The sequence below is a fragment of the Cyanistes caeruleus genome, chromosome Z (assembly GCF_971803275.1).
Source record: "Cyanistes caeruleus chromosome Z, bCyaCae1.hap1.1, whole genome shotgun sequence".
Lineage (NCBI taxonomy): Eukaryota > Metazoa > Chordata > Aves > Passeriformes > Paridae > Cyanistes > Cyanistes caeruleus.
Window position 1 is genome coordinate 46,100,538 of NC_141732.1, and position 72,089 is coordinate 46,172,626.

The 72,089-nt window shown below is 39.6% G+C and overlaps 3 long non-coding RNA genes across 3 annotated transcripts; 2 read left to right on the plus strand and 1 right to left on the minus strand.

Annotated features, from left to right (window-relative positions):
* The first annotated feature begins 13,878 nt into the window (after positions 1-13,878).
* On the plus strand, positions 13,879-31,447 carry LOC147648417 (uncharacterized). The gene is made up of 2 exons (XR_015280495.1): positions 13,879-14,228; positions 27,036-31,447. It is a non-coding gene; the product is annotated as an uncharacterized LOC147648417 (long non-coding RNA).
* A 19,069-nt stretch (positions 31,448-50,516) lies between these two features.
* On the minus strand, positions 50,517-52,679 carry LOC111940609 (uncharacterized). The gene is made up of 3 exons (XR_002869560.2): positions 52,638-52,679; positions 51,330-51,587; positions 50,517-50,690 (listed from the first exon to the last, which is right to left on the minus strand). It is a non-coding gene; the product is annotated as an uncharacterized LOC111940609 (long non-coding RNA).
* Positions 52,680-52,793: 114 nt separating this feature from the next.
* Positions 52,794-58,833, plus strand: LOC147648418 (uncharacterized). Its single transcript, XR_015280559.1, has 3 exons — positions 52,794-52,853; positions 53,328-53,415; positions 55,019-58,833. It is a non-coding gene; the product is annotated as an uncharacterized LOC147648418 (long non-coding RNA).
* The last annotated feature ends 13,256 nt before the right edge of the window (positions 58,834-72,089 follow it).

The window sequence follows — 72,089 nt, forward strand, 5'->3', positions numbered from 1 at the left end:
CACATTGGTGTTCTTTTAGACTGTATTGGGGAAAATGCTTAAATTTATCATAAGCCCAACCCACATCCCACCCTTCTCACAAAATACATTCTCTTTCTCTCTATGGTCAGCTAAATGTTGTTCTTGATCTCAGAAAATACAAATATGAATACACAAATTCATTGCTTCCTTGTTTGACAACTGCAGCTGAAACAGCAGCAGTCTTGAACAGCACTACCTGATTGAAAACAGTAGAGCTAAGCAGAGTGAAGGGACTTGGGTCACTCGGAGACCTCAACTACAAGGATCAGAAGTCTTTCTCTACATGAAGGCACAGACTCTGAATTCTAGTCATAATTTTAAGTTTGCTATTCCATAAGCCCCAGGCTATTTTCAGAGCTGTTTTTTCATCCTCAATCAAAAATTTTCCATTGCCATAAGGTACAAAGGACAACAAAAGTAGAGTTATGAAGATAACAGCCTACTCTGTAAGAATGAATCCAGCACTATTATCATCAGAAAACACAAAATCACCAAATTTTCCCAAAGTGAGGAACAGTCATAAGGGGAACTTAATTCATATCACTGTGCCTTCTTCTCCAGTAAATCTACTCTTGAAAGCACATATATCCTATCAGTAACCTACCCTTCATCACAAGAAAGAGAAATAAACAACTCCTCTAGCATTATCACACCTAACTTTCTGGACAGTTAACAGGAGTTCTCACTCAGGACTCTGATATGACATACACAGATAATACAAAAAATATTCTGTCAAAGCTTATGACAGAAGGTCAGATGAAGCACAAGGGAGAGTTGCCCATAGTCTTTCAAAATTAATTAATGGTGTATGGCAACAGAAAGCAAGCCCTTATTATGGGTCAGTGTAGCAGCAGGAAGAACCGGGCAGTCAGAGCAACTTGACAGAATGGTCACTCACCGTAAAGAAGTGAAATAAATGCAAAGAGATTGTTTTGAGGTTTCGTGTTATGCTTGCTGCACATTTTCAAAAGTTTAGGAAGTTAAGAGAGTTATGGAAAAACACATTCACAGAAAGGATTCTCCAGTACTGCAAAAGCTGTGTTAGGTATTCAGTCAAAGTGATGTTGAATCACAGATAGAAAAATTACTGCTTAATGGTTTATTGATATCCCTGCTTCTGAGTCCTTACTGTGGTTATGCAAAAGAAAGCAGGAGGCATATGGTTTGTAAGTGAAATGAATTGATTTTTCTTCTATAGATTTAGCTAGTGTTTACTGTTTCTGCACCAAGCCACTTATGACTGACTTGACCTCATTGGGAGGCTTTTCTGCATTTGAAGGACTTTTCCGCTATCTACTTGCATATGCTTGCCAGCAATTCATAAGATTGTGATAGATGTGTTGCAGAAATTGAAAGCCATGTAAAGCCAGATAAATGAGAAGTTTTATTTAGAGTTAATAGCCTGCCATAACACTGTATAATTGTACTTTTTCCTCTAGAGTAAATCTGTCCAAGAACAAATGAAAGGAAAGAAGACCAAACAACTAAACTCCTTTCACAAAACTTTCTCTTTCTGGACACTATCCATATCAATATCTTTAACCATGATCTATCAAAAAAAGCGCTGAACAGGGTACAATCAGCCAGCTCACTTCTTACTGCAGAACCCTTCAGTCATGTGCATTGCAGCAAATATCCTATTACATTGATTGGCCATTACCAATTACATCTGAAATAACCTTCTTATTTCCCATGCAAAATAATGCACATGTGACGATATTATCATTTAATGGTTCTGGTGTCATTCACGAGGGAAATTCCTTGTAAATTATGTATGATAATGGTTCTCACCTTACCTGTGTTGACTTTTCTGTTTTTCTCCAGGTGCACATAGATTTGCTGGAATGTTATCCCCAGATGAGGAATTTGAAAAACTTAGTCATACCCTACACAGCCTATTAAGAACTAAAACAAGCCACACTACCTGGCTGAAACTTACTTTCTTCATCATTCTCTAACCACACCAGCCACTTCTTACTGTATCATTTAGGAAGTCTTTTTCAGAAAAAGCTCCTTAGTGACCTCTAACAGGCTGTCATCTTCTTTTTTCTCTATAAGCAATCAAGCAACTATAACAATAGTCATTTTCAGAGTAGTGAGAAACTGGGCAAAATGCACCATGTATAAGAGAGAGATGAAAACAGTGAAAGCAATAAATTCACAACCTTGACATTTTTTGCCTTTCCTACTTTTGAACATTTCCAGCAGGAAATATGTCACTGGGGGTATTCCTGTACAATCTCATCTCACAAAAGTTTTCTGGAGTTTTTACACCACTGTGTATGAAAACACAACTGTGGAGAAAAACAAGAAAGGCAAGGCAAGAGAGAAAGGGGTGAGAAGGAGACAGAAAGAGAAGAGGGAAAAGGGACAAAGGGGAAGGGGAAGGGGAGGTGCCGGGAGAGAGCGAAGGCAGGCAGGCAGGCAGGCAGGCAGGCAGGCAGGCAGGAAGGCAGGCAGGCAGGAAGGCAGGCAGGCAGGCAGGAAGGCAGGAAGGCAGGAAGGCAGGAAGGCAGGAAGGCAGGAAGGCAGGAAGGAAGGCAGGAAGGAAGGAAGGAAGGAAGGAACCACATATGCACACCTTCTTCAGAATAGATAATAACTCCATTTAAACTTGAGCCTGGATCTGGCATAGCATAAGTTCATCCACACACTTTCTGATTCAGAAAAGTATCTTCATTTTCAATTCTTCCTTAAATTGTGAAGTTCTTTACTGTCAAACTATTGAGTATTCTGGAACTAGTTTCCCCCAACAAGAATTAGACAAAAAACTGAAACAAATTATGTGAATAATTTTCAGTTGTCTTGGACAGACAAAGGAGAGGTGAAAAGGAGTGAGCAGTCTGGAAGAATAATGCTGAGTGTCAGCCAGCTGCCACATAGCACTGCATTATTAGACTTCTGGAAGGGAGAGAACAAAAGCTAAAGAGCAGTAGAGATACCACAAGAGACAAGAAATGTCTTTTAAAAACTTAGTCAGAGGTGTAGTGTGCATGCCAATGTTTTGTGCAACACTGGAAAGAAATGGAAGCTACAACTAACTCTAATGGCAAGGAGACCATCAGGTCTAGCAATGGCACCTCTCCACCTTTCAAAGTCTGTTGGCGTGCAAGTACCAACATTTCACTTTCACAGCATGCTTGCAATTTGTAGCTTGGCTAAAATTGTTACTAAAACATGCTTCATTTAATTGAAACCTTGTAGTATTCCACCTGAAAGCAGGTGATCAATTTAACAGGAACCTTTCAAAATATGCCAATGGGAAGGAATTTCTCCAGCTGTTCAGAATTTTGCCTTAGGGGATGTCTGCTTTCCATGGCAGCTGTAGTTTACATGTAGTTTGCTATCAGACTGTTCATACCAGTGAGGGTACTACAAGCTTTTTGTTACTTCTGAGAGACAAGTGCCAGCCTCAGTTCATTAGCTTCTTAATGTATATGATGTTCGAACATCCACCACAGCTTCACCACAGCATGGAAGTCCAGCCTGTAATCTCTCATGCTGGATTTCTATTCCCTCCCCTTATCCTGACCATTGCGCAAACTGCCCCAGGTTGGTGTTCTCAATTTTTCTGGAGATTCTCCTGCCTGCTTTCAGTTTCCTGAGCAAAGGGAACTGAGAAATTCCCTTCAGGCAATCTATATGGTCTAGCAGTTCACTCTGTGCAACGCCTTATTGATTACTGCCATAGCCTCCATAGTTGACTCAAGGATCAGAGGCTCTGGCAATGGCTAACAAGTTTAAACAATTAGTCCCATTTGTATCTACTTGGTGAAAGGCTTGTCAGTCTCAATGTACCTTGTACTGTAGCTTTTAGTGGATTTCTAGTCCCATTCATTTTGCCTCAATGACCTCTACAGTTAATGGGGGTTATTGGAAATTTTTTTTTTTCTTCAAAAGCTTTTCTTTCTCCTTCCTGCTTTTTGTTTTCAGAACATAAAAGCTATTTAGGTTGTGGTGTTAAAAAACAGCAGTGCAGGCAATAATCTGTTTCTCTCCAGTGAGAAAATATGTGTCCTTGTGTACTGTGTGTTGTGTCTGATACCAAAAAACATCTTTGTCAATCAGGTGCCAGCAAAATAATTCATTCTGACTAGAAAGGTTTGCTGAGAGCAGTATTATTCTTTTAAATGGTCATATTAAAAATCCTAACCCTCTTCAAGGTTAAGAATTTCCCATTAGTATAATTTCACCATATTAAAACCTTTATTTTTTCTCTGTCTAACCTTCTGATAGCAGTAGTTTGCAGTCATACACACACTAAAATAACTTCTGTGTGAGATTCCTACTACTGAATGGGCCCAATTATGCCAATTTTTATCATAATTAGTACTATACACTAGAAGCAGGTCCTATTAACTTTGGCTGTGCTGTTCCCTTAGGTGGCTCTCAAAGGCCACTCCAAAAGTGGCCTGATGTTCACCATCCTTTTCTTTAATGCAGGCCTAACAGATCTCGATATTTCCCTACTCTTCACTACCTGGAGCAACCTTCAGTCAGAAATACATATAAAATAATATCTTAGTGAAAAGACACTGCTTACCACCATTTTGTTTTCTGTCAGCATTGCAAAGAGACAGTAACTTACGAGGTTTCAAGGAAGAACCAAGATGCTCCACAGAAAAATTACCAGGCTAAATACACATCTGTATCTTGTTGCTATCCAAGAACTAGCCACCTCATCTCAAGGATGACAGCTTACATTCCATAAAAAGAAACACCTTAGCCACGCTCAGATTCACTAAGAGGACATCCACATGGCTGAAGCCTGCCACAGCTGAGGCTTGACCACTGCAGAGGTTACTCCAGGCAGGTACTGCAAGCACTTACTAGTGAACTAGTCCAGACAGAATGCTGACCAGCAGAAGATGCCGAAATTCTAGATGCAAAGCCCCCAGGTGCGGAGAAGCAGTATAACAGGTTCTAGATTCTGATTTTACTCCTATTTTAATCTCTTGGTCTGTTTTTATCCTTTCTTCCATGGTGGGCCATTTCTTTTTTCCAGCCTTTCAGGCTGAACAGAAATACAGTTCCCTGTACCTCTTCTTATCACAGAATTCTGTGGGGCCATGTGCCCTTCAGTTAATCATGCCCTGAGAACTTCTGACCCTAAAATCAATCAGGATGTCTTCAAATGTGTTCTGGAAGGGACCCACACTTGCTGTGCTTACATGTAGAGACAAAAACCTCTCCTGTCTCAGAGGCCATCAAGAGCCACCAACAGTAGTCTCTTTCTGTGAGCAGGAAGTCCTTTTGGTTTTGCACTCTTATGTACATTCCCTGGAGTCATGGATCTATGTACTTAGGTGTTGCCATTGTGCAAGTCACTGATAAATCAGCGGAGATGTCCGTTCAGCTGCACCTTCTCATCCTGTCAAATATTCATCAAGTGCAATTTTCAGCAGCTCAGAACTATTCACAGTGTTTATCCTTGGCACCAGCATGAAAAGAAGCTTTAGCAAAGCATCAGTTCCTGTCTCACCAGCAGAGTGATGCACAGAGAGCATCCCTCAGGGTTCTATCAGGGGTGTCTGACAGTAACCACGAATGAACTATAAGCAGACCCCCAATCTCTCTCATTTGAAGTAAAACGTGTGTACTTCTTTCCAGTCTCATTGGAACCTGCATTAAGAGGAGGAAGACTTACAGAAAGAAGGCAAGGCTTCTTTCCCTTCTCACAAGGAAAAGATACTATTCCCAACATGCCATTCTGGAAGTCCAAAAATACATTCCCACTCTGTACTTGAGTCTGTAGCTCTCCTCTGTGTCCTTACCACATTCTGGCACTGGCACAACTGTCTCCTGATCTTTGTTCTTTCCTCAAATATTTGTTCTGCAGATGTAAGTGCAAGTATAAGCTGTTGCCTTTTCCAGAACCAAGCATGCGTAGTGGGTCCAAATATAACCTAAGTCCCAGGTTAGAGACTGACGTATTACCCAATTTCCTTCTCCACCCCTGGTGGGCCTTCTGTCCCGGCACTCTTCCTCCACTCTCCGTGTCTCAGGAAAGGTCAGTCAGCTTTTCAATGCCATCTCCTCCAAGGATAGGGTAAGCAAGGCTGTCAGCAGGGCACTGCAAGGTGGTGGGGGAAATAGAATGCTTAAAGTAGCATTAAAAACAGTATAGTATTAAAAAATAATAAACAGCATTTAAAACACCACTATTGATGCCACATGCCAATGTAACAGACACGGCTGTGATAGCTACATTGAGAGACTGAGTACTTCAATACCATCCTTTCAGCCAAAAATGTCAATAAAAACAAGCTGATGCTGCCTTCTTCCCATCTGGGAGTCTTCTTCCCTTTCCAAGTCTAGTGACTAACATCCCCCAGTTGAAAATGACCATACATATGTGACCATACATACTGCAGGCAGAATACATAATGGTCTTCTTCTCAAGGACTAAAGACCACCTCAAACCCTGGGTGACAACACTTCCCTTCCCTCCAACTAGCACAGCTGGAGTTACCATGCCCATCCTGGCTCCCTCACTGCCTCTGCCCTGGCACAGCACTGTTCACCTGGCAGCTGCCTGCAGCCACAGCCATCGTCCTCAGCCAGCGAGGCACCCCTGCAAGGCCATGGCCTGCTCAAGGCTGTCCTGCCCTACACACAGACACCCTGTCTCTGGCACATGGTGTGATTTTTGGGGTTGTCATGTGCAGAGCCAGAAGCTGGATTTGATGATCCCTGTGGGTCCTTTCCAGCTCAGGATATTCTATTATTCTGTACAGCAGCATGCCTGGGGAGTTGGACGTAGCTGAGTGACTGACTGCTAGGCAGAACAGTCTGTGCCTCAGCTGCACCACAGAGCTATTTTGTCTCAACACATGGCATTTAGGAAAATCTGGACAGTGAAATAACGATGCACTGGGACAGGCCATATTGTACAGCTATGATAGCAATGTGCAGTCAGGCCAGGAGCAAGGAAGAGTTAGGCTAAGGGACGAAGGGAACCTTTCCATGCCTGTCCAGAACAGTGTGGCTATGGTGCCAGGAGGATGCCAGCAAGAATATTTCAGAGCCTCCATGAGCGAGATTTTGCCTCATGAAAGTCAAAAGAAAACAGTATGAAAGCAGTAAAACAAGTAAAGGTGTAAGAGAGAAACAGAGTAGTCAATCATGGTCCTAACAAAACTTGGGTGTATACATAATATTACAGAATTAAAAGAAAGCAGCTGAGCTTTATCTCTTCCCTTATCTAATCAGCAAGACCTCAATGTCAATCTCTGTGCTCCCCTTGCTGTAAAGATATTGCTGGTGTGTAGCATCAGAGAAAGGGCCTATCACAGAATTTTCCATTAGATATTTGAATAAAGCAAAAGACATGCATAACTGAATAGAGAGGTCCTTGCTCTCAGGATTCTATAATTTATCTTTAGCTTGTAAATAAATACTTTTGGATGGCTTAAATTTTCATGCTGTGCACCTTAGTCAGCCTCAGGTCAGAAGACAGAAACATGTTTTGAATGCAGAGTCACTTAAAACATATTTTAGTTGTGACTTTCTCATTCCACCACCAAGGTGAGGTAAGATGAAGTGTTCATTTGCACAAGGTTTTCCCAGAGAATATTTTCTGGCTGTGGTGTTTGCCTTATCTTGAAGTTACAGCACTTTACTTACTTAGGCAGCAGCCATAAAGAGGCATATGTGTAGACAGCACATCCTTATCTAATCTCCCAGAAAAAAAAAAATAAAAAAGTTTAAAAATCCAGACCAAATATGACAAAAGTGTAAAAGATCACAGTCCTACCAAGAAATACATAAAAGAAAGAAAGACTTAAACACATATTTTTCTACTAAAACAGGAATACAGAAAATGAGATCTCCACTGCCAGCGATTTTCATTTCAACTGATTTTTACTGGGGCTGGCATCTATAGGATGCCATATTATGACTGCTTAATTGTAGCGTGGAGTACAGTAAATTGCTGCTATTTTTTAGAACTGGTGCAATTCTCTGACAGCTTAATACTCTTACACACTTTACTTCCACCTAGCTGGATGTGTATTTGTGATAGTAGGAGACAAAGCCACACTGCCTGGTGGAGGGGTGAGAAGGAAGAGTGAACAGCAGAATAACACCCTTAAAAATGGCACTGAGGAACAATTGCCATAAACATGTTCCTGGATTTCTTATGGGTCATCAGCAGTTTCACAAGGACCACTGGTAGGATTTTTACACAGTCTTGTAAACGAAGGGGATTGTTCTCAAAATTCTGGCAGTCCTATACCCTTTAATTTATTTTAAAAGCATGATGGGTATTCAATATAGGCTACCCTACGAGTTTTATTTTCTTCCTGAGAACACGTAAAAAGAAATAAACCTGTTTCTGAGTTTAGCTTTAAAAATCTTACTGAAAAATTTTAAAAGCCAAAAATCATCCTGGATTGCATACTGACATCTTGTGGTGCAAGGAGAGCACAGCTGAGTGGGAGAGCAGAATTGTGATTATTATCAGCATAGCTCCAAAATGCATAATAGCACTTTGTGTCTGGCTTTTGATTTTCTCAAAAGAGGACTGTTGCTGGATTATCCTCACACCCTGTTCACTATGCCACCTAAAATGTTTCTTCTGAACAGAGCATTAACTCATAATTAATCGTCTCTCATTAATGTAAATTTATCCACACATTTAATCAGAGTTCTTTCATTTTTCATAATATTTTAATAACGGAGCACCAAAAGAGACTTTCAAGATATAAAGTTATATGAATAGTGTTTATAATCTGAGTCTATTCAAGCTGTTGCATTCTTGACTTTCAAGGAAGCTGAAAAATTATGTAATTTGAACCTATGCAATCTCATTATGATTAACCTGAAAACTAGATATACTTATTGAATGTTACTCACTCTGTAGAAGTCATTCATAAAAGTGATGTGTTTTCCAATAAGAGTAGATACAAATGTAGCACTTAATTCATATTAGAAGACTCAGCACAGCAGTGTATCATCAGAAAAATCAGAATTCTAAGGCTTTCAGTTGTCTGTTCAGTGTTTATGCAAGTGGATGCATATGATTATGTGGCAGATTTGGGGATTATTAAATTTATCTCATTTGAATTTTTCAATCCTTACTCTAGAAGCAGTAAAAAGGTCTGATGTTTTTAATGAGTATTGATGGCAGCTGTCACTAAAAAGACTGGCTTGTTGTGAATAATAAGCCTGAACTCATTGTAGGCAATTACTACTACCACATTTCTGACAACATCATTTACACCTTATCTCCTCCCTAAAATGCCAAAAACCTGCAATATGCTCTATCATTCTTTGATAAATTTCCTATTCAAAGATAAGTCAGGTATGTTATGAACAACAGAAACACTTCAGAATCTTCATTAATTTGGAGCCCTGAGAATAAAGTAAACAGGGCTCTAACCTGTTCGCACAAACCCTAGGTAAGTTTGGAGTAAAGCTCTCTCATTGACTTGATCTGGACCATACACCATTCCTAAGTCTGTCAGCCCTGCTCAGATTTAACAAGCATTCAATCAGCTTTCAAGAGCTCAGCTTTGCTCTCATTCAACACATCAACGTGTTCTCCATTGTGATGTTAGAGAAGTTAAATAGACTGCAAGCAGACAACATTTATAATATATTTGATGTTATAAACAATAACATCACCACTTGAAGCGGACCAGTAGGTGTTTTTGTGCTATATATAGATTGTGATCAGTTTCTATACTCTCATTAGAAATATTCATTACTAAAGAAACTAATTGTTGAAAAAATGTAATGTTTCTCCAGGATTAGTGGCCACCTGGGAGCAGATTAAAGCTTGCTATAAATCCAAGGCCATTAAGACCATTTTGCCCAGTACAAAATTACTTATTCAAGATGTTTGATTTTTCCAATTGAGGAAATGTTTGATCCTTCCAATTAAGGATCTCCCTGTGTTTTACAAACACTGGTAATTTCATAACTCAGCATTCACAGTAGGTAGAGAAGAAGGTTACTTAGCTTTCTGATACAATGTAACAGACACACAGAAAAATTAAACAAATTAGAAAAAATTCCAGAGGTCATCTGCCAAAGCCTTTTTTTGTTTTTTCTTCATATATGGGCTTGTATCAGGGCAAACAGAGATCATTTTTCTTCCAAGCAAGAGCTTGAGCAGTTACAGAGGACATGCTCTGTGCTGTGAGCCATTTGTACCACTTTGATTCTCTTTCAGTCTCACATTTGGCTTACGGTTGTTTCTGGCTGCTTTGCACACACCACTTTCTCTGAGTAAACCAAACACCAAAGCCATCACCAAAAGAGAGAGCTTGCTGATGAATTAACTACAAACAAATATGAATTTTAACAGATTTTAATTGTGGTAGATGATATGTTAAAGATATATCTTGTTTTCTCCTCCAATCATTTTTGTATTACTTTCCTCCATATAAACAGAGGTGAGAGAGGATAAGACTTGAGTTATATAACTCAAACACATATCCAAAATGAAGAATACTCAGTAATGAACAGCTGAGCTCCCTCAGTGGAAAAGAGATTTCAGAAGAAGAGAGTCAGACCTTGTTTATTACAGCCATATTTTCTCCTTTTCAGGAAAGGCAGAGAGGGGGCCAGAGAACAAACAGCAGTCCTTCCTGTAATAAAATATTTAAAGGAATGGGAGATAAAAAGTGTATATATGTAAAGCAGTGGCAAAACTCAACTCCTGACACTACTGCAGCTAGATGAGGGCGGTGGTAACACTGGCATTTATCAATACTTTTGGCACCATGTTCTGTGGGGCAGAGAAGTGATGAGGAACAAAGTGAAGGTTATTCTTTCAAATAAGATGTAACAAAGTGAAACTGAATGAAACAAGTATTTGCTGTAAACTCAGGGGATTAAAAGGTGTTTGAACTATTTAGAAATCAAGCACCTGGTTTATACCCTTTCACTAGCTGTCTGCTGGACTGAAGAAATTCACAGGTGCTGCTACAAGTAATTGGTTGTGTGAGGAAGAGTACTCCCTGGCAACACTTTTTAGCAGTCCTCTATCAGCCCAGAACTGGACAGATATAAGAACAATACTTACATCTCACTGACATGTCTTCTTCTCATCTTTGCACTAAGTGCAGTACAAAAAGCTTTAATGGCCTGAGGCACACAGAAAATTTCTCAAGATTCATCTACATTTGTAACATGAGCAGTAGCCTCTTCTGACCTGCAAGGTGGATTATAACACTTTAGACATAGGATTTGCCTCATCCAGGAGAAATGCAGAAAACACAGACCTCCACAGAGGGAGCAAGGGAAGATGGGTGGAGGACAAGTTCAGAGTGCTTCTGAACTTCTAACAAAAGTCAAACATGTATGACCCAGGTAACTAACTTCCAATCCAAATTCCTGAATTTGTTTTTTTGTTACCTGTGCCAGCCACCACCCCCTGCAAAAGTGAAAAAAAGGAAGTCTGGACCCATAAGCAAGGCAGACGCTGCAATCATCTCCAGGTCTCTGGTAGATAGATCATCAGAATTTCTTTAGGCACAGACGAATGGCTCAGACAATGCTCACATTAAATTTGCCCTTTGCCACAGGCTGTCTATAGAGCAGTAAGCTATTTTTACTCTACTACTGTTTTGTATTGCCAACATAATTGTTCAAAATCAAGTGCTGTAAAAATATAAATAATTATTTCTCTGTGAATAACTGTGAGATGTAGTTTCTTTCTATGCTGCAAGCTTCACAGTAGTAGCTTCACAGTAGCTTCACTTATTCCATATCTTTGAGCTTTTTTATTCAGTTATGAGACTTGTGGTACAGATCTGTGAAGTAATAATGCTTTTTAATAGATTTTTATTATAGATTCTTATAAACATCATAATCAGAATCTACCCCCTGAAGTTGCTCCAACTAGCACCTATAACCATACACTTGCCAATGTCTGAAGTTCTTTATCTTAAAGTAATTACATGCTACACCACTTTTGTAATGTCATTTTGGAGTCTTGGGACTGTCAAGGGAAGAAAAAAACCAACACTGAAAACCAGACCAGAATGTAAGTGGTTATTTCACTAAGATACTAACGCAAAAGAGCAAACAGTTGTTTAAAGGGAATCTCCACAGCAGAGAAATAGCCATCAGAAATTAAGTATCTGACCTGATCACCTTCCTAAGGCCTTTCAAGAATGACTGCAAATAAAACAGAAGAACATAAACAGTCCTTAAAGGCTACATTTTTTTCTGTTCTTGTATTCACTTTCATTTTCCTCTGTATTCCTCATTATATCGCTTCTACTAATTACCATAATTTTTACTTCACAACTCTCTAGAATTCTTTCCACTTTTCTGCTCATTACTCTGTCTTTCTTTTAACTGCCTTTTTCTTTTAAAAAAAGAGTAATAAAAAAATCCTCTCATGTATCCCTTATCACATTCATGGCAACATCCTCTCTCCTAGAACCTGCTTTGCTTTTCAGCCCCTTATCATTCCTTCCCAATGACCCTGTCTTTTCTTCCCTTGCCTCAGGTTATTGACAAGGGAACCATCAGGTCACACCCTTCTTGCCTGCCAGGAAAATAAATGGGGTGAAGGAAGTGAAGTGACCACTGGATGAATGCATATAAGCTGTTCTGGCTGTTCATTTGCTGCACAAGCCAGCTGCCTATTCACCTTCTTATGCAACTGTGTTGCCCTTTTCATGCTTCTCCCTTACACAACTGCTATGTTTCCAGATGGAATTTTATCCCTAAACACTGCTACAGGGCAGGCACCAGACAGCTTTTCATGTCACACATGTACAGAAGCCTGTAAAAGCAGGCTGCTGCTAGGACACAAGATACAAGTCTCTCCTGCAGAAGTTGCGCTCAGTCCCATGAAGGTGACAGATGTTTATTAAGGATTTCCCTCAATTATTGCACATTGCCAGGCTTCCCTGGGGAGAAATTGCCCAGTGCTATGAGAAGGGGGAAAACTGATAAAATATCTAGGAAGGTGTCGAGATTTTAAACCAGTAACTAAAAAAAGATTACTTATGTTTTGCTGTGAGATATGGATTAGAACAAGAGAAAAACAGGCTTAAAACTTAAAAGGAATAAAGAAAGTTTATTAACAAACTACAAGAATAAGAACACAAGAGTAAACTTACAGAAAACCCTTTTTATCCCCTACTACCCACCATTCCCTTGTTCACATGACAACAGAGACAAAAACTTTGGAACTTTGGTGGTTAAAACAGTCCCAATTCCTGCTACAGTCTTTTCATCAGTCTTTGTAGAGAAACAGAAGTCTCTTTCTGTTAATCTATGGAGTGTCTCACAAGAAAACTATTTCTGCTATTGTTTTCTATTGCCCTGATGTTAGCTGCTCAGAACTGCTGTTACCAGAGCCCACTCCTCCCATTTCACATCACTCTGAGGTGTGTATGGGCCATGCATTTAGGGGTGTCATTTTAAGGATGAGTTATTCAAAGGCAAAAGTCTTCTTCATCTGTCTCCGTGAGCTTCACTAGAAAACAGTTTTCTCATTGCCCCCCAAGGCTTCAAATCTTCGCTTCACTCTATTTCAACACTTCACTGTATCACAATCACTCTACTTTTTACTCAAAATTTACACTTTCAACACTCTATTCCTCCCTATATACTGTCATGAATTAAAGGAGTTTTTTCAAGACCTTATTGTCCATTTCCATAGCCTCAACAGAAAGGTATTTCAGCTCATAAAGCATCTCCTTATTCTCTACCTTTTCTGAAACTTAATTCTTTTCTTTACTGTCTCTGATAGTTTTAAAAAGTCTCTTTACATGTTGATTACTCTCTTTTTCTCTCTCTAGATAAAAGGATTAATCTGCAAGTCTCATCTAGGTAAAGAAAAGGTTAAAATCTTGCTCAGGCTTTGTAGATGGTTCAGTGACCTCTGCCAGAGCAGCAGCTGGAGCTGTCTGAGATGGAAGATTCTTCATGGCTGCTCTGCAGAGTGTGGTCGCTGTCTCAGCCCGCCGCAGGTCAAGAGCTTTTTTCTTTCTTTACTCGGCAGTCTCTGGTGAATTCCGTCACAGCAAAAACTGCAGTGGAGCCAGGGACCGGCCTGGCCCGGCCAGAGCCCGGGGCAAGCCCCGCAGGCCCCATCTCCCGGCCGGGAGCCGCTGGGCCCAGCCCAGCCCCCACCCAGGCCGCATGGCCTGGGCAGGGAACGGGAGGCCTGGAGCTCTGTTACCTTTCACAGCCAGGAAACAAAGAGAGCCAAGAGTACTCTGGCTTTACCTCTTAAGGTAGGGTTCACAAGTTGATCCCACTTTTCAATGGTCAAAACTGCTGTCAATTTCCAGTAATGACCGATAATTGGTCAGGAGAAAAGACTCCCATCAGTCCCCAGCAACTTCAACTTCCTTAGCTCCCAAAACCACCTTAAAGGTAGTCACCTCATGACATTAGGAAAAAAATAAAAAGGGGGGAAAGGGAAAAAAAAAGACAAACTATTTATATGTGAAATAGAAATTGGAAAGAACTGAGTCCATTTGAAATGGACTTGTAATTTTCTTAGGAGAAAGCCTATCAAGAAGACACTGCTCCACTGCCTTTTTGCTTTTAGCACAGGTGATGGCTATTATGCAAAAGAAATGGCACACAAATGGTTCATTTAGAGATGGAGCAAGAACAGAGAAAAAGAGTCCTCCTAAATGGAGATAATGTAGTCATGGAAAAATGACTACACAAGAACATTCTCACTCTAAATATTTGCAACTCTGGGAAATTTTCCTTGAGTATACAAAATCAACATTGTTAAGACATTCAATAGCTCTGCCTGCCTTCTTATTGCACTGAGATCAAAAGGCAGATTGTGTTAGTCATTGGAGAGAGAATTTTTCATACCTTTCTAGTTACTTAATTAACCAGAGTGCACTGTGATCTTAATTTGAAAATATGCCAATGCTCTGCTTTAGTGAGTATTTCCTCATTTTACAAATCTCATTCAGCATACAGGGACAATTCTCATTTCCAGTGAAGTTAAACCTCACATTAATATTTATCTGGATTCAGAACCAAACTCCTGTCATGATGTGATCTGCTTAACTCCTTAAGAGAGGCAAGGTTTTTTTTAAAACTCCTAGGGTCATACTTGAGGTGGGCAGAACACCTCTGAACAGCTTTTCTTTATAAGTAAGTAGTAGTTAGCCTTGGCCTAATAGCAATGAAAGAAGAAGAAATGCAGTAGCTCTTCCCTGTATCCCACTACGTCTGAGGATACCTTTCTCAGCTTTATTTCAACTGCATATGGTTTGTGTATGGCAAAGTTGGCAACAGGGAATCTGGTTTGCCTCCTTTCCTGACTAGGTAGCTAAGCCACAGTCTAGAACAATCTACCAGGAGCACTGGAAACCACAGAGACACCTCCTGCCAAGGTTGGCAGCTGAGATTATATTTATAGAGTGTTTTTTGTACCAGCACAGCTCCATTAGCTAAAACACTGATGGACACAAATTCAGGATGACCAAGGATAACTGAAGCCTCTAAGCAACTTTGCTTGCCATTTAACCAAACAAAATTATGTCACAGGACATATCAGAGGTAAATCATTGTTTGAGATACCTGGGCCTCAACAGACACAGCAGGACCTCACTCTTTAACTGGCTTGTAAATGTGTCCTTGGAACCTCAGCAAACTGAGAACAGATGAGTACAGCAGTTCCAGCACAGAAAAGACTGTGGTAAAAGAAATGGTGGAAAACACAGAGATAATAGAAATGCTTGTGCCTCAGCACAACTCTGAGTTCTGGATCCACTTTCCAAAGCAAGATATTAGAAATTAGTGCAACATGCACAAGTGTGAGCTACTGACAATGACAGGAATCCTTCCTCCTCCCATTCATTCCTGGCCCATCCTGACAAAAAATCAGAACTGAGAAGAAATATATGGTCAGAAAAACAGCAAAGGAACAGTGTTTTTACTGCAGCTGATGAGCTGATATAAGTCTTGGTATCATTCATTTATAAGTCAGTAGCTACGAGAGAGATCACATTTGTAATTTAGATGTTAAAGTGTATGGGTGTTTTTCACTCTCCTAAGTTGTGTTTTGAATGCCTTAAATATTTCAAGTTCTCTCTTCAAAATTACATCAGACATCTGGGATAGCTGACTGTTCTTGCTAATTAATTCTTATGTTTAGTGCTCTGCTGTTGTCACCATTTGTTCATGGACTTTTCATTATCATAATATTTGTTTATCTGACTAAAAGCAAACAATAACATTTTGAAGTACAGTACACTAAATGCAGCTTCCAGTGCAGGCAGAAAAGCATACATGAAAGTCTCTTTAGGAAAACATGTGGCTGCCAAACCACATGAAGCGTTGCTTCTAAATGAGTAAATTTAGGTAATTAACACAAAGCTAAGCCAAAGAAATACAACAGGAATGAGCTGCCAGACACCAATTACCTGCATAGCTAAAAAATGGGGACTAGAATTCACAAAGGCTTCTATATCAAAGTAATGGGGGTTTTTTCAGCACTTTCTTTTTTTCAACCAAAAGCCTCTCAGCTCTCTCTTATGGCCAGTTTTTCCTTCTGATAAAGCAAGACTGGTGACAAATGCAGAAACAGATAAAGTGGTTTCAGTGGACCTAAACTCTTGCAAACTCACAAACCATATTTTGAAGCCAATACTGACTCTTGCAATAGCGCTTAATAATTAGAAACTATTATGCATTCTTCAGAATTTTAGCAGAATGGAAGTTTAAAGAACATTCCTCACCGTTCATGGAAATATGGGACCCAGGAGAGCCTTCCTGCAATGTGCAGATATAAAATCTTTCAGTAGTGCAGCAAAAGCTATGGTCTTTGTGGTATCTGCTGTGGTGGCAGGGGCTCCAGTCCATTCCTGCAAAGATGCATGGGAAGAAGGACTGCAGAAGTCTCCTCTGACAGATGGTAGCACACACTCAGCCATCACAGGCCAGGCTCATCACATATCATCAAGACAAAAATAATAAAATATTCCCAGTTTGGTTTATACTGCATGCTGGACTATACTGGTTCTGAAATTCAGGAATTCCTCTACCCACCTTTCATTAATTGAAATCATTATTCAATAATCATCACTGATTTCACCAAACCACTAACATCCTGATCCTACTAAGAAAGTTTGGTCCTGAAATGATGTCTCATTGGAGAGACTGAAAAGGTAAGTTCCCTTGATGTTTCCCATGATATTCACAGAGAAATTTCAAGATTTCTTGATAAAACCAGCACCCTCCTCAAACACTAAGAAAAATTAAAAAAACTTATAGCTAGCTTCGCCACTCAGTTTACATACCCATACTTAGGCAGCTAAAGCTTAGATAATCCTGTTACCTTTAATAAGGGCTTTTCAAGTAACATAGGTCAAAGTCTTCTCCTTGCTTTATCAAATAAGGATTCTTCATCAGATTCCAAAATCCTTCTTTTCTATTCTTCCTTCAAATTTACAACTATGAGTTGTATAATCACATAGGCAGAGGAATCTTCTCAATCTGATTCATTCACATTAGATTGGACGAAATATGACTGGAAAAGTCAAAACAAATTTAGCTTGTTTTTTAATTGCATTTATAAAATAAGGAAAATTATTCCTCAGCTTGCTGTCTCAACTGTCAAATCCTAAGAGCTCTCCTAGGAGAAATACACATGGAAGCCTGGTTCTTCTCTTATTTACCTTAATTTTACATTGATATAATTCCAATGACCTTGAAAAGTTACCTTAGACTTACGTCAGCAAAAATGAGTAGAGACAGAAAAAAAGACTGTTGGGCTGAAACAATTATTCACATACTCAAATTCAACCATGGGCAAGTTTTACAGTCTCTTTCTCCTCTGTAAAACTCAGCAAAATCACTCATAGTCAATCAGTCCCTTGAGATTTATGAGGACATCTCTGATACCACATTAGAAGTCTAGAGATATATGCACAGGCAGGTATGAATGAGCAAAACACTCTGGGAATTACAATACACCTTACAACGTGAACCACTAGAATTACAAACTCTACCTAAGCAGTGAGATAAGGAAGAGTAATCAGAGAGACTTTAACGCAAGAAAGAACAGATAGGATCTTGGCAATGAAGAACTAAATATAAAAATTAAATTGCTAACATTTTTATTTCCCTGTAATTATATTAATTTATTTGCAATTATTCACTGCAATAACACTGATCTCAATTAATTCATTTAGTATTAATGCCACTATGAGAAACACTTCCAAAAGAGTTCCCCTGTAATTCAGAATTAGTTAAATGTACCATTAAACCAAAATGTGATCAGTTCATTTCTGTTGTTATTTGCAACATCTATTGAAAAAATATTTCCTTTCATTCAGCTTTCTGAGACTCATCAAACCCATAGTTTCTATGTCAGAGCATGCCTCTCATTTAACCTTATTCCAGATCCAATTTTCATCCTGATGAATTAGTATTAAATCATAAATGGCAAATGAACATTGCTTTGGCTACACAAAAGAACAATAATTAAAGAAGTCTCTCATAAGGTATGAATCAGAGACTGGAAGCCTGTACCATTTTTTCACTCAAACCTCCCTGCCTGAGGAACTGCCTACAGCAGCATACTCCACATATATTTATGTCTGCCTTTCTTTTCATTCTCAAACCATTTTTGCCTATTTCTCAGTAGCTTTTGTAAAATATACCCAGGTACACCCAGGCAATAGACAATCTTTTACTGACTGTTACAGTATGATTTTATATAAGTCTCTTCTCAGTCTATAATGCAATCCTGCATGAGGAAGCCCAAAAATAAGAAGGAAATGAAAGCAAATAAACAGGCATCCTGATGTGAAAAACATGTCCAACTAATAAAGTAAGGTATGCAGGGAATTTAAACCATTTATCCTAGTGACCCCAGCAGAAGATAGAGCAATGAGACTGGCCAGTTTATGTTTGGCATGCAGAAATGCACATTAATTTTTGCTGTTTCTTTTGAATAGCTCAAAGCGATTTTTCATAACCTACTTCCCCACATAACCATCTAATGCTTCTGAAAATCAGTGAGAAAGTGCAAACCATAACACGATCTGTTCTTTGTTCTTAATATTCCATACACAGCTTCTGTTTCCTCTTATCTTTTTACTTTATTTCATTTGCTTCATTGTGTGTTCTGTTTCTTGAAGGAGTCAGAGAAGTTCACGTCTCCTTAAACTGAGAATAATTACCCTTGAACTAACAGAAGCTCCTGGCTTCAGCACTGTGATAACCTGGTTGAATACAGGCTACATTACACAGTTAAGATTAGATGTTTTGTGGATTCCAAATCTCTGCAACACAGAATTTTTAAGTCTTATCCTTAGGTCTGGAGTACATTTAAGACTGTTGTAAATCAGGATTGGTTCACTGATTCCACTTCATCTGCACAGGTCTACACAACCACACAGATGCAATGCTTGCTTGCTGAAAAAGGAGGGAGGGAGGAAAGCAGGAGGGCAGGCAGGGAAGAGAAGATGATACTTGCATGCCCTGTTTTACTATTCAAGATCGTAATACTATCATAGTATCATAGTATCATAGTAATGCCTCTGCTGAAGAGCAGAGCTCTGTTGTTGTGAAGCTCAAATATAGAGAACAGGGTTCATATCAGAATTAAACCTTGATCCAATGCAGGAGTCCCAGATTTCTAAAGAAAACCACCACATGGCAGAACATAACCACACGTTCAAAACCCAAGGGACATATTTTTCAGAAGGCAATATCCAAAGAGATCACCATGTGCAAATTTCTGACATCTCAAATCTGAATCAAAAGAAAATAGCAAACAGCAGATGCTGCTACTGGCACAAGCACATCAGAAGCTATGGCGTGCCCTTCAGATTTGGGGTGTTCATGATGTCCTTGAACACTGCTCTAGAAAAGGACTACAAAAGAGAAGAGGGACCCAAACTGCAGTATAACTCTGAAATCAATAGCACATAAAATAATTTTTGCAGAAAAAATAACATGCTTTAAATCACATAATACCTTGGGCCCAGTCCATGGTGATCTAGGCGACTATTGATTTCTGTGCAGTTTATGCTGACATATCATCAGCTAAAAGCCTGGTCAAGAATTCAGAAAGAATGCTAAAAGTGTTAGATTTATCCTGACTGTGGTGTGACTAACACCAATATCTTGTGATTTATACTGGTGTGAGAGGGAAAAACTCTGTAATACAGACACAGAACAACTGAGCAGCTAAAGATCATGAGAACAGCAGGCTCTCTTTACTATAAAGGTAACACTCAGAAAAACAAAAACATATGTTATTTTATATGAATTTTTCATAATTTTCATTTGAATATGGGCATGAATAAATGAGAGAAAATAGCAGCTTAAGGTGGAAAAGGGTAAAAGAGAACTCACTCAAGAAAAAGCAAAATTAATGCCAGAAATAATTTCTTGTCTCTGAGATCTGGTTAGTCTTGGCCTACCACTCAAAAAATGACTACATAAAGTTCATGGATGTGATGTTGAGAACAATCCTGAATCATTAGAAAGATAATATCTGCATTATCATTGACATCTAGGATTAGAAAAAGAAAGCAATGGCTCAATAGTGCTGAGCAAAAAAAAAAAATGTTGGCACAGCATACTTCTTGTTAAAGCCAAATTAATAAGAAGATGCCTTCAAAGAAATAAGCTCAGAAAATAAGAGTGAATTGTGTGCAGTCATAATCAAAAGCCGCTTTAGTACCAAAATAAACACAAACTGACTCCCAAGACAGTACTCTTCCAGCTAATCTCTACTATATCCACAAACCCCAAAAAATGTACCCATGTAAAGCCTCAAGAATGATCAAGAATGATTGAGTTCACATCTTTTATGAGTGTTCCTATTCCCTCCCAGACTGCAAAATTTAGCACACTGTTATCAATTAGTATATTAGGGAAAGGGGAAAAAAAAGAAAACAAAAATATCAGGTCACCTGTAAAACAGAAGAAGAAATGATGCTTAATGTACTAATATTTCATCTTTGACAGGTAGTAGTACAAAGAAACAATGCAGCTAAAAAGTAGCAAAAACAAAAATTTGTGCTTTTCTAGTATTCATTCAAAAAGGGAAAGAAGGTTTGTAAGTTCAGATAGAACAAAAAAATGTGCTACAAACACAGAGTAGTTGTATATAAATATACATAAACGTATATAAAATATATTTACATGTTGGGTAAATAAATCAGTGTAACTATTTCTTTAAAAGGTCTTAGAGATGCCTAAATCAAAAATAAAAAGGCAAACAAGCTACCTTGTCTCTTGAAGTTTATTGCATTCGCTTATCAGCAAGGAGGAAAAAATATGTGGAAGAAGGAATATCTAGAGTATAAGACCAGCACTCTCAATCAATAAGTATTTTATTTATAAGTATAGAGGGATGCATAGTCGTGCTTCAGTTTTGAAACCTAATTTCAGTTTTGAGATAGGATGTGAAATTTTCTTATTTTTTAAACCTTGATATAAGTTTCTGATGAAACTGGTGCCAGTGTATTTGCTAAAAAACTGTTTTCTACCAAAACCAAAAAATTACTAAAAAACTACATTTCTACCAAACACACAGTATTTTCTAGGTGTATGTCAAGCATGTTCAACATTGCCATCTCTCTTAATACAAATTTGCAGTATTCCAAGGAATGCAGTCAACAGAAGCCCTCTTTAACAATGCTGATGTTGCAAAACAAACAGTACTCAAAAAGACGAAAATCTCACTCTCCCATTCTGGTAAAAGCCTCTGAAAAGGTGGACTCTCCAAGCCATCCCTTTTTGTACACCAAGCAGCTGTGACAGTGGAGTTCCTACAAACAGCAGTAAGCAATATTTATTACCTTTTTGGGGTTTAAATAGGTTGAAAATAAATAGTGTTATAAATATAATATTCTAATTATAAATTATTAGTTGAAGCATCTAATTCAAACATTACATTTTTCCAGTCTTACAATTAAAACTAAACTAAAATAAAATAAAGTAAAATAAATTAAAGTAAAATAAAATTACTGTTAAAAAAATAAACTTTCTGAAAATGGTAAGGGAAAGGATGTAAAATAAATAGCTCTAAGACATGCTAAACATATGTTTTCACTCTGGTATTGTAGTTGTTTCATATGTATACGTGGTAAATATTTAGACCAAAAAGATAATACTAATTGCCATAGGCGAAGGTCAAGATCCATTTTTATGCAAAAATCCAATAAATAATGTTGAACTTTTGGATCTGGGAGAGATTTCTAGAAAGGCTAATACACCAGTTAGGTCAGTTTTAAAACAGATTATATTGTATGTAGATATTAATGGCTCTAATTTCCAGTCAGTTAAAAAGAATTCAGAAAGCAATGTATGCATCTACTACAAAAAATATGTTTTATACATTATCTGCAAATTTTGACATGGATTGTGACATTCAAATAATCATAAGATGTTAAGATATTGGAATCACGATCATCTAGTTCTATCATCTATCTTGAAGATCATCTAGTCCCAACTTCCCCTGCCATGGCCAAGGACACGTCCTACTAGACATGCTCCATTTTTCCTCCTGCTTCTGAAAAATGGAAGACTAATTCTTCACCAGATCCAAGGTACTTCTATAGATAAAATGGACCAACTGTCAAACAAAAGATCTCCCAAATGGAAATAGTTGTTTCTTACAACAGTTCTGCCATTGTGTGCACTTTAAAGATGCTGTTTTCCTTCTGATTCTTTGTTTCATCTTTTCATTAATCATCTAATGCAGAATCTCGTCTTCAGCTAGTGCTAACTAAGAGAAAGGTATTTCCAACAGTACATAAGATGTTGGGAGAAGCTCAGAGACAATTTACATGCTCAGCTACTAGAGGAAGATACTACAGGAAGGGTCACCAAAATTAAAACCTCGGGAGAGCCTTCCAATGCAGTTTGGAGCAGAAACGTGGCAGTAACTATGATATTTTCCATTTAATATATAGACAGTATTGACAGTCACAATGCCTATTAAGTTGTGTTATTAAAGTGCACGTTAAGTTATTAAAGTGTACATGGTGCTCTGCAACATCACAGGATGAGAAACATTCTGTGATTCCGATTATCTATCCTATTTAGCAGGCAATAGCTCACGTAAGAGAAACGACTGGTGAGAAAAGAGGTGATAGGAAGACTTACTGCTAGTCTTTGCCGGAGGAAAGAGATAAAGGCAAAGATTGAAAGTGAGCATGGGGTAAGACAGCATTAGGTGCTGACAAGAATTAAGTCACAGAGCACATTGAAACAATAGGTCTTACAGATGCAGTCCTAAGGCAAGGAAGCAGAAATGGAGGAGTGATCAGGCAAATCAAGAAGTGAAGAGTCTGAAAAGTGTCTTTTTCTTCCTGAAGTAGAAAAGCAGGAAGGAAAATGAGAGGTATTGAAGGAAAGGTACAGTGATGAGGAAGACGGAAAGATCAAAAGGAGAGCTGATCAGCAAAAGACATGGAAGTAGAGTTTTAAAGTGAAATAGCCATCTGATTTTCCCTAAAATACCTATAAATGCATGCCAAGATCATGCCAGAACCTCTAAGATGCAGATAAAACCACCTGCTTCTTAATTTTTTTTTTTTAAAAAAGAGTTTGTGCAATGAAAAGATAGGTACCTGAAAAAGTAGAGAAAGTCTTTGGGGTAAAAGCAGGAAACCAAGCCTACTCATTCTCATGAGAAGTATTTATGGATGACCTATTTTTGCCCAAGATTTTTCAGATAGGAGTATGTACACATTTGCCATTTAAAGCTTCCACCATAAATTCAATCCATGAGAAACTGTACTTACATGAACAGTAAGCCCTCAACTTTGGTTCCCAGCGAATATATGAGAAGTGGACATGTCTAGACTTTTCAAACATGTAGCTGCCTAGATATTCCTTTGGAATAGTTAAAATCACAGAAAATTTTTTTCTGAGATTTTATCACAGCCTCCCATGATAGAATTATCAGACAGAAGGAAAATACATGACTAGGGAACTCCAGGCACCTTGTAGTCTTCTTAATGTCAGATTTCTCATTTGTATAGATACTGATGCTGTGTTTCTTCAATGAGTTTTCCAAAGCTTTCCTGCCTATAAACAGACTCAGTTTACCACTGGACAAATACTCCATAATGTTTTTGGAAAATTTTAAGAACTGGGAACCTAGAACAGGTACCCAATAACTCTGGAAATTCAGAGGGCAGCACAGATTTTGGATTGGTAAGATTGAAATAGGACCTTATTCTGGCAGACAAGATTCCTTCTTTTCTTTGTTACTAATTGGAGAGTGGAAGAGTTACAAACAGCGCTGCTTTTCTATGGAAGGAGGCTCCTGAGTGAAAACACACAACTGGAAATATTTTCACTAGCAAGTATGCCAAAAAATGGCTTTCAGTAGTCACAGAAAGAGGCTTCACAACACATTTACACATTGCCCATGAGAAACCTAAATCCAGCACGTCTTTAAAGAATAGATGAAGAGTTGTTTACATGCAAATTTTAAAATATACTATAGACATAGAGCAGCAAAACAGAGCAGAGAGACACAAGTATTACAATCAAACAGAAACCAAATTGTAAAGAAATGTACTTTAGACCAACTAAGATATAAAAGTCCAGAACATGTGAGGTCTGGAAATTATCAGGAAATGTCCTTGCTCAATGCAAGGACAAGTGTTTGAAATAGATGACCTTTAAAGACTGCTTCCAACTCAAAACATTCTATAATTCTATGATCCCAAAAGCCTATATCTAAGTCATAATATAGTAAAAAAAAAAAACCCTAACAATATTATCCAAGTACTTGTTTAATAGTATAGAAATGCATCTTTGAAATATTATCTTCAGAGTAAATTTGAGACAGAGAGAAGTTTGTTTTAACTCCTCCAACTCTTATGTCTCCAACAGCATAAAAAATTATATTAGGAGGGAAGAGGAAAATGGTATATAAATAGTATTGAAATCAGTGTTGGATCACAGGTAAAGGGCAATCCCAGTGATCTCAAAACTTTAACCAGAGAGATGAGTTCTTTGATGAGCATACCCTCCTGGCCATTTTCCATTACACCTCGCAAAGTGAACAGAGAAACCTTGAAAGCAGTTTTGCTATGTGTAGCTCTTGATGCAGATCATCTTCTGTATCCTATTAATGAATTCTACCTTCAGCTTCCAGCTTCACTCTTGCACACAAATTATTTGTTCACATTAGGCAAATACACATTTTGCAAGCATATGAAAATGAGTGCTTCCACATTTATGTGAATTATATTAAAATTATCAGTGGACAGCTACTCACTACCAATATGAATGCATGTGAGGTTCCTTTATCAAATGAAATCTACTTTACAGATAACCTTAGAGAATCAACACTTTCCTAATGTTGTTTACATGTAAGATAATTCTATGCCTCTCTCTGATTAAAGAACATAATTTAACACCTATACTGCTTTTTTTCTAACATTTTTTGATTATCTGTTCTTTATGTAACTCATTCCATTTTGTTTTGACCTCATTTCAATTTGAGTAGGTTAAAATTTCAAAATTAGCGCAGGTTGAATAGATTTAATAATTTTTCAGATTGGATAATTAACTTGGACAAAAAGGTAATCTGCCCATCTTTGCAAGAAGCTTTGAAAAGATGATTAAAACCAAAAAAATCTGGAGAGTGTGAGTTTGAAGTAGGACAGGACAATCCCACCAGAACTAAATTAAGAGAGAAGGATCTGGCTATGGTCCTAACACAGGAGCCCAGAATACTACAGCAAATTGGCAGTCACAAAGGGATGTTCAGATAAGCATAGATATATTTACAGATAACTTTTTTCCTTAAGGAGAATGGAATAGAATGGAATGAAATAGAATAGAATATAATGGAATGAAATTAGAATAGAATAGAATATTACATGTTAAAGGGACTTATAATGTTCTTCTGCACTAACTGCCAGTGTTGCCATATTGTTTCAAATGCACAGAAGTTTCATTTGTGAACACCCATCAGGCTTTCTCTTATAAGTGTGCTTGCTCTTCTGCAGAAAATGTATTCTATCCCAAACTGCCCTATGTCTGTTGTCTTTCCAGCACTCGACCAGGCAAATTACCACCACTGCCAGCAGGAGAGATTGCTTTCCTTTACAAGCACCTTACTTGCCTGCCTTTTAGAGTGACGTGTAAAGACAAAGGTGTGTGCAGCCTGGCGTACCAACATGACACTGCACCCACCCTTCAATGAATGATCAAATGTCAGTGTCAACTTAATCAAAAAATGGAATTTATTACTAACCAAGAGGCCAGCCTGTAACATGGTTTTTAATCTTCACGTGGCTATGCAACAGAAATAAATAGAGCACCTTTATGATGTACTGAGTACCAGTTTGGCAGGTTAACAGGTGTGGGACAAGTGAATGAGGAGTAGAAATGCTACTTATCAGAGAACATATTGAAGAGAAAGCTCATTTTTCACAAATTATGGGCTTTTTATTGCTGGTAATGGAGAGAATACTAAAGTGAAGTCTATATTTCAGAAATGGGAAGACCAAATGATTTAAAACCCTTTTTATAATGACCTGCCTGGGAGTGAAGAATCAATTTCTTTTACAGCTAGAATCTGTTAATACCATGGGAGTGAGGAACATAAGACAATGAGGAAAAGAAAGGACATCCTTTTCTTCCATCTGTATTTTCATATGTTTAATTACAGACATTGCTGTCATTATTTCTGTACTATTTTTTTAAGCAAATAAATTATTATTTTTTAAAAAAGAAACTTAAAATTTATAAAGTACTATTAAAAGAAGAGTGGTTACAATGTTTTGCAAGTTGTCTTTTTATTAACAAATTATAGGTGGTACATTTCTTCCAGAAATTTAGCCCACTTAATTTGACTGATACTTCTGTAATACTGAAAATTATTCCCAGTACAATACCTTAAAGCTCACTTTCCTTACTGCAATATAGGCCATAGTACTTAGTACATAGTACCTAAGGTTACTTAATGTGATTTCTGTCTCAGCAGTGGTGGTGCTGAATCCTGCTTCCTAAAGTAACAATACTGATCTTCACATGAAAGCACTCTGAGTTTTGACAACTTTTTTGTTCTTTTTCAGACATTACAGAAAACAGAGGCCAGAGCTTGCCATCATTGCTGCTTGCAGTGTGTTCTGCAAGTCACAGGTCTGCCATACAATACCAAGATTCATTCACCTCTTCAACATCCACTGCCATTTCTGCACTATTGCATGTGGACACTGTCTTCACCCCTTGACCCTAGCAGGTTCAGTGAGTATCTTGCACCAGGGATAACCAGGCTGCGTTCATCCTAGTGACTCAGCGGACACCTAACCACAAGCAGAGCACGCCAGACCTCTTCATCCAACACCGAAAGGTACATCTAGGAAAACAGACTACTAGACATTAATCACTGTCTTTTTCCTTTAACTGTGTTTCCTTCAGATTTTTCATGATTTTCATACTTATCTAATCCCATTTTCTCCAATAATCACTATTCCGTAACTCACTCCCATTACTCTGAACCATCAATTTTTTAATGAATGTAGACAAGATTGAAGGAGAAATCCGGTCTTACTAATGATAGGGGAATGTAAAAAGTCTTAGGCCACCATACCTACCTATACCAACACTTCACAAAGGACATCTGAGACACATAAAACTAGCCTTCCAAGCAACATTGAAACAGAACATTATTCCCACAGCATAATGGGTCTAAGCAGAGAGACAATGAAATGCCACTAACAGGACCTGAGTCAGATCTGATGACCTTTGTGAAAAACTCTGCAGAAGAATTTTTTTGAAACATGATTTTATATTAAATAATAGATTTTACACATATTGCATGTTACCTTATTAAACTCACTATTTATGCTTGCTATAAGGAAGCATAAGGCAAAACAAAAACATCAAAAATTGTGCAAGACTCAGTGGAAGTCTTCCTTATGGTAGTCAAACAACAGGTCTCTCAGAAGAATATGTATCTGTCCTTATGCTGAGCTAATAACGAAGGAGTGCAGTGTCTCTTTCCACTCATAGCAGAGCTGCAGAAAAGGCTTTACAGAGGTACAGTAATCTGCAAGGCTCTTTTTAACCTTACCACACACTCTCATATCTTTCCAAAAATTCAAAACCACCAGTAAAATCACAAAACTACAGCCACATGGAACATCAGGGATGTAAAGCTGACATTCTTGCTAGGCATATGTTTCTAATTATTTAGTTTACACTTTGCATTTTAAAAAGTTCTGTAAAGTTAAAATTATTAATATAAATCCATAAATTGCAAATGGCAATCATCGGAATATCAAATCAACATGTAAATATCTTGCTAACTTAAAACAACTAGAAAGCAAAGGCAGTATTTATATGAACTAAGCTAATTTGTTCAGGAATACTGCTCACAATAACATCATTTAGCACATAAAACAACTTCACATTTTATAAAAGATAATTTTTCCTAATGAGACATAGGGACTGCATCTTGCAGGAAGTTTTGCAGTGAAGTAGACATTTAAAGAGAAGTCTGAAGGCTTAATGTGTATACTACAAAGAGTTTATTTGGAGTTCAGCCACAGGCAACAGCACAAGATTCAATGTCTCCCACCAAAAATAGATCACATCAATGACAGGTTAGATTAGGTTACATCCTAATCACACAGCAGTACCAAAACTTAATGCCATTTAACATGAGCATTGGTTTCCACAGCTTCGGTTTTGGTGGGAGGGAAGAAAGCAGCCACAGAAGTGATTTTCTGGGAGAAGCTTCCTCCATGCCTGGCAAAGCCAGTCTCCAGCTGGCTCTGAGAACAGAGCCAGTTAGAGAAGTCAGTAACGCCTCTGTGATGACAGATTTAAGAAGGAAATCAAAAAGGCATACAGCTCTTCTTTTCTGAGGGCTGAGGGTGCTGCAGCCAAGGCCTCTCCGGCACCATGGCAGCCACACAGCCTGGGCCACCTCGGCACGGCCAGTGGTGACCTGTGCCTGCCTGGCTGTTTTTAGCCAGCTGTGCTGCAGGCAGAAGGGCAGGGACAGCGGTAGTGGCTCCTCCTTTCGGGCGTCCTGCATGAAGAGAGGCGCTGAATGGTGCCTGCCACGGTGGCCGGCACTGCGCAGGCGGTTCCAGCAGGCCACATGGCCAGTAGCGGAAACACAGCGAGCGACTCTTTGGCACAGAGCCACCTTTCAGAAGGGAGATCAACCCTTCAGTGCTGTGAAACCCCATAAGAACTTTTCAACAGGTAGAACTTGAGAACAAAGAAACAATTTTCTTTGTTTCAAGTTTCTACAGCCAACAATTTTCTTCCAAGTCAGAATAAAGGAAAAGGTGAATGCACATGAGAAGAACCAAAATGGTGGCACTGAGTAAAGAGGGAGAAGAAGTGCTCCAAGCACCAGAGATGAAGTTTTCTTCTGCAAACTGTGGCAGAAAGACTGGAGTTAAATAAGCTGCCCCCCTGCAGGTGATTGGGTCCACAAGAGATGCAGAGGTGCACTCACATGACAGAGAGTGAATACCAAAAGAAGGCATGTGAACTCACACAGATGAGCAACTCACAGGCAACAGTTTTGGGAAGCCTGTTTTGCCCATGAGAAGGACTCATGCTTGCACCAGACTGGGCAAGGTTGCTGCTCTTGAGAAACAAATCAAAAGTGTCTCACAGAAAAGTGTCTCCTGTGGGAGGGCAGGGGGGGGAATCCTCACATTACAACAAAAGAAAGACCCTTCTTTCCCTGAACGAAAAGAAGAAAATTAGAGGTGACAATCTGACTGAAAACCCAGTGTTTTGTCTCCCTGTGCTATCTGTCAGAAAGAGGGAGGGGCTGAAAGGGAAAGAAAAAAGTGTTCTAAAAAATTTATTTTATTTCTCATTACCCTCTTTTAATTCTGTTACTAACAATTTTTTCTTTATACCTTCTAAGTTTGAGTCTATTTTGCCCTTAGTGTTTTCTCGTAATCCTTATCTCAACTCATGGACCCTTTTCCCCTCCTCTGCTCATCTATAGCAGAGGAAAATGAGTGAATAGTTCTGTTTCATGAGTACCTGATGCTTAGCCAGCAACAAACCACGACATTAGGCTAATAGGAAGTTACAACCAGTACTTCATTATTCCCCTCAGTCACACTTCTTCATGGCCATGAAGGATTCCATCACAAGTGGAAGAAGGAAAATTAAGACAGAAACAGGAAGCTGTCAGTTGCTTAGAACACAAATCATTTGTGAAAACAGTATACTTTTAGTAAAATTACCAAAAAATAACTAACCTAATGTTTTTTCTAGGCAGTAAGAAAGCAGCTAAGGATCTGTAACAAAGCTGTAGGTTGAATGCACAGAAAACAATATTTTTTTAAAGTACAATATCTTTTTTTCTCACAAATTTTTATGTTCTTCAGTGATATATCACAAACATATATTTTACCCAAATCTATAACATGCCCTTTAGGGTTTCACAGCCAACCACAATGGAGCAGCAGGGGGTGGGAGGAGTCTTGAATTGTTACTGCACATAACTTAGTTTTGATTTTTGTTTACTTTGTCTACTAGTAGTAAGTAAATACAAGACCCTCAACACTAAAAATCAGCAGACTTAAACCAACTTCAAGAAAGATTATAACATCTCTCCCTCATGTGGATGCAGTGCTAAGCATTCTGTTCAGAGGAAGAAAGAAAAAGAAGAGGTGTTTAATCTATTCAACAGTTTACAGTAAGGGCCTGCCTTCTGTTCACATTTTGTTCTTATTACACCTGAAACCACCAAACAGCTACACACTGCAGGGTGATGCCAGAAATGTTTCCTGGTTACAACATAATATCATATATAGATTTTATGCCAATTTACATAGTCTATTTTACTCTATCCAGCTGAGACACAAATAAATGAATAATTAATATATGCACAGTTTTTCATCTGCCATTCTAAGACAAGCCAGAGCTATTCCGACAGCAAAGAACTGGGATATTGGAGGAAAGGAAAGAAATTTGTTGTACATGATCTGCTACTGATCTGGGTTTTTTTCTGCGAAGTCATCAAGGATATCTGGTCACAATACCTTCATCACTTCACAAGCACTTTTATTCTAAAGTTCAAGAGAAAACAAAAAAATATATGAGCAATGAGAAACAGAAAATAAAAGAGAAGTAGATAAGGAAATTTTTGAAAAGTAAAGAAGGGACACAAATAAAAACCCAAAACCACTGGGAAGAGGAAAGGGAGAAATAAAGACCAGTCAAAATTAAACTTAGAAAGTTCAGAGGATGGGAAGAAAAGCAAGTAAGATAGAGTATAGCAAGGCTTATGGACTAAATGTTACAGTTTTGTCAATTCCCCAAAGCTATTAAAAGCTGTCTTTGTATATACAGCACTTTAAAAGTCACAAAAGGAAATAAGAAAATAATTAAATGCACCAGTTTTCCTGGATTTTTTTTTTTTTTGCAAAGATAAATGCTGCTAACAGAGCTCTTTGCGATGGTTCAAAATGAATAAATAACACCCTTCCTGCCTTTTGTTTATTATAGTGTTATTCTCCTGCTTTTTAAAATGCTTTCCTTAAAAATGTTTTAATGTTTTTGGGTTTTTTTACAGAATGTTTTACGATTTGGTCTTCTTAAATTTCACCAGAGACTTGCAAATCAAACCAGATCTCACTGATTTGATAGCTGCATTTACATGGTCCAGTGGAACACAATGTGTTAGCACCATTCTCTCCAGAAGGAGAGTCTATTAGCAAGCTCTCCCTCCCCTGTTTCTCCCGTAAGATGATGTGATTATCAGGAGCATCAGGGAAGCTGTCAGCAGGTGGATAGAGAGAGATGTAAGGTGCCACTTGGTTTTCTTAGTTTGTGACCTTTGCTCACATGACAGTGAAAAACAAAACCACGTCTTTGACACAATATAATTAGGACCCTTGCATTTCACCAGGTCAGGAAAAGAGACAAAAGAACAATACTTGTTTTGCAGCCCCAGTAATTAGTCCTGGAGGATTTCTCCAACAGCTACTGTTGGCAAAGAAAGCCTATGGAAAGAGCCACCACTCTTCCTGTATATGCTGGCTGAGAAGCCTGTTTCCTGCTTGAAATTCAAATGAGCACAGCTCTGACCTTTACTGTCACATTTTTCATTTTATCGACAGTTTACAAGGCCTCTCCACCATGCAGGTCATGTTTTAGTTTAAACAGAAATACTCTCGTAGGTGTTAGATGCTAGTTAATGATTATACTGAAATCATTCTAATTAGGCTCTGTTGTTACATGCTGCCCTTTGGGGGCTGCTGCTGTTGTCACATAAAGTATTTTGTAGAAAAATAATTGGCCTGAGATCTTCTTTACCCTATTTTTTTTACTTTTTACATGATTCTGTATTTGATCATGAGAAACACAGCACAAAGCTTTTAGCAATGGCTCGTACCCATCATCCCGTGGTTCAGAAAATGGAGGGTAGGCAGGATGACTTAAGAGATGCATGACACTTCTGAAATTTATCAACCATGGTCTGAGAAGGGAAAGGTATTTTTTTAAATTTCCTAACCCACTATCTTGCCATTTCTTGAAGAACCTGGTTCACACCGTAACCAAGGGAGGTTTGTCAACCAGGGAGGCACTGCTACGCTTCATGCACTGATGGGATGACTGGGATTAGGGAAAGCAGGAGGGAATTTCAGTCTACTGAAGAACTGAGAAATAGGACAGAGAAGAGTACAGCAAGTAGCAAGTGACGAAATGCAAGTGAAGAGAAGGTTTCACTTCAACCTTTTACATTTGGCAAGGGACGTTAATATCACACGTTAGAGTGCTAGAAGGAAATCTCAGCCACTGCTGCTCTCTCAAATACATCCTCTTTCAAAAGATGTCATGCAAATGCCACTTTTTTCTGTGTAGCCTACATTTTCAAAATGTGAAGTGGATTTGGATGGGGTGGAAATAAAAAAAAGAAAAAATAAAAACTTAGAACCTGAATTGCAGAAACTCAGTTCACCCTGCTAGAGTGATAGTCAAGAATTTAGAAGCTTAAGATTAGTCAATCTGTAAAGTTCAGATAAACTCTGAATATATTCAAGGCCTTTTCAATACAAGAAAGAGGCTTCTTGCTTCATTAACTGTTGTTTTCTCTCTTCTTGAAATGATCTTTTTTGTGATGGGCAACTGAGTTTATAATCAAAATGTTGCTAGTTCAGGCTGTTGAATTGTAGTCTTTTTTCTACTAGCAATGATGTCAACTGTAGAGTCACCAGGACAAATTCTGCAGCTTTTGTAAAGCAGTAGATCGATAATCACTGTATTCATGGGAACAGATTTCCAGTTTGTACTCCAGATACACAGTAGAGGTGGCCCATTATCTGCAAGTATCTTCTTGGCTACTACTGCTACCAGTCTACAGCCATGGCAATACATTACTAATACCTTTATCACTGCCTAAATGAAGCATCAATAATTCAATTCCCATTTAAAAAAACAGGAAATTATTCATGCCATCAGCCCTCACCATCAATAACAGAAGTAAACCTAACTATCTCATTATCCAATTGCAATGTGTGCAAACAGAACTGCCCGTTGTTGACAATAAATATTTGATAAGTGAGGAAACAGGAAGGATAAACCAAGGATGTATGGAGTGGCTGCTTTATAGTTACCACAAGAATTGACCCAGATGGCAATGGTTTACCCTGCTTGTACCTCAACTTATTTTCTTTTTATCTCAACAAGAAACCGATCCCAGCTGGGCTGGATGTCAACTATGGATGCAAACCATCTGTTCTCTTCCTGTCTTTGTTTATGGTATTAAGTCAAGCTAAATACCCAGGTTCCTATCAATTTCTGTAATTCCCACATTGTTTTCTTTTAAATTAGCAACGAAGTGATAACTGCAGGGATCAATTAACAATATACAAATAACAAAATATTTACTTGCTAAGGGTGCTCAAGCATGCTGGGATTTTACCCATGTTCAGGAAAGACTGTTGGTAGTTTTAGTGTAGCTTTAGCTTTATATTTACCCGTGAAATCTAAGCAATCTATTCCTACAAAACAGAGTTGGCAGAATGTAGTATATTTTATGTATCAATTATAAAACTGGTAAAGAAATTAGGAATCAGCTTTTGGAGACATCAACCAACATAGGAATCAGATGTCAAGGATCCAAAAGTCAGCTTCTCTCCCAATTGGAAGACATTTTTAAGCTCAAGCACTTTCTCCTGAATATTCACCACCACTTCACTCAGAGGACAGTGATTCCTAGAAACATGTTACAATTTATTACTGAACTAAAATCACCTGGATGTTACTTCAGGCAAGACACACTGGTAAGATACACAACCAGCAAAATTCTCCAGAAGTTCAGTCAACTCTTTCACACTGGGCAATAGCACATCTCCACTGAGATCAAAGAGCATCTTTCACATGGCTGACTGCAAAGCCTAAGCTAAGCCAGACCTGCTGCTGGGGTATGACACCATCCTTTGCCTCCGAGAGCCTCAGAAATGGTCCAAGGATCTTGTGACAAAAGCATCCAAATCAGCAAAACCATCTGCAGTCCAAAAAATGAGCCAGTATTGTTTCACTTCACAGGTGTCAAGGGTGCTTTGCAAAAGCGAGAGAACAAGAAAAAGGTAGCACTGATAAAAAGGGTTAAAAAAAAAAAACCAAAAAAGGGATTTCTGGTAATCATTGTGCAGGCAGTAAAGTGAAGCTGTTTCCAAAGGAACAGTGCAAGGTCAGTGTCTGACTGCACCACATGAAGCCTAGATAACTCTCTGAGAAGAGGTCAGCCTGACACAGGGAACTGTAGTGTGCCCTGTGAAAATAGCTGGGAGCCTTTATAATAACACAGCTTAGGTGTATGTGTACTGTCCACCAGACACATTCTCTGGATGGTGTTATTGTGCTGATAAAATTGTTTACTGAAAGAACAAACCAAACATTTTTAAACATTTAAACATAATTCATTTATGAAATATTCATGTAAAAAAAAATTCCATTATAAAATTGTAAATAAAATAAAAACAAATAATTGAATGCAAATAAAAGAGAAAATTATAAAGGAAAAAAAAAAAACCCACACAAGTTGAAGGCTGTCTCTGCAAAATTACACATCAGTGAGGGGAAATTATATACACATTACCACACCTACAGCATTATACCCACCAGCACAGAAAAGCACAGCAGCTTACAAGCACTAACACTTCCTGGCCACCGCCCTACCACACGCTGACCAAGCAGTACATGTAGCTCTTACAGGGGTCAGTGTTTGGTACAAGAACTTCTGGAAGAAATCAGCAAGTCCTGAGGTTACTCTGCTCAGTACTGGTTGACACAAATATTTTGTTTGCACAGGGCTTCCATCAGCATGTCTCAGTCTGCCCCAATACGGCTCTTCACTTTCATGGTCATATTTGGATACAGACAAGCTAGCTGCATTGTAATTTCCCTTCCTCTAACCCACATTTTCTGAATGTCTTTCTTCAGATGCTTCTTTCAATTTCATCCTAAAAATTTAGTGAAGAGAATAAGGGTGATTATGGGGCCTCTCTGAGAATTCCTGAGAAATAGTGAGTGAGGCACAGTGGGAAACAGAGCAAGAGATGCAGGGGTAACATTAGATGGGGACCAGAAGGTAAAATGCTTTATTTCAAGAATAAATGGAATTTTCATATTTCTATAATACTTTTATTAACTCTGTTGTCTGGAAATATTTTTATGAGCAATAGGAACATACACTAGCCTCCTCAATGGAAATTAGGAGAGAATTGCTTGAGCTGACATTAAAGGATGAGCAAGTCACCCACACAATATCTAATACTGAATATTTAATACATATGTGGCAAGTTCTGTTGTAAATAAAGAGACTGAATAAGTCAGATGACAGAAACTGGACTGAAGTGGGATGCAGGTTGCACTCCTTTAAAAAATGCTGACACCCAACAATTGAGCCAAGAACATCAAAGATATTGTCAAAACATTAGAAAGAAAAGAAAATTTGTCAGGGTCATGGTGTGAGTCATCTGTCTCAATTCTGTTGACACATTAACATCTGTAGCTAAAAACAATGGTGCCCTTTGCAAAAAAAAAGTGTTCCACATCTATCCTGTGTAGATCCAGACCTTTCTAGATTAACAGCAGAAGGTGTTGGGTATATTGGATATATATCAAATGACAACCCTGTTGTTACTGCAACTCTTGGAGGTGGAGGGCTATCTTTTCAAAAATAACATTTTGAGAGAGCAGCTTTATTTTGGGAAATACCTGCATGTCACTAGTAAGTTTTTTTTACTAGAATATCTTGTGTGTATTTGTTTTCTCACAAAAAACAATGATAATTTACTTTAAAATGGGTAATAAAATCTCTGATATTTTCATCATTTGTCACTCCTAGAAGTACATAATTGTACAACTGTTCACTTTGTTCAGATTTAAAATCTTGAAGTTAAATTCCCAAAACAGAAAAAATAAATCAATATTTTAAACTAATTTTCTTTTATTCTTTCTGCTCTATCATTTATTTCTGGTCTTTGCAAAATGTGGTTTATGGATAATCCCTTTGGTCAGCACCAATTTCCTTTTGCTCAAACTTGTCCTACCCACCACCTCCATGTATATCTCCCCATTCCCACTCTTAACAAAGACAAGCACTGACTTAGACAGCCTTGGCAAGCTGCTAATGCTGTGGATTAGTGTGTTCTGCCTTAAGTGAAATCAAGTTCTCTGCCCTTTGGGGATAGCACAGCCATCAGGTTTAATTTCATTTTCTGGTATTTTTGTAGTCATGTCAGGACTGCTGCAGACAAGTGAGAATGAAACGCCTTTTTGACAACAGTCTTCAGCACAGCCCAGGAAAGGACATGTATATGATTTTATATGAGAAAGAGGAACTCTGAGGCTATCAAACACATAGATGATAGGACTAAATCAAACATCAAAGTGATAGATCTCAAATATAACTGGATATGCACTTGATACATTTCACAGTGTTTCCTTTTATTATTTTCCATTTCTGCTACATCCTATTGAACAATTTAATTCAGTGGATCTGTCCAGAAGTGAGATTTGTATTCTTTTATGTTTCTAAAATGCAATTGTACAGACAAGCTAAAGGAAAATAATTATATATCACTGCAAGAACACCAACACAAAAAAAAAAAAAGGATTTGATCCATCAAAGCAAAAAAAGTTACAAGATACAAGAAACCCTTTATACTTTTTTTCCCAAGTGGGTGAATATTTTCTAATTTTTCCCTTGTCTAATAAAAATTCAGAGGTTTCTAAATGTATAATAATATGCCAAAACAAAGTGAAAATATTTAGAGTAACCAGTGAGAACTCTTTCTTTGCAAGTAGATTGAGATTCTTAGATAAAATTTTTTTGTCTCAGAAAAACCTCTGCACCTTTACTCTGAAATACACATTAACACAGTGAGTTTCATCCCACAAGTGCATGAATTTCCTCCCCAGTCACAACACACTATTAAAATTAACTAATATAAAGCAGATGTAAGATCATTATCTGTAATGAGTGCTTTCAACACTTGCTACCCACTAGCATCTGATGAAAACATGCAAAGCAGACTGTGAAACAAAATTATGCAAAAGTGGCAGTAGTAAGCAGTTTTTGGACTTCTGCATCTTCTGACAAGTGAACCATGGACTATAACTGATGGTTTTAATAGGTTTGAAAACCAAAAGTACTGAATTCAGGGACAAAGCACTTGGTTATCTCAGTAAACTTTGGATAAGACTCTGTATGAATAGAGATCTTAAATCTGTAAAATGAATTCTTATGGAGATACAAGTGAAGGACTGAGAGTAAAGATTGCATAACTATCATTCTTTGATTTGGGGGAGGGATGGAGGGGGGGGAATTAGAAAGGATATCAAGGTGCCAGATCTAAAATTCATATTGACATACTTATGCAATCAATCACAGTACATGAATGATTCTAGCAGAAAACTTCTGTAGGCAGCTATCTATGTATCTATCTGGAAGATATCCTCAGAAGGCTTAATAGCTGTGTCCAAGTTAAATGATGGGGCAAAGGTTCAGCTGTAAAACAGATTTCTCTGCTATAAATAGCATAGAAACTTCTCCTAGGAATACAATTAATAGGAAATAATTACATAAAGTATATGTGAATGAAAAAAAAATTTAAATAAATACACATACTGCTAAGCCAAGTTCTGTTCTTCTTGCATTTCAAAGCTTCCAGTGACTACTACAGTGGCTTGGTAGTCTAACAGCTGAAGCCAGGACACAGATGAACTGGGAAATCACTGTCAGCTACTGATGCCCCACACCTGTGAAGCATAGAGGCCTGGTTCCCTGTAAAAATTTCCATTTCTTGGACTGACAGGCTGTATAGGTTGGACTGAGAGAGGTCCCAGGTTTGGAAGGTCAGATTTGCTGTGATACGTATTTCCCTACTGATAACAGTGGAGGGAGGGCTGCAACGAGGTGTTGGAGTGTCCCCGGCACAAAAATTTGATGCCCAATTAGGTTTAGAAATAGTGACAAAGAGTTGATGCCCAATTAGGTTTAGATAAAGCTCTTCTCTGTAAACCTCAATTACCTGTGATGCCTTATGACATTCAGCGTTTACAAAGTATAATTACACAATAGTGTCTGACATTTAACGTCTATGGATAATTTAAAAGACTTCTACTTCAAAAGGGCTGCTCATGAGCAACAGTAATCACTTCAATTAGCTTGGCACCATTACAATGTAACAAGACCATTTGACTGCCTATTAGGACCAGCCAAGCTCTTCAAGTGTGTTAATTTAGCAGTCATTGCTAATTTCTGGGCTTTGCTGCATTTGCATAGGAAAACATAGCCCTGTTAGCCAGAAAGGGAGTTTCATTCCTGCAGCAACTTCCTATTCTTAGTGAGGTTTTTGTGCTGTTGTTGTTTTCAGCCAGAAACATTTTAAATAGTGAACTATTGAGAGAAAGAAGGGTTTGATTCACCACGGGTCTTCTTCAGGACAGAAGTCTCAATTATTAATATAGTTTTCAAGTTGGTTTTTTTTTTAAGCTGCTCAAGACAAGAGATCTCTGGATTAAAAAAGAAGGAGGGATAAATTCTCTATCCGTTCCATGACTCCTTTATGTAGTATTAAGGATTTATCCTGGGGGAACTCTAAGTATCATCAGGTTTTTCCTGGAGCTCATTGAGATCTTGTTTAAATTTACTGACCAGTCAAAGTATTAAGGGGACTGGGACCAGACAGGGTGTTACATACATCATCGCAGATGCTTCTCAATTTTCAAGCACTTGATACATATATATATATATAGTATGAAATTTTGAAGAAGCAGAATATAAAGTAGAAGGGTTGTCCAGGGACAAAGCTTAACCATCTAGAAATTCCCTTTAAACTATTGGGACTAATCAGAGGACTGAAGTGGAAAGATTATTTGTGCCTCTACCTGAGAACAGGAAGACTAGGATGACTGAGCAACCACCAAAAGCTGAAAATTCAGATCTTATAAAGGAATAGTTCCTAAATAAATTCTTCAAAAAATATACTTTCACAAAATCCAAAACCAGATAATATGAGGCTAGACCTCTTCATGAAAAATCTCAGCACAGATGCTGCAATGCACATGAATATAAATTGAACGACCCATTTATTAATTGGAAGACTTAAGCAGCGAGTGGTCAGCATGAGTAGCCCTGCCATAAATGTGTCTTGTCTGTGGCTTAAGGGAAATTTCATAATGTCACCACTAACTTCCATTACAGTGATGTTCATTTTTTAAAACACTACTGATGCATCATTTCTGTCAGGGATTATAAATATAGCCTTTACTTGTAATGCTCAGTATTTCTATAATACAGATGGTGAATTAATTCAAATACAATAAAGCAAATACTTACAAGAAAGTTGTTGACAAAGGGAGAGCCAGAGAAAAAGCATCCTCCCTCATTTAAGTCTAGTGGGGTTTTACTAACTTTATCCTAGTGACAACAGTAGTCCAAAATATAAATTACAACACCTAAATATCATTGAAATCTGATCTCTTGGATAGTACCAGGGAATTGCAGTGTAGACTAGGCTGAATATAAGCCAAAAATATGCTCTCACTACAAAATAAGACAAACCTCATAGAGACTACATTTGGACTTTGGCCAGAAGATGGAGGAAAATTGTTATACTTTTTCTTTGGTGCTGATAATTTGGCACCAGCAATATTGTTTTCAGTTTTGGCACCATTTTCTACATATTTTAAATCAGTGACTATATTTTTAAGAAAATAATCTTGAAGATAAATGCTGAAGTGACCTAAACCTTTCATCTGTGTGTCCCTGGTCTGGAATGCTTACAAACACCCAGTAATTTTCTCATGACTTCTTGAACTTCCTGCTCCAAGCTAATGTATATCAAATGTATATGACAAAAGTTTTTCTATGTCTTTCTAATAGCAGCAACAAAGATTAAAAAAACATGTGAGAGAAAGCCATTTAGTTTCCACAGGCTTCTGTGATGAAAAGTTAACCCCTACCACTTTAATGCATCAGAAACCATTCCTTATTGTCAGATGGGAATCACACCACTAATGAGCTAAATACTTGATGACTTGAAGATTGAAGGACTGAAAGGCACATCATTATATTGCTTCTCTTAGAAAATGAGGTGAGTTCAGAATCCTGACCGAGTGTTAATAGGAGCAAGCAATTACCTCCATATGATCATACAGAAATAAGGGGAAGTGTTAGTTAAAATTGCCTTGAAGTGGCCAGGTGGAGAATTCAAGCAGAATTTGGTGAAAGAAAAAGTTTCATGCAACATCATCCCTTCATATTAATTTTCCTCCTTGCCTAGAGTAAAGTGGAGCTGAGTGTGTTTGTACATTTAAAGAAGCTTGCATTATTTTCATCTTGCTTTCAAAGATGTCAGAAAAGTTTAACAAAAGTTCTTCTACAGGTGTAGAGTACATGAAAATTACATAATATCATAATGCAGGTCAAGGAAGATTTGACTGATGGATATCACAACATCCTGACACATGTAATTTTTCACCAGTATAACATTTTTATCATTTCCCAGAAGTGCTAGGCATCAGCAACTCTCAGGCACAGCTTTAAAATACAGTATTAACATAAATTTAGTGCAATATCAGACAGTATAATTCTGGAAATTCCTTTCCTGTAATGGAAGTTCTCTGGCTTTCCAGAGCTGGAAAAACACTCCCTCCTTGTTATTCCACCGTCAGCATCACAGGTAAGATATGCAAGCAGAGAAAAAAGGAACACAACTAGATCTCTGTTCGTGCTACAGTGATCCCTTTGCTGACTGCCCAATAAATCCATAAACACACAGAGAGAATTTTGGTAAACTGTAAAAGATGCCACCCCTCATCTTGTCTAGGATTAAACAGGAAAAGAATGAGCGGACATTTTCTTCCAGTTCTCTATTTGTAACAACAAATACAGCCTGCACAAATTGCAAGGACTACTCTGACAAATACCAAAACCACCAAGAGGATTTCAGACCAAATTTTCAACCTCCACTTCCTTTGTTTATTCTTTTGCAAAGGAATACAATTCAAAGACAGAAAATATAGAAAAATGAAAAAACTTATAATCAGCTTGATTGTACTTTTCATAGAAACAATCAGACCAATATCCTTTCTTTAATCCAAGAAGAAGAAAAAAAGAAAAAGAGTGAGAGAAATTGATTATACACATAGGCAGGAAATCAGACTGATGCATTTATAAGGAGGAAAGAAAATACCATCATAAACCTGATTCATCAGATTTTTCTAGGAGGAAAGGGCAGATGACATATTTGTTCAATATTGGAAAATCTTCTTTAATTTACTTATTGTAACAACTCGCTCAAGCTTGCATCTTTTATAAGAGACAAGGCTCATCAGAACATCATTTTACAAATTCTTCTACGGCCCTTCTGGTGTTATTTCTTACAATAAACTGGCCAATACATGATTACTCTTTACAGCACAATTTTCATGGAGTCATATGCTCATTTCAAGGTCAGACTCACTGTGCTCTCCTGAGGTAATTTGTTTGGTGCAGAAGGGGCCTCAGTTTTTCTTGTGGTCCTTGTGTTCATGCTAGCAGAACCTCATCTCATCTATGTAGCAGCTTTCTCATTCTGCAGCAATTTCCAGCCTGACTTCTCAAAGCTCTCTGTGGACTTCATGAACTTCTGCAACCTCACGCCTTCCTGGCCTTCAGAAGTGGGTGAACCAGAATAGCCAGAACAAGTATTCTAACTGGGGCTGCACTATAACACCTGAAAGAGAACTGAGAAATTAATCTGGACCACAAAAATCTTATGCTTTGTTGAACAGAATGGAAGAGATTTTGATAAATCTTTGTACTCCACCAAGTTTTCCTTCCAGCTTATGCCATGGGTGAAGGTGGTTCACTGGATATTATGTTCAAAGGTTTTGTGTGTCTGTAAAAAAAAGGATGCCAAAAGACCAGAGGCATAGGGAGCAAAGGAAGTAAGAATGCCGAAACACTAGACACAGCCACAGTAGCAACGTGACCCTGAAAAAACTGACAGAGATCAGGCTTTGGGACTGAACAATGGCTAGGAAGGTGAGAAAGTGGTAAAGCAAAGAGCCATAAGCTCTTGCTGTGCAGCTCCTACTCTACTGAGGGAAGCAGAACTTAAGTTCTTTTCCAAAATGCATAACAATGTGTGTAACAAAAGTACCTGACTTTACCTGGAGTTTCTCCCATTAGTGCTTTTCCCAAAGACTAACCTTTAGCTATCCAAAAAATCCACTATGCTCCAATGTAAATCATCGTGTCACTAAAAATTATAGGACAAGAAAAGATTTCCATTTTCATGGGAATTAATGTGAATGATATTGGAGGGGAAGACTAACATCTTGGCTCAAATTAAACACCTTTCTCCTGTTACTCTCTACAGATAGCCATTACTTTCTCTTAATCTTGTTTTTCTATATAATTATATGCAGCATGTAATTGCTGAAGGGGCACAGACTTTGGCACTTAAGAGTCACAGACCTCCTCTTCCGGACTTTACATGACTTTGCCTCCTCAGGAAACTTTTTAATTTTCTCTTCATTATACTTAATTACCCAGCAAGGCACCAGAACCATGCACACATCTCATTCAATATGATGATTATACACCAGATAGGTGGGAGATGGTTGTATATTTGTCCTGGTTTGAAAAGACAAGTGTCTGCTAAGGAAGGCGGAAACCTCCCTTGAAATGGAAAAAATTTAAACCGCTCCCTCCCCCCTCCAAATTATTATAATTTTGAAATCAAGGGGCTCTCAGGCAAAGATATGGGCATAGGAATAACAGTTCTTTACTAAGGAAATTTAAATAGGAAATGCAGTAGTACAAAAAAAACAACCCACCGACAGTCAGAATAAACCTGACACCCTGTTGGTCAGGGTGTTCATAGCAGTCAGATTAAATGGTGGCTGCAGTCCTCCTGGGGTGACAGATGTGGTTCTGTTGAAGCAATAATCCTTTAGATGGTGTAGTTTTCTGCTGAAGGGCCAGTGGCAGTGTAGATGGGTCCTGTCTTCCTCTGAGAATCCAGTGGAGAAAGGCTGCCTGTGGTGTTCCAAACCTCAGATTATTTCCAGGCAGGAATGCTTGGCTCCTCCCCCTGGGTGGAGCATCTCCCAAGTGGGATGATGTAATTTTATCAGCCACACAGTGAGACTCACTGGCCCATTAACAGGAGATAGCCCCCTGGAGGGAGGATGGGTTGTGGAAGAGATAAAGAACACTGTCCCACCTGGTTTTAACAGATGGTAGTAGAATACATTCTTTTGGTTACATCTTGCATTTTAACCCAAGACAATATTATATCTAAGAGAATGAAATAGCCAATGCTCATTTTCATTTCTTTTCTTCTGTTCTCTCCCTAAGTAAGAATACAGCCATTTCTCTCTGTAACCAGGGTGTGAAGAAGTGTGGTAACCTAAACCAACATGCATCTTCTGACTGTTCCTCTGACATATGCTTTTACTAAGTGTAACCTGATGTAACATTTATTCCTCTTGCACAGGTGACACCAAAATATTCAAAGGGCCCTGAATCACAGCGGAAATATTTCTGTGAAGGACACTGCCATGTTTCTTATCCTGAGCAGCCTTAATTGTCCCCAGCATGGAGCTTAAGAGGAGAGTATTAGGCAATTGGCACCAACTGATTGATTGCTCTAGGGTCATATCTAACACCTGGCTGGTCTGATAAAACATGAACTTTTACATTCATAAAATCAGCACCAAGAACCATGGCAGTAAACAGTGCAGCTGAACCAAATTTTCTGTCTCTCTGTAGATTCATCCTGCACATAGTTATGGATAGCCCAATAACAAGTCATGCAGAAGATTTTACCACCATCCTCCTATCCAAAGACCAAACCACATGACTACAAAATAAAGTGTGAAACAAAACCTCTCAACCTGGTAATAGCCAGTGATAATTTACTGGCTTCCACTCTGTTAAAGCCTTTTCAGCAGCAGACTGGAGAGAAAAGCTGTCTTGGTTTTGCCTGCAGGGGTATTTCGATGAGCTGAAACTTTATCTACAGTGACAAGACAGTAGTGAGCAAATGTCAGAGCATTTTTATTCAGATGTCAACCACACCTTTGTAATGCTTCCTGGTCTCTGGGGACTACACTGGGGGAGGGGGTGGGTGGAAACCAACCCATATAATTAAAGACACTACTCTGACTTTTCACCCAACTTCGGTTAAACCTCTAGCAGCCAGAATATACCATCACATTAGTCAAAGCTATATGACCTCCCCCCTCTCAGAAAGAAAGATATGAACCTACAGTTCTATACACGTATGAGGAGATGGGTGAAGGGGATGGTGCTTGTGTGCCAGAGCCAAAGAGGGAGAGAATACAGCCTATGCTGCCACTCCTCTCCAAAATAAGAAATAGTCAAGCAAGGAATAAAATACATGTGAAGGGAATTTATTTGATTTAATCACCAGAAGTAAGTTGTAAAATCACTTCCTTCCTTGATGTCAGATGAAATACTCAGTGATTCTGAAGCCCTCTCCTGTTCTTTCAGCTTAGAAGACAACAGGGTATCTTTGTCAGCAGAGGCAGCTGCTCAGGTGTCTGAGGCAGACCTGCCATCTGTCCACAGCTGATCAGCTCATCCCTGATGCAATGAATATGCCCTCAAAGAGTGGGAGAGGTGAAAAATAAATGCAATGACTTTACACCAAGCAAACCTGAACCACATTTTAAGAGACAAGATACAGTACAGAGACAGGTACAAAACTGAGAAGTACTTTACAGTCAGTGAGCAAAAACCTGTAAGAATGAAGTTCCTACCATAAATGCAAGCAATCTCTGCTCCAGTCCTTGTTGAAAGGATTGGCAATTCAAGGAAAACTGATTTAATACAATTGTCATAATTTACCCCAAAAAAGAAAGCACTACCAGAGCAAATCAGTACTTCATTACATCCCTATTCTTCCAAGCTCACCTTACTTGAGAGAAAAGCAGCACACGATGAGCTCGTTTTTACTTTCTAGCCTTCACTCAAGAGACCAACCACATATCAAAGGATCTTATAATGTGCATCATTTAAGCATCAACATAAGATGCCCCAGTACATACAGTAGTCCAGGTCATCTTATATGTGTGTTGCCGATAATATGATTTTTTATGTCTCACTACATAAGCCACTGCACAAAAGCTAGGATATTTCAAGGGATTTCAAATCCCTTAATAAATAGGCATTGTTAAAGTATTATTTTCAAACAGTATAAATATTTCAATATTCTGTTTCCTAAAGATACACTAAATGGTTCAACACACTTTGCTGCATAACCTACCACAAGATTATTATGTAATCTCAGAAAGTCTCACACAAAAAGGAGCTGAGCTCCTTTAAACTGTTCCTCATTGTAAATATTAATAAATAATCATAGGTAGGGTCCATTCCACCTGTCATGCTATGAGATTGACATTTCATGTGTTAATGCACATTTTTTTTGTCTTATGACAATGGTAAGAAATTATAAAATTCTAATTTAACGTAACAACCAAAAAAACATTTTTAGTAGCATAGAGTCATATTTAAAATAATGCCGATTGTAAAATTGCTCTCACACTAGCTATTCCAGAGACAAGTGCCATATTTGTCTCCATCCTGGCACCAACACCCAGCTTTCTCGCTCCATTTTGTCCTCCTGTAAAAATCTGGAATTATACTTTGTCTCTAGCTACTGGGAAAAAAAGGAGCTTTAGTGCTGTAACCCTCAGTGATGTTTGTCTATACTGGACAGCTGGTGGTCCTATTTAAGAACTTAGTCTCATGCTTGAATAATTAGTTGACAATTGAAATTCAGTGGTGGAGTCCTCTAAGGATAAACCTATCCTACATACATATACGTGCATACAGGGTGATGAAAACTCCAAGATGACTTGGAAAGGAAAGGCCTTGGATTCATTCTGGGCAGTTTCCTTAAAATGTGAATTCAAGGGTAAGAATGAAAAGATCTGGAAATCAGGTCAGTGGCAAGCTCTTGGTTCCAAAGACAAGAATTTAAGAGTCTGCTTTCAGGAAATAAGGCAGACCTCACAGCCCAGTCGCAGCACTCCCAACCACAGGCAGAGTCCAGACCCATCTGAGGTATGTGTTGTCCAGCTGGGTCAGAACACACAATCCAAGTGTGTTATCCTGCTCCTGACTCTTAGCAGCACGAAAAGTAATGTATGTCCTATTATTTAGTTGTCTAATATAAGAACTGGGAAGTTTTCAGGCTAATAATTCTTCTGAAGTATGCACTATCATTAATTGTTGCAATTCTGAATATTCTTGTTAGCTATCAGCGTTTCTCATTCACATTAACTTAAGTTTCAACGTCATCTTTACAGCAAGGAATGCAGAGTTTTAATTAATACGGTATGAAAAGACATTTCCTTCCCTTTGTTCTGAGCCCACAGTAGAATTCAGCTGTAATGAGTCGACTCTTAACCTGCATTTCCTAAAACACTAGATTTTGTCTTTATTTCTGAATATATAATTCTAGAATCAGCTTCAGACACGTGGATCTCTAATCCAATTCATCCATATTCAATTACTGTAGTCAAGAGATTAAAAGGAAATTCTTTATCCTCTCTCTGATTTTACCACTCAGAAAGAAAGACCAATGGACTTTAGAATTTTGTTCCCACTTTTCCCTTCCCACAGCCTTACCCAGGCTAAAAACAAAGAGTGAAGTGAAAGTTTCCTGAGTTTGGTCAGTCAGCTACAGAACAGCTTATGACAAAAGAGATGGTAATTGGCTATGTAGACAAGACTGTTTATCTCATTAGAGAGCTCTTCTGGTTTAGAATATGCAAGGCTAAGAAGCAAAGCCAGTATAGCTGCAGGCAAGGATCAGAATCTTCCTAACTCACATCCCAGCTAACAGCCATAGGTCTGCCCACCTCTGTGTGTCTGTACATACAGGATCTCCTGCAGACTTCCCACTCCCATCAGGCAAAAGCATTTTTACTGCTTTCTTGGCAGCAGTCATACGTTCCTTGCTGAATTCCTGGATTAAGTGTATTTTAGTCAAGAGTGTAGGAGTAAATAAAAACATAGGGATTTTCTACTTTCTTTATGTTTATAAACACCATTTTCACATGCTAATTCTGATTCATAAATTAAGTGATACCAAGTCTTGGTGTTTAATCACACCTAGTTGTTTATAGACACAGAGTCCTTGACCAGATAGATCTAAAGCCTCTCATGTCTGTCAATGAAAAGAAATTTCATTTCTGACTGACAGAGATTATTAGTAGTACTGGTATCATTTTAATTACAGTATTACATACATTTTATAGGCAGAGATTCTGCCTTACTCTGCCTCATCCAGAGCTGTAAATCCTTCAAGAAACTCTATGTGTGTACATATGTATAGTGTGTGTATTTACATGCAATATACACACAAACACAAGTGACCTGAATCAATAGCCCTGGAACTTCAAAAGGCCACCACAAGCAACAACCTCCTGTCAAGTGAGAAAAGAAATACACAGGTGCAGAGTAATCCATGCAACTCAAAAAGTTCCCAGTAAGAAATCCCATAGGAGGAGCAGCCCAAGAGCTGCTGCAGAAGGGAGCCCCAACCTGCTACTGTCTTCTGGACACCCCAGCAAGTGCTTCTTATTGCCTCCAACGACAGTGCAAGGTGAGAGGCACGAAGTGGTTTCTCAAGCACCACAGCAAGCAATATTACCAGCTCTGTTGCACAGACAGAAAATTAACATGCGTGGTCCCCAGCCTGCCCCAGGCGGATAAACCTGCCGCCTGTCAGCTTGCATCCTCATAGGCAGGAGATAGCAGCTGGGGCAGCCGCCAGTGCACGCTGCCTGACAGCACCCTCTCCAGAGGCCTGGTATTATTACAGAGCGCACCTCTCTCTCCAGACGCTGAATTAACTTGTTATGACTGTGTGACAGCTCTGACGACTGCCCGCACGGATGCAAGGAGCCAGGGTCACATGCTGTTGCCTGCATGGCCTGTCACCAGCCGTGCCACTAAAACCAGACAAAACCTTGTCAAGGGAGATAAGATCCTCCAGAGGTAAGCGACTCAACTCGTGGCACAGCTTGTGAGGGTTTTGATCTAGTTCAAGGACAGTATCCTCTGACAGGGGAGCTGGGTGCAGATGGGAAGGAACACACACACGCTGGAGCACACACATGCATGCACATGTAAAGAAGAAGGCAAAGGCAGGCAGGTCCAGCTGATGGAGCACAGGCAGGAATGCTGGTGGGGGGCACAGCTTGCTGTCAGCAGTCTCATGATAAAAGGGGCAAGGGAAAAAGCTTCCAATTCTCCCTGCAAAATGACATCAAAAGAGAAGAAAAATAAAAGCATGTCCTCCCACTTTGAGGTTCTGGAGTTCTGGATGTGCCCAAAAATTAAGTTAGAGAGCAGAGAAAGTGAGTTTGCAATGAAAAATGCCCTGTTAAATTTAGCAGTTAGCCTCTGCTGAAGAAGATACCTCTGCTTATGGCATACCTGGCACAGCCCGGTAAACCTAGGTGAAAAATTGCTTAATATTAAACTTTTTTCTTCACCTTACTTCATGAGCCTTTACCTAAACATGAAGCCCACAGGTGATTGTGCTGACAGTATTTTCAAAGAGCTGCTACAGAGTACTCCCTGCCCTGCATCTCAGTGAGCTGCACTACAAGATAAGGAAAGAGTGGTAGGGCTAAAAAACCCACTGTTTCTTATCTTATTTTTATCTGAACTACAGAAAATTTCTGTTCTACTTGCTCTTCACCCTAAAATACCAAGGAAATGTGTTCACTCCCTGTGTTATTTGCCACAAAAATACTGGAGTCTGAGAGATACATGGCTTTTTACTATTCAAATGAAAACACTCAACTTACCAAGCATGTTTGATCAGTATATATGGAAAGCAGTCACTGGAAATAATGTATATTTTGGAAGTCACATTTAGTCCAGATATAGTCTCTCTGCTTCATATTTCTGCCATCACACAAAGAAGCCTCCCTACAGTCTAAACACCTAAGTAAACAGGAGCTTCTACTGCTTTACATTATCAGCACAGCACTAAATAACTGAAATATGCTGCTTTGGCCCACTAACTTTGCTAGAAGACAGATAGAGTGTTATTCTACAAAACACTTTTCCTTCTTATGAGCTTTGCAAACAGAACCTACCCATGGGAAGGGTGTTAGCACCATCCAGAGTAAATTTTACGTCTTCATCCCATCAGTAATAAAAACAATGTTTAAATGGACATTAACGTGTTAAAAAAGCAACCTTTGATGCAATTACCCTGTAAGTATCAGGGAGATGTGTCACTTAGAATTGGATGTAAGAGAGGATTTCTACACCTTTTGTGTCAGACCAGCAGCGATCAAATGTTATACTTTTTTTTTGTTTTACAGCTCCCATATGGAAATAGTTGCTGGTCTTATTCCCAAAAAAACATAGGAAAATGAACTCATTTGGGATACATTCTAGCATTAACAGGTTCCTCACTACAATTCCCACCTAGAAGCATTGACAGTGGGATGGCACAGGTTTATTTTGCTTTTCCCCGTACAATAGAATTTTCTGAAAACCTCCAAAATAAGAAAACTTTCAAAGCTTTATCTTCCATAAAATATAAAAATTTAATTGAGCAAGAAACAAGCCACTTTCTCCTTATTTTAAAAAAATGTATTTGGGAACAGAAGCCTTGTTTCTGTTCACTCCAAAATTAGTGGAATTTTTCTTTGCCAGTTGCTAGTTTTTCCAAAAGCTCAGCATGTAAAGAAGCAAACTAACATTAATGTCCATTTGCAAAGAAGTTTTTTACCTGTAGTAAAATATTTTCAGGGTAATACTGAAGATAGTATAGTACAGGAACTTGTAACAGCAACAAGTATGAACCAAAATCCAGACAAAAATACCTCAAAGACCTGAAGGGTTTTTTTCTGTTGGAGCTCTGTATGTGTGATCTTACAGAAAGGGAGCATTCCCCTGTTCCATAGCAAGCGGCAACCTCAGGCTAATGGCTAGCCTCAACTTAGAATGAAAGAAAAGAAAATGAGAATTAAACTACTTTTTTATGTCTATTCATTCTATTCATTCACAGGAAGCCTGTGATTTTCAGAGGAAAGTCTGATGAGCAGTGAGTCAAGAGTTCCAGAAGTAGAGGATCCTGTTAGCATGATTTTTTTTTCTCTTCTTCTTCTATGTGTTTTCTTCCATAGGCTTAATGAATTGTCATTCATATTTTTGAGGCACTTCTCATTCATCATACCTATCCAAAAGAAAAAGCATAATTTTCCATTGACCTCTTTGATTTTGACAATCTTCAGACTTCTTCTAGACTATAATATTCCTTTTGAGAGGAAAAAATAGTCAAGGTTATGTTCCTCAGTATCATGTATGAAAAATCCTTTAAAGCATGGGAACACAAGCATATCTCACTGAGAACAGTGTAACCAAAACCCACTCACTAACTTTTTCTGTCACTTTATCAATTTGAAATAATCATGGTACTCCTGATCTTTATTTAGTACAGAAGTGGTACAGAGTGCCTGGTCTGTAGGAGAGGCTTAGCACATCAGGTTCCATACAAATAGGAGAGGTTTAGTACATCATGTTTCATAAAGGGAGAGTTGTTCTCAGAGACATATAACCTTTTCATCTCTCCTAGTGATTAGTTGGGGATTGGTCCCTCCTACACCTCAAGTTCAAAATAACTTGAAATTTTTACCCACAAAGGGAACAGTCTCCCTGCCACCAAACAGTGACTAATTATCAGGTTATCTTTATCTTCAATTGTCAACTGTCAATAAAGTAAGTCCAATAAATAATAATAATAAATAAATATGCTTAATAATATCTAATGCTGAAAATATGACAGAACTCTGATCAACAACTTTCTCCCACCTACCACGGTTTGCAGACTGAATACACCTCTTGCTTTTTGTGTTTGCAACTTTGGAGGCTGTTGACTGAAGCAATTGAGAATTGTTGTAACAATAGTACCATGCAACACACTGTCTGTGAACTGCAGTATTAGATATGTTAGCCTCCTAACAGGACAGTGTGAGCACATGATAATGACCATTCAGTGAGATCAGTAGCAGGTCAGGTGTCTCTGAATCCCGCTGGAAAATAAGTTCATAGAGTTGAGGGCTTCCCCCTAGAACTGCAAACAAAAAGGGTAAATTAGGGTTAAAACTATGTGCTTGACATGATCAGATGGCTAGCAACACTTTGTCTAGGTCATTTAGGTCTTCCCTGGTGAGCTATCCGGGTGAATTTAAGGTGGTGTCTCCCCTTAAGAAGCCAAATAAAGGGACTAGATCTTGATATCTAATCCCCAACAGGGGTCTGATCCAATTAATGGTGCCCAAGAGCTGCTCCATGTCATTTAGACTCTTTGGGTTACTCTTTTGTTTGAGAATTTGTGGTGTTACAGTTTGTTCTGTAATTTTGTATCCCAAGTACTTCCATGGAGATAACTGTTGTATCTTTTCCCTGGCAACAATGCATCTGGTATCTTGCACTGCTGAGATGACTTCATTGGAAGTATCCTGTAGGGACAGGTGGTCCTCTGCTGCTACCAGGGTATCATCCATGTAGTGCAGGATAATGGAATGTGGACATTTCCTATGAATTGGAGAGGGGATTTTTGCCCCATACCACTGGCAGATGGCCAAACAATTTTTCATTCCTTATGGTAAAACTGTGAGTGATATCTCCTCAAAGGGGCTTGCCTGTTTATTGATGGAACGGAGAACAGAAATCATGGCACGTCATAAGGGTGTAAATGAATGCTAAAAAAGCAATCTTTTAAGTCAATAATAATTAACTCTCAGTCTTTTAGTATCATAATAGGTGAGGCTACACCATGCTGCAAGGACCCCATTTCTTCAATAACATCAACTCCCCTAAAATCTAGTAGGAGACACCATTTGTTACAACATGGTTTTTTTAATAACAAACTCTGGGGTATTCCATGGGCTATTAGTCGGCACAAGATGACCTGTGTCCTCCTGCTCCTTTACCAGCTGTTCTAGTGTGATTAACTTTTCCAATGGAAAGGGCCACTGATGCACCCATATTGCTTTATCTGATGTACAAGTCAATTTTAGGGTGTCATGCTCATCAGTATCCCGCACTAAAAATTTGTTTCCAGTTTTCGTCCCCATTGTGATAGAATGTCTCTCCCACGCAGGTCTACTTTGGCTTTTACCATGAACGGCTTAGTAGTGGCAACGCGACCTTTAGGCCCCTCAAAGTTGATAGGGTGGAGACTGCAAAAGCTGTCACAGTGGTCACCGATACCTCATAACGTGTCCAGAGATGGTACAAGGACCCAGCCCTGTGGCCAGTGTGATGTAGAGATCAGGGTTACATCGGCTCCAGTATCAGTTCAGTGAGGGTTACGGTCTTACCAAGATGTTTCAAGGTGCACACGAGTTCTGGTCTCCCATTGCCGATCATTTTTGTCCAAGCAATGAAAAAGGTGTCACAATCCAGCTTGGGCAAGAGAAATGCCTGCACAATGATTAGTCCTTCAGGGACGAAATATGGGGGGGTCAGGACACATAGCAAGTATAGTGATCTCTCGGGATGGTGTTACTGATAATACTGCAGGTGAAACATAAAGTCCCTCAGCACCAGCTCTACTCATCCGCACTATTAAAAACTCGTGTGGCCTAACTGTCCTGTTAATATGGCATGCTGAACTGAGTCCGTTATCACGACTGGCTGGGTGGTTGGCAGCTCCAGACGGTGCCTGGAGGCATTGCAGTGGGGAGGTCAGAGATGAGGTACTGCAGCTGTGAGCCTGCAGGCAGTTGATAGTCTCCAGCACAGGTGACAGGGATGTTTGTGTCCTCACGTGCCGCTGCCTTGCGCTCAGCTGGGAGTTTCCCAACAGGAAACCAACAGGTGACAGCCACACTCCTGCACTAGATGGAAACTCTTAGTCTTTTGGCAACGTCCTCAGTACCCACAATGTTTCAAAGGTAATCCCTATCTTGGCTTTTGGCAGCTTTTTGCAAAGTGTCCTTCCTAGCCACAATTGTGGCAAGTTCCTGGTTTCCTGCCCTGTTGGCTTTTAATGGTATCCTTAAAAGCTGCTAAAGTCTTCCTTGTCAGAATCTGTGTTTGTACTGCGGCAACCTGCTCCTGCTGTTTCCTGAGCTGCTGTTATAGCTTCAGTGAGGATCTGTGCCTGCACAGCACCATGCTCAGGAGCGGCTAGACGACTGCACATTTCAATCATTTGAGCAATGGTAGTGATTTACCAAAATATGGATATGATCTAGTATTACCAGTATCCAACTATAACAGACAAAAACTCTTTAACTGATTCGGGTTAAAAAGTGTGTGTTTATTGGCAGCGTTGGCTCGATGTGCAGGGTCGCCCCTTAATTCACATGGCCCCGAATACAGGTGAATGCAGGCTTTTTATTTACAAAAGTATTGAATACAAATACAAATTCATAACCCAGTTACCACCCACTCTCTGCTTCTCATGCTAATTAGAAAAAAGCAATTAAGCATGTGTAGTTTGTCCTTCAAAGTGGGTCTGTGGTCTTTTTATGAGTAGGGGTCATGGGAGGGAGGAAGGGATATGGCTCTTCCTCATTCTGACCTTTCTACCTTTTCAATACAAAGTGGCAAATGACCACCTGGCCGTGATCCTAGTTTCATGCTTCCAATTGGTTTCTGGTTTGTATTGTCTTATGTTCTTGATGTTCCTCACAAGATTCCCCGTTTCTCATTACAAACCTAGCTGAACAAACATAAGGTTGACAGACAATTAGTTACTGGCTAATGATTAGCTCCTAATTCTAGCAGTGCCTCTCTACAAGGATTCATTTTTTATTTGATTTAACAAAAATTAATTTTAATTAAGGCCTTGAATTTTCTAATATCTTAAATTCTTCAAAATTTATGCTTCAGTAGGCTCGGGGTCTAATGAAAGTGCATGCAATGCTTTCTTGCATTCTGGATTTACATTAGAAATCACTAGCCGTTTTAATAATTCCTCTGCTGCCCAGTCCAGAATAACTTGTTTGTCTAGGGCAAGCTTTAGCCAGTCTAAAAATTTTGTATATAGCTCATCAGGGACTTGTCTTACGTCAGCAAAGTCAGGTTTGGTCTACTCCTGTCAGGGGCTTGTAATAACAGTTTCCTGGCCGCATCCTTGATGTCATTAAGGACAGGCCTAGGAAGGTTTTTCCGCTTGTTCATCTGGGTCTTTGTGAGCCCCCTCTCCCGCCAGTTGGTCCGAGGTTAGCTCTGCCCTTGCTGGATCCCCCACATAATCCCTTAATAACTGATTTAACAAACGCTTCCAAGCTGGTTCCCATAGGGAATATTCCATAGGGGACAATGAGGTGGTCATCAAGTAGCACATATTGTTGCCACATGTGCAGCAAGGGTGGCCTGCACCAAATTGCCAAGTATGGCAAGTCTCTCCCATACTCCTGCGTGGCTTTGCATAGTTCTTTGACCTCTCCAAAAGCTAAAGGCTCCTACTGGGGATTAGCAACCCCCTCGTGTACCAGACAGGCATCACGCTAAGCTTGGAGACTAATTCCCATTCCTCCTCTTTCACAGCCTCCCTCCTTATCTTTTCCCATGGATCTTGGCTGGGACTTGGTGACCAAAGGTCTTCGTCTGATGATGAAGAGGAAGAGAAATAAAAGGAGGACTCACTTGGCACTGCAAATATTTCCTTGTGGCCTCTTAGCTTTAGGGTAGGCCTTAGAACAGACCTCAGTGCTGGTGACCTAGGCACCATCATCTTGGAGGCAGGCCCTTCTGGAACACAGCTGGGAGAGGTTCCAGCCTCCTCAGAAGAGGTGTGGCCTGCTAGCCTGATGATGTCAGGGGAGGAGTGGCCCAAAGTGGATGCGGCATGCCGCAGGGTAGATAGGGCAGAGTTGGAGACAGGATCTCCCAACACACAGAGAAGTCAACAAGAGGGCTGGGAGTTAGTAGACTTTTTTAAATGGCCATCATCCTTAAAATGGTGGTCGTTACTCAGCCAGCAGCTAGAACTCATGGACTGCTTGGTGTTAATTATAGAGGAAGGATGAGGGGAATGCGAAGGTCTGGATAGGAAAGAGCAGGAGGGATGCATGATGGCTTGGCCTTTGCCATCTTGGGCCGCAAGTGAGGAGGTGGAGATGGACACAGGGTGACAGATCCATCAGCCAAACCATTATTTTCTCTGAACCCACCACGGGTACATGTGTTTGCAGCTCCAACACCATACCTACCTCAGGGGTAATTAAAGGAATGAGGGGGACGGAAAGAAGGGTTGTCAGTCCTCAGCACTTCCAGATTAGCTGGTTTTTTCTCCCTCTGCTTTTCTTCCAATTTTAACATTTCCATGATAAAGCGAAAGATGGGGAGCGGCTCTTGCACAGTTCGGTGTCTTTTGGTTGCCAAATTATACAGTTTCTTGACTACTAAGCCCCAAAATAATAAAGTAATGGCATTGGGCACAGTAGTGTCTGGAAAATTTTTGAAGGCCCATTTAATGATGCTTTTTAACTCATGCTTTTCTAATTTCTTCCCCTGGGACACCAATTTCAACTTAAACTGGCAATAAACACCCTTCTGTCAATAGTTTCTTGCCCATCATGAGGCTTAGTTAGGGCATCACATGTAGGGATGATGGATGGACTATCCCCTCTCCTCTTACCTGCATTACCTGCAGGTCTTCTCAGGATGATTAACCACTCCACCAAGAGTCATCCAAGGAATGTTGTCAAGCCCTTACTTTTCCTCCAACTTCACACTCCAGAGAGGGTTTGCTTACCAGTCAGCTTCCCCTGCTGACACGATCCCAACAGGTCCCTCAGTCCGAGGGTCCCTGTTTGGCTGCCACTTGTTGTGGCAGAGGATCTGCAATCTCAAGACTGGGCCAGCCAGGGACAATAAGAGAAGGACAGGCATGATTTAGTGACCCAAGAAGTAATAGTTTAATAGCAAAAACAACAAACATGTAACCTGAACAGCCGTAGAGAGTGCACCAAATAGGCGATGGTCAGGGTGCTACAGCAACTTATGTAAACTAAGTAGGGGCAGAGTCTGAGTGTAAGAGTCCAACAGGTAAGGTTGACTAGGAATAATGAAAATAATGCAGCAATCATAAACCAGTAACAATAGAAGAAAAACAAACTTTCTGGTAACATTTACATAAAAGCAGTTGGGGGCAATGTGGGTAATACCTTCCACAATTACAAGGGTTTTTCCCACAGCCTTCTGTCGGGGTTTTTATCAGCCTCAACAAAAGGCTGTGCCACTTCTGGACACCAGTGGCAGGAGTAATACTACCCAGGTTCTCTACTTATATCTGGGGGCTAGTGCAGCTCTCCTAGAATATAACTGCTCCTTGCAGCTTGAGGAATGAAAAATCCCAATTCCATTTTCATTTCCATTTCTCATTGCTTCTCATTGCTTCTGCAGTGAGAGATGGAGTTCATTTTCTTCAGAGCAGCCCAGAAAGGGCTGCTTTTCTCATTTGTGATGAAAACAATCCTGATAACAGAATCCGGAGAGCTTCAGCTACTGGCGAGCGGTGCCTGCGCGGTGCCGAGGCTTTCCTTGTTTCTCATGCTCCCTGTGCCTCCCAATGAGCAGGATCTGGGTGGGCAAGTGCCTGGGGGGCGACACAGATGGCACAGCTGACCCAAATGGACAAGGAGATGCCCCATGGTGCTCAGCAAGTTCCAGGAAGGAGGCAGGAGGAACAACTGGGCTCACGGCATGAGTTCCCAAGCCAGTGTTGAGTGTGCTGAGGCTCTGCTTCCTGGGGAGTGACCGGACATCCACTTGCCCAGGGGAATCCCTTGTTCTGCTTTGCCTGCATGTGCAGCTTTTGCTTCACAGGTTAAACTGTCTGTGCCTTCATTCATGAGTCTTCTCCCTTTCCCTGTATTTCATTCCCACCTGGCAGAGGCGGGGAGTGAGGGAGTGGCTGGAGTGCTGTTTGGCTGACAGCTGCAGCCAGCCCACCACATATGTACATATGTACTCTTTCTTTCCAGGAGAAGTTCCTAATAACTATATTTCTATATTTTTTCACTTAGAAGAAAACAAAGATAATCATTATGGTTCCAATATACTATTTTGCATCTCTTTTATGTTTATATAGTGAAACTCTGAACATGTATCTGCTGCTCACAGTCAAAAACATTCCTCACAAACTGCTTAACTGGACACCTTTTTCTTAATACTTATTTTTTAATTCAAATATCTTTAGGAATTATTGTCCAGAAAAGTCATTAATAAGGCAAATTCTGTTCTTGACCCTGGACACAGAAAATGGAAAGTTTACTGCATTTTATCTTTCTGTCTGTCCTGGGAGAGTTCAAAGGAAATTTGGGGAAGGCACCATAGTTAATTATTAAGTTTATCCCAGTTTTCAGCATGAGGGAAGGCATCCAGACATGGAACTTACCCAAAGTGCTGATGTTCTGCTTCTATGTCCACATAACCCTCAGGCTTTGCTCTGATTCTGTGAATAAATTTTGTAACATGGCTTGCACATCCAACCATGTTAATTTTGCAAAAAAATTTGATATGAAATTGCCTTTTTTGATACTGCTATATTCACCTCATGCAGGTAATGTTACACAATTGTGGTTACACAGCCACAATTACACCATTAGGACTGTACACAATGCAGAATGCAGATGCTTTGATTGGGATTTGAGGTGTTACTTTGAACCTGTGCAAGTGGGGGTATCCCTCCATGAGCATTTACAGCAGAGCAAGAGTGGGCTGCTGTGCCTCAGCTGCCCACCATCAAGATCCCTTCTGTGACAGTTTCAGAGAGGATAGAGCAGTACTTGATACATACTAAAGTTCCTCTTCTTGCTGTTCTGGACTGTTGAATCATGATCTAGCCAGAAAAACTCCTAGGGCTGCTATAAGGGAGAGTAAGATTAATAGCTGGTGTACCTGTTTGGTTGTTTGCGTCTTCCCATACAGCAAATCTCTGGATAATGTTACACTGTTAAATTGCTTCAAATCTTCTGACCCAAAAGGGTGCTTCCTAAGTGCTCTATTAAAAGAACTTCACATGATTTTTTTTTTTTCTTTTGTGGAAAAGCAATCTCATCAAGGGTCAATTCTTTTTGTTATCTCATTAAGGCAGGGAAACCTGAAAACCACTGCCAAGGTGTGTCACCCTGCAAATTAAACCGTCTGATAATGTTTTCATAGTTCTAGTTACTTTCTCATGAAAGTCCTATAAATATAAGTTGTTTATCACATTCCTTCTAAGACACGTTTTTTGATGGACATTTTGCATGACCAGTGTGCTTGGGAAGGTGGCAACTTAATTATCCAATCCCTGATCATTATCGAGAATCTATAAATACTGGAGTCAGAGAATAAAACATGTTTTTTCCTTCTGACTGAGAGTCTTTGTGTGAATCATTTAATGTACTTTAACAACAAAGGTGTCCACTGCTACAGTATCTTGGCAATAATCCTTTTTCAGCATATTTACACTATGACTACTTACTATGATAATACATGACCACTGTGTTGTAACCTGAACTAACCAAATCAATATGGATGTACTTCATATTCAAGTTCATTTTGTAATTGTACTTGCCAACACAGGATTTTATGAACATAGACCCTAAAACAATTACAAAACATATAAAAATAATACTTTTTACATTTCTACTCATACTAAAGACTCCTAAGCATCTGTGTTTCATTGGATTACATTACAAGGTTATATGTATACTTCAGGGTTACCAGCAGGACACATGACTCTAAAAAAAAAGCCATAATTTAATTATCCCTATTAATGAAATTCTCTAGATTTCAATCACTGTGGAGCTTTATGGCGAACTTCTGAATATCAAAATTTCTTTTGCACAGCTGAGCCTTATTCAGATTCTGGCCTTGATGAAACTCATTTCAGTATATTAGGCATAAGAATTTTAGATCATTCAAAAAGGAAGTGTATTGAAAAATAAAGTAATTGTTACACCATTATATGCTGGCATAAAGGATTCCCAGCATGAAATATATTAGTTTCCTGTTATTATAAACTATTACAGAAAAATACCACAATTTCCAAGTAAACTTAATATTTGATGGTATCCAAGCTATTTCAGGCTCAATAAGCACAAGTGCAAACTTATCATAATATAACAAACGGTTGTCATGGTTTAAGCCCAGCTGGGGTTTAAGCACCACACAGCCACTTGTTCAGACCCCTTGTCTCCCCACACATGCCAGTGGAACGAGGAGAAGAATCAAAGCGTAGGTTGAATGTTGAGATAATAACAGTTTCATAATTGAAAATGATGTAGAATACAACAGTAATTTATAATTATTATGATAAAAAAGAAACAAAAAAGTGATGCACAATGCAGCTGTTCACCACCCACTGACTGATGCCAGACCCTGCTTCCCAAACCCAGATCAGCCTGTCCATCCAGGTAACTCCCCCAATTTACATACTGGGCCTGACATTCCATGGTGTGGAATATCCCTTTGGGGAGTTTTGGCCACCTGTCCCAGCTGTGCTCCATCCCAGTTTAGTTTGTGTATATCCTCAGTGGCAAAGCATGAGACAAGGAAAAATAAGTCCTTGACTGAGGATAAACACAGCTTAGCAAAACCCAAAACATCAGTGTGTTATCAACACCATTCTCATTCTGAATTCAAAACACAGCATTTTAGCAGCTGCTGAGAAGAAACTCTGCAATGGCTGAGACCAGCACAATGGTTAAACAGTTACAGTTGTCTTTTATGTTTGTGAAATAAGACCTTTTATGTCTTCTAAAAAGAAGAGAGAAGAAGAGCTAATAATAATGCACACACATACACAAACACCTCCTACTTCAAAACAGAGATATATGCCAGTATTATATTCATATCTGTACAGAATATTCAATTTTCTACCAATTTTGAGACCCAAGATAGGAAAAAGTTCTCTAACAAGCACCTTTTACAAAAAGAAGACAGTAGAGTTCTGCTCTTTTTCATAGTAATCATATTTCCAGAACCTTATAGTGCTTAAGTTGTTTTGAAGCTATATATTGCAGTCAGCAGCAAGGTCCCCATTCCTCCTCCACTTACACTATTATGCATGTGCAATTCATAAAATATTTACATATGTTGCCTCTTTTTTGGTTTTGGAAAGCAAAATAAAAATAAACCATAAATTTCCTAAATAGCATGTGTATGCAGAAAAACATATGTGAGGTAGGGTAATTAGTTTATCTTTTATCACCTTGTTGGTAAATTAGGAGCCCTCTCATAACATCTTGATTATGTCTGCAATTATCTGATACCAAATGTTGCATCAACCATCTTTCCACTACTTTTATTCTCTTTTTCTTCTCTTCCTGTCTGCTCTGCTTCTTTCCTTAGCTTTTTAATAGCTTATAACCATTCCTTGTTGCATACTGGCTGAGAGAGCTCTTTCAAGTCCCAGGTGCAAATCAATAAGTTATAGTGATTCATAAAAATAAGACTGTCATCATTATTGTTCAGTTATTGCTGTGTCTGAGGAAAGACTCCTCAAGTGCTGGAGTTGTCTTCACTAATATTTATAATCTGCACTGAACACTGATAATGAATGAGTGGGTGTACATTCGGCTGAAATGCAGTGGTATTTGATTTATACTAAGTCCAGGTCTGATTGTTAAAGCTAAATCCATTAAACTGTCTCTTAGATCTGCCTTAATGTACTTCCCTGCATACAATAGAGTTTAAACATTACTTAGCTTTTCATTATTGGTTGAATATTTGTCTTTATTAGATCATTCTATGAAAATGGGACTTGGGGTATTTTGAAAAACAGCAGTTTATTAAAGCTTCACTTGTCAGAAAAAAATAGCAAAAAAAACTACCAGCATGTTTGCTAAAAAATAATCAGTTGATGCTAAAAGTGTAAGAAATTCCAAATATTCGACCCTAGTTCATAAACCCAAGATGCTCAAGGAAGAAATACACACTTCATCTTGGGGAAAAGAAATTCAGAAACAGTTTTCATTTTGAAGGAAAATATATACTTTGTTTACCTAAGCTGTCACCTTCTAAGTGTCTCCAAGGGGGGAAGTTTTTTCCTCTAGCTCAAAATTGCTCTCTCTTTAAAAAAAAACCCCCAAAAAAACCCAACAAAAACTGCAGCATTAAACAAAAGTGTAAATGGGAAACATAGGGTAGGAAGAACACAGAGAACACGTAGGAAATAATCAGCTTCCAGCTCAGGTTAGGCATATCTGCAGAGGCCACTGAGTATTAAATACACAGACTGACTACAGCGTTTTTTCTCATCCACAAGAGTTTTCCATTCACAGTACATACAAAGCCAGCCCAGGACTGACAAGTCAGTCTGGGTTGAATTCCTGATCCTGTCTCCATGCATTTTTCTTACCTGTTGTTGGCTACAATCAGTTAGAGTTTCTCAATCACTATTAATCTATTCTTTTCAACTCATTTTGCTCAGGAAGTAAAGCCTCAGTAAAGTCTTGCAGGCTTGACATTATCTTAAGATTGGTCAGCCATTATATAGAATGCAGCTCATTTACAAGCAGATAATCCTTATTTTTTGGTGCAGAGAACATTAAACAACATACTTTCTCTCCTTATATTCCCACTGTTCTGCCAGACAGATATTTAACTCCCAAAATTTCTCTCAAGCCAGTAGTACCATCCTCTTCTCAAACATCCTTGGGCTCTGATATTCTAGCCCTCTCCTCTCCCCCTTGCATTTTCTTCTCTAAACTCATACTACAGAGCTTCTTCACCTACTACCAAATACCAAACAGCTTTGTACAGAAGGGGGGAGGGGGGGGCTTGTGCATTGTATGCATTATTACTTGCCTGCCACATGCATTAAATAAACTAATTTCACAATCTAGTAATCTCACTGCTGTGCATGACTTGTTAGTGTCAGAGTTGTGTCTTTCCAACAATGCAAGATCACTAGAAGCACAAGTTTATCAGCTCCCTGAGGGTTTCATCTTTCTAAGGGTTAGCAAAACCCACATGATATTTGGAACACTAGAGCTAAAAACTGTCAGTCTTTGAGGATAGACCTGGAAGTCCCATGCACATGACAAAGCCTGGACACATGTCAAAAGGCAGCTGCTGTGCCTCAGAAAGGATAAGATACTTGTGCAATTTTTACATTGTCCCTCACTTGGAACTCTGTCCAGAAATGCAGTATGGATCCAGGTGCATAAACAGCCGCAAATTACAGAATCACAGAATCACTTGATTGGAAGAGACCTTCAAGATCATCCAGTCCAACCCATGCTCCAACGCCTCAACTAAACCATGGCACGAAGTGTCACATCCAATCTATTTTTAAACTCATCCAGGGATGGTGACTCCACCACCTCCCCAGGCAGACCATTCCAGTACTTTGTCACCCTTTCTGTAAAAACTTTTTCCTAATATCCAGCCTATATTGCCCTCAGCTCAGCTTGAGACTGTGTCCTCTTGTTCTGTCAGTTGCTGCTTGGAGAAAGAGACCGACCCCACCTGACTACAGCCACCTTTCAGAGAGTTGTAGAGAGGGATAAGGTCACCTCTGAGTCTCTTTTTCTCCAGGCTAAACAACCTGAGCTCCATCAGCCATTCCTCACAGGGTTTGTGTTCCCAGCCCCTCACCAGCCTTGTTGCCTCCTCTGGATGTGCTCAAGCGTCTCAATGTCCTTCCCAAACTGAGGGGTCAGAACTGGACACAGCACTCCAGGTGTGGCCCCACCAGTACCAAGAACAGGGGAAGAATGACCTCCCTGCTCCTGCTGGCCACAATATTCCTGACCCAGTTCAGGATGCTGCTGGCCTTCTTGGCCACCAGGGCACACTGCTGGCTCGTGTTCAGTCTGCTGCCACCAGTATACCCAGGACCCTTTCTGCCTGGGCACTGTCCAGCTGCACCCTCCCCAGTTTAGAGCACTTCAGGGGGTTATTGTAGCCAAAGTGCAGGACTCAGCACTTGGACTTACTAAACTTCATCTTACTGAATTCCACCCATGATCCAAGTGTTCCAGGTTTCTCTGCAGAGCCCTCCTACCTTCCAACAGATCAATACACACTCCCAGGTTAATTTCATCCACAAATTTACTGAAGAAAGACTCAATACCCTCATCCACATCATCAATAAAAATACTGAACAGACCTGGCCCCAGCACACAGCCCTGAGGGACACCACCGGTGACTGGCCACCAGCTGGGTGCAGCACTGTTCATCACCACTCTCTGGGCCCAGCCATCCAGCCAGTTCTTAACCCAGCTAAGCTCTTAACTCTCCTGTCTGAGCTGAGAGTTGCCAGCTTTTCCAGGAGTATGCAGTGTCAAAGGCCTTGCTGAAGGCTAGATAGACAACATCCACAGCCTCTCCTGCATCCACAAGGCACGTCAGCTGGTCATAAAAGGAGACCAGGTTGGTCAAACGTGACCTACCCCTCCTAAACCCCTGCTGGCAGGGTCTGATATCCTGGCCATCCTGTACATGCTGTGTGATGACACTCAATATAAACTGCTCCATCACCTTACCAGGTACTGAGGTCAGGCTAACTGGCCTATAATTATCACAATCCTCCTTCCCACCTTTTTTGTGAATGGGTGTCACATTGCCCAGCTTCTAATCATCTGGAACTGTTGCAGCACGTGTTTGTTTTATTAGTCTGTAGGTTGTTGTTCACAGTTTATTGTTAATGGTTTATTCCTGTGTTATCCCAGTTCCTCCCAAGTTGGTTTATCCCTGAATGCTATCCCCTCCCCTGAACTGCACTTCATTGTAAACCCAATCCTTTTTTCCTGAACCCTCCTTGCCTGTCAAGGCAACCCTGCCCCTTTTCCCTTTCAATCATTGTAAACCCTGCCTTTTGCCCTTTCCTGTCACTCCTGCATTGGGGCAGCCCCTCACCGTACCTCCCCCTTTGGAAATCCCCTAAACCTCAATGCCCCATTGGCCCATGTGACCTATCCTCTCCGCCCCTACATGCCCATTGGTCTTGACATTGTAATCCCTTCCCCATACTCCACCCTTACAGGTTCCCTATTGGTTGTTCAGTTGTATCCGCCCCCTACTTTGTTGTGGTACAAAATCCCAAGCACAGCCGTGTTTGGGACTCTTTGGTCCCTGACTCCCTGCAGTGAATAAACCTTTTTTTTGCTGGAGTCTCACACTGAGAGCCTCCTCCTCCTCCTCCTCCTTTATCCACTCCTTGACTGTGGCTGACAATCCTGCCTGTTGAGCACAAGGCGCAAAAGGTTCTGCCTTTGGTGCTGATAACACCAAGGTAGTTTCCCACACTTGGCACAGCTGCTGGTGTGCTCCCCTGAGCTAGCCTGGGCTCCAGCAAAACCGTGTCATGAAACCTCACCAGTGAGCCAGGACTGTTGGTAAATGATGGAGAGTGGCTTTGCCAGCTCATCTGCCAGCTCCCTCATCACCTTGGGGTGGACCCCATCTGGGCCCATAGGTTTATAAACATCCAAGTGCTTCAGCAGTTCTCTGACTGCCTCCTCCTGGATGGTACCTGCTCCCTGACACTGTCTACCAACCCAGGAGGACAGTTACCCTAAGGACAACCTGTGTTCCCACTAAAGGCTGAGGCAAATAAGGCATTAAGCACCTCCACCTTTTCTCCATCTGCCATTACTAAGTTCCATCCCATATCCAGTAGAGAACAAAGTTTGATCTTACCCTTCCTTTTGCCATTAATGCATTTGTAAAAACATTTCTTATTATCCTTTATAGAAGGTGTCAAATTAAGTTCAACTGAACTTTGGCCTCCCTAATTTTTTTCCTTTATGCCCTAGCAACCCCTTTAATACTCCCTGAGAGACCTGATCCTCCTTCCAAAGATAATACATCCTCTTTTTATTTCTAAGTTCCTTCGAAACCTCGTTGCCCATCCAGGCTGGATATTTGCCTCATTGACTCATCTCTCAGCACACGGGGGCAGTCTGTTCCTGTGCCCTCAAGATCTCAGTTTGGAAGCACACCAAACTTTCCTGGACTCCTTTGTTTTTAAGGGCTGCTTCTCAAGGAACTCTCTAAACAAGACTCTTAAATAGCCTGAAGTCTGCCCTCCAGAAGTCCATTATAAAAGTCTTATTGATGTTCCTCTTGATTTTACCAAATACCGAGAACACTCTACTTTTATGATGACTATGCCACAAGTGGCCTCCAACCACCACATTTCCCACCAGCCCATCTCTATTTGCAAACAACAGGTCTAACATAGTCCTGGTGGGCTCACTCATGAGCTGCAACAAAAATTTGTCCTCCACACACTCAAAAGAACTTCCTGGACTGCCTCTTTTCTGCTGTACTAAGTTCCCAGCAGATGTCTGGCAGGTTAAAATCACCTAGAAGAATAAGGGCTGATGATCCTGAAATATTCTCCAGCTGCTTATAGAATAAGTTGTCCACCTCTTCTTCCTGGTTGGGTGGATGATAACAGACTCCCAGTAGGATGTCAGTCTTCCTCTCATTTCTTACCCACAGGCATTCAACCCCATCATCATTAGTTTCAATACACATGGCATCATAAGCTTCCCTAACATAAAGGGCCACCCTTCCACCTCTTCTCCCTTTCCTGTCTCTGCTGAATACCTTGTAGCCACCCAGGGCTGCACTCCAGCTATTTGAGTCATCCCAGCACTTTTGTGTGGCACATCTCTGAGGGCAGGGCACAGCATTTGCCTGCTCCTGTTTGCCACATTCCCTAGAGCCCTCTTTTAATCACGCCACTGCTCGACAGAGGAAAACAATTATTACAACATATTTAGAGCAGATTTATGAAAGTTCCACAGATTATTTTTGCATTAATTTTTCAGAATTTCATTCTTTTGTATTCTTATATTCTGATCTCTTTGGAGCCCAGAACAGAACAGAACTCAGTTTTCCACACGTGGAGGACCATGTCAGCCTGTCTGCACAGGCAGCCTGGGTTTTTTGCCTTTGTACCTCTGGACTTGGCCAACATGTTAATATGTCACTTTAGACTGGCAAAAAGCTTTGGATATATTTGAACTCAGTTTTTTTCCTAAAGTTAGGAGGGAATTTCCTTTAAATCTGTACCTTAAAGCTGGTTCGGATATAAAGGGCTATGAAATTATTTGTCTTTCTTGCTATAAAAAGATTTTCAATTCTAGTGCATATCCTTCCCTATGTCTGACAAAAGACCATCTTCAAAGGGAACATCTTGTTTTCCTAGCTGGAATAGGCTTTGCTGGCTCCTAGAACTAGCAGGTAAAAGGAATTTCCAAGTGATGTAGCTTGTTTGCTGCAAGCACAAGAGGCTCCTTGCAGATGAATATTGTTTCTTGATAGTATCATAAACCCTGCTGTAATCTGTCTCCCAAAGAAGACTCGGTAGCATTGGGTGCAATGGTAAGGTGATGCTACCTTCCCAAAAGTGCCTCCAGGGAGGAAGGCATCTGGGCAGGCTGCAGTCACACTCACAAGCACGACAGGACAGATGATCAATGGTGGACAGCCAGGAAGGGTCTTTGTATGGCGTTCCAGTGGGGTTTATTACAGGCACACACTGAAGGGGCCCTGGAATAAAGACAGGGAACACTGGAGGGGCCAGGGTTATATGTATCACCCTTTGAGGGGGTGGATCTGAGGGTCAGGGTGCAATAGGAACAGGGTAAAGTGGTGCATAGGCAGGGCCAGGGAAAGGGAGAGTCAGTGGGATAACAGGGGGGAAGGGTGCAGCAAACTGGGGCCAATGGGGAAACAGGGAAGGGAAAACTTTCTAGAGGAAAGGACAGAGAAGGTAAAAAGGGGAGGGACAGCCAACAGGCCAACTGGGTACATATAACTGGGATATGGTGAGGTGGTGGTGCAGGAAACCATGGGCCCCTGGCTCCGGAGCCTCCACAAGACTCCAAATTCTGCAAATCATTGTGGTGTCTGCTTAGTGGCAACTGGAAGTGCATTAAAACATCATGCTTTTATAATTCATAATCATGAGATCTGCTGGTATACTTTTCTTTTGATTCACTTCTATCTTTGATAGAGTTTACAGAAATACTTATCACAAAAAGTAAACAATGTAGGTGGCTAGAAGAACATGTACAGAAATTTACAAACATATTGTACTTTTTTTTATTGTTTTGATTTTATCTCAGAATTTTCTCACTTTTAGACAAAACAACAAAAGTAAAATAGAAAAAAGTAAAGTAAAAAAAACTACTTCATCTCCTACTGGGTTCCAAGACAGGTAACAATTAATTTTGTTTTGGAGTTAGGGGTTTTTTTTTATTTTTTTTTGTTAGAAAGAATATTTTCTGAGTTCATTCCACTTAGAAGTAGAGGGGAAGTGATATATAATGTCCATATCATAAAAAATCCACAGTAGATGCTGACCTTGGACTTTTGAGAGTACCACCATTTTTTCCATGTTTGCCTGGCAAGGTTTTAGTAGTGGGAGGAGCTACAGGGGTGGCTTCTGTGAGAAGCTGCCAGAAGCTTTCCCCATGTTTGTCAGAGCCAAAGCCAGATGGCTCCAGGACAGACCAAACATATCAGCGACAGAGGTAGTACCTCTGGAAGAATATATTTGAGAGAGAGGAAAAAACTTGCTATGCAGCAATAGTCAAAAGAGTGAGAATGTGTGAAAGGAACAACTGTGTAGATACTCAGGTCAGTGCAGAAGGAGGGGTTGGAGGTACTCCAGGTGCTGGAGCTGAGATTCTCCTGCAGCTGTGGAGCAGTCTGTGGAGGTCCATGGGGTGCACAGATCTACTTGCAACACCTGGAGAGCCCAGGAGAACACAGGAGCAGGTGAGACAGTGAGGAGGAGGGAGCCAAGACAATGTGGGATGAATTGACCACAACCACTGCTCTCTGTCCCCCTGTGCTATTAGAAGAAAGGAGATGAAGAATTCAGGAGTGAAGTTGAGCCCAGTAAGAGGGGAAGGGTGGGGAAAGGGAGTTTTATTTTTCATTACCCTACTCTGACTTGATGGATAATAAATTCAGCTTTTTTCCCCACATTTGTTGTGTCCATTACAGTAATTGCTGAGTGATCCCTCCCTCTTCTTTTGTTGTATTTCTCTCCCATGCTCAGGGGAGGAGGGGAGAGATAGAGCTATTTTAGTGTGCCCCTGCTGTTCAGATGGGGTTAAACCACACACTTGGCTCACCTCTGATGTCTGACTTCCTGCATCTTGCTTTTCAGTATTTACCACAGAAATGTCACACCAAATGTGCCAGGGGATTTTGATGTTCCCACAGCATATTTTGCCCTGCTGACCTGTGCCCCACGTGCCAGCTCAGCTTTGACTAGGTAATCATGAGGTTGCATGGCCATTCCAGCCTATCCAAATTTACCAGATTATCTGTTAATGGACATATGCCTAGGAAATCCTCCTCTGAGCAGAGACCAGATTTTAGAGTTCCACAATTCCATCCTAATTCTCAATTTTATGATTATTACTACCCCTGTTAAAAAGCAGAGGTATCCTCTTTCAGACATACTGATAGCCAGTGCCTAGTGTGAGAAAAATCAGGTATGTCTTATTACAAGATCCGTGATAGCACTTCTTAAACAAATTGTACCTTTATGAAATTAACTTAGTACTAGCAATAATTTAGATCTGTTTGCAGTACTGTGAATAGAGAAAAGTGAAAGCACAGATGTCAAGAATTAAAATCCAAGCCAAAAAACCATATAAAACCTGTACTATTATCTCACCCTTGTACAAGATTCCTCTAAGGGAATGTCAAGGTTCATTAATGAGACAGTGGAAGAAACTTACCATGACAAGTTATTTTGCCCACAATTAACTTGCACAGGGAGTCATGTTTGACTTGGGCTGTGCTAATTCCCAGAGAGGTCATGGGTTCCCCATCCCTGAAAGTATTCAAGGCCAGGCTGAATAGGGCTCTGAGCAGCCTGGTCTAGTGGAAGATGTTCCTTCTTATGGAGCTTGATGATATTTAAGATCGCTCCCAACCCTAACCATTCTGATTCTATGATGCCATGATTTTGCAGTAATCAGTCTGCTGCTCCTACATAGTGTGCTTCTGTAAGGTCCTTTAATATCATGAGCATAAAAACACTCGTGCTTCCACATCTGGGAGATGTTTAAAAAAGGAAACTTTCCATTAGGTTTTTAAAAAGGAATCATCTTTCTATTAGGTATGCTCTTTCTAGCTGAACACATACTTGGCATCTTATGGCTTGATCCGGTTTCCAGTGAAGGTAATAGTCTTTCCATTTCAGTGGTAGGCAAAATAAAATTTTAATTATCTTTCTATGGAAGAGAAAACACTTGAGGCTAATGAGTAATAGGAGTACCTCATATTTCTGTGTGCCCTAGAAATCCCACTACAGTAAATCGCCACAATATGTTTCCCCATGCTAAAACTCTGCAGAGCAAAGTAGTTTTCTTTGCTTATTGTCACTTGCACCTTTAGGGTCTGGACACATCCCAGAGATAAGCAAGTTATTAGAAAAGTACTGCAAATAAGAAACAATAGGCCGGGAAACTATCCCGTTAAAAGACTGATAATACATTCTGGAAGCCAGGTTTTTAGTAATAAATGTGCTTATTTTAGTTGAATAACTATATATAAGTCATCATTTTGGTAACAAGAGGGACTGGTTAATTTGCACTAGTTGCACTTCTCAGTCTCAGCAAGAAAAAATTTTAAAAAACTAAAAAAACTATAAGAGCACAAACAAACATGGAGGACATACCGGACTTGAGAAATAAATGGGCTGTGCCAGTATGTAGTATTTATCACCTTTAAAAAGAAACATATATTCTAGGAAAAAAAAAATAAAAATCTGTAATACCTTTTTACTAGTATATATTTCTCCCGTGCAGAATTGAAGACAAAAAAGAAGCCCTCAAGAATATATCCATTCTCACCAGATCCCGTATTGTGATAAAAATTTAGAAATCAGATCCTGATGGAGGGAACAGTTGGCAAAGAGTTACTGTCTAATCAGGAATTATGTTCTGAAGAGACTCCTTAAGAAAGAAAAGCAGGACTTGATCCAACATTTCCCATCATGAACTTGCCAGTAAATCAACAAGTTACTGAATAGCTGGCTTTCTTTTTGCTGAATTCAGTCCCACAGGTCCAAGAGCTTTCAAGGAGAATTCAAAAAATGAATTCAAAGGGAAAGCCTTCCTCATGTAGGCTGTGAATTAGTCCCATTAAGTCAGTGGGACCAACACTCAAGTGCCTTAGATAGTATTATTTATTTTTCATCATATGCCTGGAGTCTTATGTAACTTTATAGGGAAAACATGTAGTCTGTCACCAAAAGTCCTTTCTGGTTATATACACAGTCACTTTGCTTGCAGTAATGTTTTGTCAGTGTTGTACAACTGTCCTTATACACTGCTTTAATAATTTAGTATGTTGTGCATTAGATTGGGAAAATGCTCATTAAAAGTGTCTTCAAGTATTATATCCAAGTCTGAAAAATAGATCTGAATTTACATTCCCTGTGTGTTGGTTTCTTGCTTAGCATCTAACAAATGGACCTAGCTGTATTCTCCCTCATATTTCATCTTGGTGTAACTCAGCTAATTTAATTAGCTAATGGAATGTCTGTTAGTATGCAAGTAGTGTTAAACATTAATTTTTCTTCAGAGGTATAGAATGAGTTTGAACAAGAGACCAGACTCACTGAGACAGTAAGCCTCAGGGACATATGGGACAACACCTGCAAAACATACAGATTTATAGCTCCTGCTAGGTCACTGAATCTCAGTGTCTTCAGCCAAAGCTGGCCATTTAAACACTGCCATGTTTTGATGCCACATCAGCTGCAGGAACACACAAACTTTCACGATGTCAGCTAAACTGTCTTAGCCCAGTGCCTGTAAAACCTGTTCCAGTAGCAGTATACATGCATGCTTGAACACACCCAAAGATTTCTGTGTGTGTCTATCTTTCTATCTGTGTGAATAAATACATACATACACACAAGTGTCAGAATACGGCTTGATGTGCCTGTTACTTTTCATAATCTTGACCTATGATATTCTGCACACATGAGACATGGGACTGACATGGACAGAAGACAGTAAGGTGTAATTTTTTTTTAAGTTCCATCTGTGATTAGTATTGCATCCAAAATGATAGAAGTTTGCATGGTTCCTCCATCTAGTGAAGCTATAGGCAGGACTTCAAGGACTACTGTATTTTAAGAAAACAGTGCACTGAATTTGCAGTGAACTGACTCAAAACTTGTAGAGAAAGCCCTGCTCCCAGAAGTCTACTATCCTTCCAGCCAGTTCACCCCTTTTCATAGTATGCCATGAGATACTGCAGGTGCTTTGAATACATTCTGCATTATCATCACACCCGACCCCCCTTAAACAGGAAAGCAAAAGGAAAAAATAAAGCAGCTGTCATTAACTTATGGTTGACCATGAATTTGAAGCAAAATGTTGAAACCATAAGGTGCTTCTGGATGTCTGTGGTATATGACAGAAGTCTGACAGGCAACCCCTACAAGTGTCAGGCCCCCAAAGCAATGAAGCAGAAAATAAAAGTGCTCCCAAACACGTTTAAAATGATTCATCTCACTGTTTCACTTTGAAACGAGGAACAAAAATGGAAGCATTCCTATTCCCTATTGAAAGTAATCACAGTTTTATATCCTGCAGTATTTACATAGGGAGAGCTGTTTATTTAGAAT